We start from the raw sequence: 72,089 nt of genomic DNA on the forward strand, positions 1-72,089 counted from the left end.
TTCGATTTTTGATACATGTCCTTTGTCTTGCGTTTCTTGAAACTGTTTCAGTCACTGTAATTGCAATTTATATTAACACGACTGTTGTAAGAGGCGTCGGGGCTGTTGCTGTTTCCGTGGGGGTTATTGTTATCACTGTCGCCATGAATTGAAAGAAAAGGAAATTATCACAATTAGTTACGTGGACTCAGCTAACTGAGGTAGGGATTTTTCTTAAAATCTAATTTATATTACATAGTTGTGATAACTAGATATTAATGTGAGAGAACATATGTTTGTGATTATGATTGTCTTCTAAATGTGGTTGTCTGCTGGACTGAATGGCTGATTGCTTGATTGCTTGAGTAGTTTGTAATTGCTGAAAAGAAATTAGTTTGAAAGGTTATTTAGTTGATTATTATGAAAAATGGCTTTTCTTGGTTTTAAAGCTATTCTCGATAATGTAAAGGAATTGGCTTTGGAAATGATTTGGAATATGAAACTGGATTAACTTTGGAAATGGTTTAATTTTGAGTTAGTGACTTTATAAATGATTTAGTATTTGAGCTGGGTTGATTTTAAAAAGAGGTTTATTATGGGCACTGATTCGTCTTGAAAATAATTTGATATTGGAACTAGCTGAATCTTGGAAAATGATTGAGGTTTGGAAAAGGTTTGAGAAATGTTTGGATGGGACCCGAACAGGGTGGCAAAGTCCGAGTTTTAGAGGAGATGCTGCCGAAATTTTATAAAATTGGAAGTTTTATTTGAAGTAATTAACTAAAAAGATTTGTTTTTAAATATTATATGTTTTAGAATAATCTATTTATCAAAGAAAAAAAATGATGTTTTGGAATTGAGATTGTTAATGAAAGGAATGAAAAGAGGATTGATGAGGATTTTCTTTGAAATATGGTTTTTAAATGAATTTGGAAATGAGGTTTGGATTGATGAATGATTATGATGTTGAGAATGTTGAGATATGTGGCTTATGAATTTGAAATATCTGAGATACGAGGTTCCCTGGACTAAGTACCGTGGCTTACCACCACGTGTACCAGGTTGAAAACTCGATACTCTGTTGACCCTACGACGTAAGTGTGACCGGACACTATATAAATTCCCGGGAATGTTACCCCCATTGAGCAATATTGATTATTTGAGAAAAAAAGCTATGCATAGACTCTTGGGGATGCACGTCGGGGGACAGTCTAAGGACAATTCAGACTTGTCGGGTTGGCTGGATAACCGACAGATAAGCCTCATTAGCCATAGGACAGGCATGCATCATATGCATTTGTATGCTTTGCTTGGGTTTGAACTTGTTTTGGTTTGCCTAATTGCTAAACTGTTCCTAACTGCTACTTGAACTATTTGCTGTAACTGCTTCCTAATTGTGTTTTACTTGTCTGTCTTGTCTGTGTTTGTCCTGGCATGTTACATTTGAGAATGGACTTTGGTGCTGAATTAATGATTGTGTGGTTTGATTACGTGATTGGTTTCTTGGTTTCTGATTGAGATTTGCTTGTGTAAAAAGAAAGACCTTGGATTTCTAAAAATCTTGAACATTGTTTCTTTGAAAAGGTTTTGAACGATTAGCTATTGGATTTTAAAAGGATTCATAAGGCAATGATAATCACTGAATTTGAAAGCAGTTTTCTTATTGAAATATCTTCTTATGACAATTTTGAAACTCCGTGGTGAAACCGTGTGGTTAGGTTCTCACCCCCTACAGCTTTACCTTTTCAGGAAACGGATGAAGAAGCATTAAGAAGAGTTATACTGCGTTTGGTTTATATGCTGTTGCATTAATTAGATTATTTTCTTCCCTCGTCTTTGTTATTACAAGTTTGTAAGAGGGATAGGAATTGTATGTTTTATATGTATAATATATTGAATTATTATGTAAGGAGTCTTATATATGAATGTATGCCTGTTTTGTATTTTTCTTAAGATAAAGTATTTATTTCTGATTTTCAAAGAAATCAGCGATATAGTGTCGAATCACAGGCTCCTATTTTATTATTTAGTATGTAAAGTAGTCGTAATACTTCTTGCTATTAGAGTAGCGCAGCCGGAAGCGTGACTTTTGATAGTGAGGGTGTTACATGCAAAATCCTTATAAATAAGAATGCAAATTATTATTGACTAAGTACTATTAAAAAATAATAATATTTACTGGTCATGTAATCTTGATATAAATAAAAAATATTAAAAACAAAATTAAATATTAAAAATATTTTTAAAAAGTTACAAATATTAAAAATAAAATTATACTTTATCATTACAAAAAAAATATGTTTATCAATAGCCTAATAGGTATATATCATATAGGAAGATTATCAGGTGTACCGGAAACATCAGTGTTCCAGTTGTTTTAACCGTTGATCTAAATTATAAAAAATATATATAATATATATTAATTAAAATCAACGGGTAAAACAACTGGAACACCGATATTCCTATTCCTAGGTACATCTGATAACTTTCCTATCATATATGCCGCTTCTAATAGCTAGTCCTTCTAGGTGTGAATCAGCATATATGTAGTAAATAAAATAAATAAAATAAACAATCTATATATGTTAAGTTATGAAAGAGCACAATGAAATTCTTCTATGATGCAAGAAAAAATTATGTATGGGAATAAATGGTCATTGCTTCATGTTAATTAAAATGCCTGTTGTGAATGATTCTGCATGGGAATAGTTTCTTTAATTAGCTTCTTGTACAGTTTTAATTAATATATATAAGAGAATATATTATATAAAAATTAAAGCAAACACAAATATTATTTTATAATGATAAAATAATAGTTGAGACTTGAGTCCCTTTTCAAGTTTGTAAGACGTTACTAGTCTAGTCTTTTGTACTTCTCTTTGCTATAAGTCTTTATGTCTATCTCTTTTGAAAAGACATATATATAGTCAGATTGAAAAATCATACGAAATAATAATGGTCTAATGTCTAATCCCAAATTGGTGGCTAAACGCGTCATAAATGTATACCTAACTATCTGGATTTAGGAATTAATTTCTTATTAATTGTTTTTCCCTATACGTATATGTATAGTTATAGCATCACTGAGTCAAACACGGTAACAAATGACATTGGCGGTTGAATTTTCAAATGATCATATGACAATTGAAGTCAGTATTATGACTACAATAATTTCTCATCTAGCCCTTTTTTCATTGTTTCGGAGTTTGGATAATTAATTAGTGGCTTAATTAAATAAATGTTTTATTTGCAGAATAAAGTAATTGGATTGAGTCTCCAATAAGAGTTGTATGTCTACTCCGCACTTCTCTGATAGTGTACTACGTGCAGAAAACGTTTATGTAACTTGGAATTTTCCTTCTTTTTTTTTTTTTGTTTAAGTAGTCTTCAAAACTTAGAAGTACTTGTATAATTATCATATAGTATATTTAAAACGTGTTTTATAAATTTCTTTTATTCCATCTTTAAGTATGTATCGGATTTTTGTAAGTATTAAAGATTCAAATCTTAATTTGTATGCAATAATTTATTAATTAACGATAAATTTTTAAATAAAATTCAGACTACAACAAATTAGTCTTTTTTAGTCATTCATGCTATATTAGAATTGAAAATGATGAATCTTATTCAATTCTAAAAAGCAAAAAATGTCTTGTACAGTATAAACTATCTAAAAATAATTTTATTTAAAAGATGTGATACTTATAATATCTAATTTTAAAAGAGTATCATAGCAATTATATTTTTTATTATTATTGTAAACAGAAAATGTTATAAATCAAACTTATCTTGATTAATTAAGGTCAAGGTCTTTATTACCAAAAATTAAACCCTACTGTTTTGAAGATTGTCATCTCTCATATCTCTCCACAAGAGTCGCATATATAGCATTTCGCCATTATCCTATCCTATCTACTATTAGTTCTCCAATCTCCACACACTAAATCCTTTGTCTCTACTTCAAACAAGTTACATCATCATGCGTGGGACAGATATAAATTTATTAGTTTTTTTTTCTAGAATTCCTAGTAATATAAGTGGTAAATAGTAATGTACGTACGTAGTACTAAATGCCTGGTGGGTGGACACCAACTTAAGTTTTGCTACGGTGACCTCTAATTCAGCAATTAACTAAAATCTTGTTTTAAACTTTTGAATTGGATTCATTAGCCATTAGGTGTTTGTCCCACTTTTAATTACGTATCTAACACTTATTATAAATTTAACATCTTGTTATTTTGACACATACATAGTAAAATTAAACAATATCTAAAAATGTATATGTATATTATTTATACAATTTTAATTAAGTTTTGCATCAGAGGCGTCAAGTAATGATATATGAATTAAAGAAATTTATATAATTTTTTTATATTAATTATTTAAATATATACTAAAATTAATAACTAAAATCAATTACTAATATAAAATATATATTAAAAATAAATTAAACTAAATAATATTTTTGTGATTAATTTTAGAATACAAATAATATTTTTATTTTTATACAACAAAAATAAGAATAGTACCTAACTACGCAATATGATTATTGACCTAATAGTAATTCAGTTTTCCTATATTTACTTAGCTAATTACTCACCTTTATTCATTATTGAATGAAGCATGAGAGCTAAAGAAACTAATCCTTAAATTTTCTTCAATGATAAATAAGATTAAATTTGTTAAATTATCTAATCGTTTTTAACTATTAACTTTAAATGAAGACAATTATATTATACTTAAATTTTTACCAAAAAATAATAAATTTTAAAAAAATATTTCTTCAACGATAACTACACGTTTTTTTCCGCCGTTGCGGTGGTATTGGTGTTGGCGGTGGCCGTGCTGGTGGCGGTGGCGATGACAGTAGAAGTAGCATTAGCATTCTTTGGCAAGGATGGGAGAAATCCGCGTCTATGGACAGGAAACAAAAGAAACAAACTTGAGCAAAGAAATCCAACAACAAGAACCAAGGTTCTCATCACTTGCTCCATATCATCCACATGTTTGGGAAACAAGCAATCGATGACTCTCTGATCGGAGAAAGCCATTGCCAAGAACACCACCATTGACAACACGGCGTGCAAGACGTCGGCGAACCCTAGCTTGTACCTCCTACCGCCGATATAGCCGCGGTGGTTCTGCACCCACAAACCCTTGGTGGTCACGAATCCGTAGTAGACCTTTGTCTTGTTGTTTCCCTTGCTATCTTTCGCAGGTTGCTCGACGCTGTCGGTGAAGCAGGAGAAGAAGCAGAAGAAGGAACAGAAGACTAAAGCGAAGATCATCATGGTTACACTAAGTGATGAACATTGGCCAGATTTGTAGATGGTTGGTATGAGTGCCCCAAAAACTAGGTTAGTCCCTGTTGGTAAAAAGTTTCCAAGATTTGAGGCGGTTTTGAAGGTTGTTTGGATGCCCTTTCCAAGGGTAGTGTCGTTTGTGTCCTCTAATGTAGGGTCTTCATCATCACCATTGGAATTAGGGTTATTAGGGTTACTAGTGGGATTATTGGGATTGGAGTTACCATTAGCAATGGGTTTTTTGGGGCTATTGTTGTTGTTTTCTTGTGGCTTTGAAGTGGGTTCAGGATCAGAGGGTTTTGATGTTGGTGAATTTGAACCACTTTCTAGATCTGGTTGCAGCTGGTTATCAGTATCCATTAATGTTATTATGGATATGGATTTATTATTCTAAGAAAGTATGTGGTGATGATGAGAGATTAACAACTAAGTAATAAGGGTTAGTTCTTGAAATTATTGAACAATGATGGAGCGTGTAGGGTTTCCTATATATATGGAAATTAAAGGAAGGGTGAAGAGAAGAAAACTTTGAGATTGGGCAATGTATATAACAAAGAAATGAGAAGTGAAGGGCTTTTATAGAAGTATTATAGTTTGAATATAATTTTTGTAGTCAAAATAGCTAGCTAGCCATAATTAAGAAGCAGATATATTAGATATATTGAGGAAGAATATAATTATTAAATAATGATTGGTTAGTTTTAACTGTATTAGTTATAATAATGAGTTTAATATATATATCTATATATATAAATTAGTTTAGATTTTAATTTTAATTTTAATGCATCGAGAATATAAAAAAAATTATACAGATATTTAATTAAATAATAAATTTTAAAATTAGTTTTTTTTGTAATAATAATATATAATTAATTGTCTGTATACATTTTTTTTATTCTGTATGAAAATTAATAAATTTATTAATTTATTTGGATATATATATATATATTTTATATTTTTTATTTGTAATAATAATTTATATATATTTTTTATACCATAGATCCTTTTAGGTCATCATTTTTTGAAAAATCGTAACTATAAATTTTTTTTTGTCACTGTAAAAAATCGTGATCATAGACCCTTTTAGGTCATCTCTCAAAACCGTGACCATAGACTTTTTTAGGCCACATTTTTTTAAAAAATCGTAATTATAGGTACTTTATCGTCACCTTTTCCAAAAAAAATCGTGACCATAACTTTTTTTTTTATCACCCTAAAAAACTGTGACCATAGAAGACCGTGACCAAAAAAACCGTGACAATATCCAAAATATTGTAGTGTTGTACCTGATATAGTTATATATGCTACTGATTAGTTTAACTAAGAAAATAAATAAATTTATTACACCTTAATCTTACTTAATATTCATCGATATATCTTATATAACACAATTCTATCATGATATATCACTAAAAATGTAACTTATTAGGTTTTTTTTAAAATGTTATTTGTATACTAAAATTAGTTACTAAAATCAGTCAGTAATATATTTATATATAAATACATATGTGGTTTAATTTATTTTCAATGTGTAGTTATATTTCAACATATATTTTATATTGGTAGCTGACTTTGATGGCTGATTTTGGTGTACACGTAGCATAACTCTCTTTTTTTTATGGTATCTCATAACCCGACAAGTTAAAAATTAATCAATTACGGTACTGATAAACTCCATTTAAAGGTTTAATTTGTCGCTCGCCAATGGTTACTACACAACGTAGAATTCGAACTCTCTAGCATTTGTTTAAGCAAACTATTGAATTAACAACAGTACCAACCCAATTTGGTTAAATATAACTTATTAATTAAATTCCAATTGTTATCATTAATGCCATCATATCCATAATCTAAATTAAGGCTGCGAAAATCTCTTCTCAACTTGAATGGCTGCTTGAAATATTCCATCATTATTGAGCATATGTATATTGCTGTGAAATGTTCCATCATTATCCATCGAGGCAGTTGAGTATTTATTGAGTGAGAAATTTTATATGTATATGGAATATCAATTGAATTGTAATATAAGCTTATTAATTAATAATTTATATATGTCTTTAATTCAAAGTATCAATTTGTTTGAAGTAAAATTAACCTGGTATGTTATGAATATATATAGTGTCTACTAATTACTTAGCTTGTTCCTGCTATCTTATACTATTTGTGAACACTTCTAGTGAAATGTTGAATATCTCTACATATAATTATTCAGCAGTCAATAATATATAACACCAAAATTCATATATAACTCCATGCCATCAGTACAAAATTAAACGTTGTGGTCCACATGCAACCATACAAATTTGAAGTTGGATAGTATTTAATGCCATTAAGACTGATGACTAGAGTCTTTCTTCGATATTTCAGAGGAAGAAAAATCTTTTGAATTGAAACAAATCCATATGCATGGCAGTTTGTTTGAGCTGATGAATAACCGTTAGAATAATCAAAATATTTGACTTATTAATTCCAAAATTTAATGAAGATGCTTATTCAAAACACGAAATTAGCTAGTCAGACTCCAATGCGAGATTGAATGAAAAAACATGTTAAATTTCAGTTTAATTTTAAGATGTACTTTGTAAAGAGAGCAAAGAAGAGTAATAGAATGAAGGAAAAAATAATAATAATTAAAAAATAAATCCTCACTCCAATATGGACTTAGAAATTTTCTTTTGAACTAGTCAATATGTAAGGGTAAGGCTATGCCGTACGTGGCACCTTGCACTCAACTTGTTTATTAGTGACACAATTGTACTTATTTCAAAAATTCATACTGCATGAAAATAATAAAAAAATGTGAGTTCTATAGTGCCTTTGTTATGGTGTCTAAATTACTTAACTTTTTTTTTTAAAGTATAAAATAAAATATTTAAAATAAAAAATAAATTATATAAAATTTATTAAATATTATTTATTTATCTCTTTTAATAACTTAGATATAAAGTAATATGCACCATAGCATTCATCTAAAGAAAAATAGAAAGATATATAAATCAAACAACATCATTACTTGATAATCATGCAATTGACCGAATGTTGATACTTGATATTCCAGTTCTTTCAAGTACTCTATACGAAGCTTTCATTTTATTTATTTCACTAAAAAGCTTCAATTATTTTTTATGAATTTTAGATAATGAATTCTTTTAAAACTAATATTTGGATTGAGTTTGGCTCATTTTGGGGCGGAGCTATTGAACTTGGTTTAGAGAAGGACCCAAGTTAAGATTATTAAGGGGATCAATAGTAAGAATTAAAATTTACTTTTTCCTGTTTAAATATATATTAAGCATATATTATATACAACATTATACACACATATTGTTTAATACTTTTATTCTTTAGCGTTTCTTCCCATAATTCTTTAGAGCTTTGTATCCTTCAGAGCTTCCATTATTACCACTATTCTTATTAGAACTAATTACGTAAGTTTCTAATATGCCAATGTTTCAATTTTGTATCGTGGTGCAGTATATTTCACGTGAAGTTGATAACTGAGAGTCGTTAGATGATTTGACTAATTTGACTGAATTTTTATCTAACGGCTCTCAACTATTAACTTCACGTGAAGTCGACTGCACCCGAGTTTTCACAATTTTGTATAAATAAACTCTTTTATTTTGTGAGGGATCTTCTTTATGTTTTGAGAGATATGTAATAAAAATTAAATTAACTAATTATTAGATAGTTAAAAAAATCATTATAGATCAAATTTAATCTCACCTTTTTTTTTCTAGAAAAAAAGACTTAATAAGAGCTGATTAATAAAGCCTACATATTTTATCGATAACTATGCTATATGTATATTAAAAATTATTCGCTAAATCAATTATCAATTAATTTAAAATGTATATTAAAATATAAAATATATATTAAAAATGAATTAAACAACATATGTTTTTATATACAAATACATTGTAACAAATGTTTAGTTTGCATATATTATTTTTGTTTTACCAATTATATTACATGTATATCAAAAACCAACACTGCATATAAAAATAAGTATTTAGCAATTTATAAAACAAAATTATTAAATAAATTTAATTATTCATTTATTACAAGTTTGATTACAGTGGTTATTAATTATTTAGTTGAAAAAATTGTAAATTAATATGTATAATTATACACATATTAACTAACTTGGTGAATAGTTTAAAGCTTAAATAAAACCAATTGCTGGCTGCACTAAATTAACAAATTCATTCCAAGTAGTATACTAGTATTTAATGATTACACATCTTGATATATACATTGATCTATAACATAACACAGACAGAATGAATCTATAAGGGTTGAAAGTTGCATAATGTTTCTGAATTATGATTAAGCAAAGGACATTCTTGTTCTAAATTAAATATTTATTAGGGATCAAATATTAATCCGCCAAATAAATTCAAAAACCAACCATAAAAAAAAGAGCAATATTATTCTTGTTCTTTAGCCCTTAATTTATAACAAAAATATAAACATGAATATGATGTAGATAAAATTAAAGAAATAAATAACACCAAATCACAAGCAAATTATTACTAACACAATAACAAGTTTCATATTACGCAGACATGCATCCAATTCCACGTCTGAAATTGGGAAACACAAGAAACAAACCGCTACAAATTACTCCCACCATTAACGGAAAACTCTCCATTACTTGATCCATGTCTTTTTCATGCCCAGGGAACAAGCAATTAGTAACCCTATGATCCGAGAAAGCAATTGCCACGAACACTAACACGGACATGAAAGCGTGCACAAAATCCGTGAAGGAAACCTTGTATTTCTCATCCTTTGGCACTTGAACCGGAATCCCCGGTTTGAACACGGACAGTCCTTTCGGGGTCACGAAACCATAATAAATGTTTCCATCAGGCCCGGGAAAACTGTCCGTGAAGTGAAAGAAGAAGCATGAGAGTGAACATATGGTTAGGAGCACGTGGGTCATCATGCTGTGCACGTGACTGCATTGTCCGTTCTTGTAGATTGATGGAAGGACCATCTCGAATGTGAGGAGTGTTCCCGTTGGGAGGAAGTTTCCGAGTAATGAAGTCTTGTTGAGTGTCTTCTGGACACCCTTTGCCATGATGGCACGGCGATTCTTCCGGACAGTCTCTGGAGGCATCACCGGAAGAGTGACTGGGCCGGAAGAATTGCGTGTATCATCATGGGACGGTGCTGGAGTTGCATTGTAAACTTTGATTCCAACTTCTTGTTGGGTTGGTTCCATTTTTTGTGTGTGTAAGTGGATGAGTTTAATTGAATCCAATGATGAGAATTGAGAAGAATAGAGAAAGGAATTCTAAATTAAGAAGAGTTTAAATACAGTGGAATTTACAAATTGAGTTTGAAACACTTGAGCGGTTATTGGCGGTTATTTAAGTATATCATCTTTATTACTTGTTTATAGTTATTGATTTCTTCTCATCACTTGTAAGAAGGAAATAATGATTTATGAGAGTAGAGTGCTTTGTTAAGTGTTGATTAGGCACATTAACCAAGGACAATGCAGGAAACTAAATAGAACGAGGTGATGATCAATATCAGGGATATAAAACCACGTGATAAGCGCTTGCTCTATAGTAATAAGAAAAAATTGCTCATGCCACTAAGAAAGAAAGAAAGAAATAAAAAAACAAAACCACAAAGATTATAGGTTTGAGTAGGAACATGTGGTATTAAGTTAGGTTCTAGGAAATACTATAAAATTTTACAACATGCCAGAAACGTGATTTTGTCATTAATGAAAAAGACGACATGATTTCTTTGGATTTTCCAATCTACTACGCGGAAATTTTGCATCTACTTGGCCATCGACATCTAAACCACTTAAAGTAATCTACTTGTGAAGAATTTATATTCAAATTTTGTTATTGCTACTGTTTAAAATCAATACTAAAAAGAATTTAATTTTAATATCCTATGTGTAAAATTTTTACACATTCGATCTATTACATTCGATTTTTTGAATGATCATCTATGTAATCAATATAAAATTAGTTATTTTTGTTGATATAATATTACCTTTAGATACACGGATAAAACTGCTTTGACATGTATCAAAATTAAATTCATATATTATTACCTAAAGAATAGAAATTTGATTTATGTTGTCAATATCAGAATGAACTACTTTAATAATATGTAACCCTAATAAGATGGCCAATGTCAAACTAACCTTAAAAGAAGTTTCTTTTGGTTGAAATAGTATTATAGATGGTTGGTAAAATAAAATATAAAATATTTAAAATGTATAAAATCATTCAAGATGATTCTATGAAGTAACTTTTTACAGTTCAGACAACCGTGGAAGATAGAAGAAACTTTTGTTCATTCAGTTCTACCAATGAATGGTGAATCACTGAATCTTTCATGCTGGTCCCCCTTTCTCATATCAATGAATTTCACGTTTGAAATTCTCTCTCTTCAATTTCTAGCTAAGATTCTCAATCACAACTCCAAAAATATTTGCTTCAACTCTTCCGTTCTAAAATTGTCAGCGATTTCCAACCTCAAACTCCATGAATGTTCCCATTCTCTTGGGTCCACTTTCCATATTCCACAATCCAATTAACCACTAGATTTTCATGCTTATTCTTCTTTTTATATATATATTGGTTGGTTCCTCCTCTGCTCCTTCACTTCCATGACAAAATTACAAAAGTCCTCATCTTTTGCAAAATCCCTATCTGGGTTTTTCCCATCACTCAGTTATAGCATTGTGCATGCACCATTTTCTCTCAAAAAGTTGTGTTGATTGATTACTTTTCTTTCTGATGATGGCATCATTGGGATCTTTGCCATTTGTATTGGAAACTAATGTTGAGTCTCTGGTGCTGCTTGACACAAGAAGCAGCTATCATTCTCCCCGGTTTCTGGTTTGTGGCATAAAGGGTTCATGTTTTGGGCATTCTGAAAGGTTGGGGTTGTGTTGGTGCAAGAGGGTGTTATGGAGGAGTAAGAAAGTAAGACCAATAGCTTGCAAGAGTTTTGGGAAAGATGAGTATGAAGATGGATCAAAGGATGTGGTGCATGCCACTATTGAAAAGAGGAAGAAGGTTCTTGCTTTGCAAAGGGACCTACTTCAACAGGTATATTCTGCTTTATCCTAAAGTAGTGTTGTATTTACTCTATCCGTTTCAAAATATCTGTCATCTTGAAAACTCAGTACACTCACAATTCAATGTATCTAGATATATTTAGTATTGATGTACCAAGAGTACTATATATGCTTGTTTGTTCATCTAGAAGGCTAGTGTAACTATGCTTATGTTGTGCTTCATAGCAAATGTTTACATGGCCAATCTCAACTCATCAATTGCAGATTTCAGAAAGAAAGAAACTAATTTCTTCCATAGACAGTGACAATATTAGTAAACCAGAAGGGGGCAGTATTTCCTATGAACATGGCACCAATGGCAGAAGCCATTCTTTTGAGAACCAAAATGGTAACATTCTAGGCATTTATGGAGGCTTTGATGAATCTAACCAGGATGTTAGAGTCCCGCCTCCTGAACCGGCTTCGTTGAGGCTGGATTCACTACCAGCCTTCTTTACAAATGGAACTGAGAACTCAAGTCTGAAGGTTAAGAATCATGATGGTGTTATTGAATCAAGTTTGAAGAATATCACTAATGAATCTAATGAGATTGGGAGTGAAGGTGAAATAACGCAACCTTTGGCTGGGACCAATGTGATGAATGTTATAGTAGTTGCAGCAGAATGTGCTCCCTGGTCAAAAACAGGTAACTAAACCTACCCACCTTATACCAATTTTGGTGACTTTTAATAAAAATGTCTATATTTTTTAAATATAAGATGTTCTATATGTTATATTGATAACTGCCTCAAGACCGAAAATACAAAGATACGAAGGACATAAACTTATAGACTTTTATGTGAGTTAACAGGTGGACTTGGAGATGTTGTTGGTTCATTACCAAAGGCTTTAGCTAAGCGTGGACATAGGGTCATGGTAACATATTCCCTTATTGAACTTTACTGAATAATTGAATATAACAAATTATTAGAAGAAAACTTAATCTTTGAATTTGAACCTTGCCCATTGCATAATATACCATGTTCTTCTTCTTCTTCTCTGTTTTCCTCTCAGGTAGTTGCGCCTCGGTATGGTAACTATATCGAACCCCAAGATACAGGAGTACGAAAAACATACAGAGTGGATGGTCATGTATGCAGCATCTGCTTTGTTCCTATTGATTGTTATCTTTCAATGTGTTACATTGGTTCTACTTTGAGGGTGTTGTAACCTTCCAATTTTTCACTCTACAGGATATGGAAGTAAGATATTTCCAGGCCTACATTGATGGTGTAGACTTTGTTTTCATTGAAAGTCCAATGTTTCACAATCTGGAGCATAACATATATGCAGGAAGCAGATTGGTAATAATATATTTTTTCTTGAGAGTCACTGTCAAGTATTTTACACATTTAACTCACCTTGCCTTTCATCTCACAGGATATTCTAAAGCGCATGATACTGTTTTGCAAGGCAGCTGTTGAGGTACATAAACTAAATGACTTTGTCACTTGGTCAATGTTTATTTCTGGGATAATTCTAACAAATTGAAGTCTTTTAGCACATTAGAATACTGTATTATGATAATGGTTTGGTCTTTTAACTAGAGATTAGGATTTAATTAAGAGAAGGGGAAAGAAAAATTATTTCTAAGGCAGATCCCTAACCCTTCATGTGACCTCGGTCAGACTAGAGAGAATATTAGTCGAATTTCTGATCATGAGATTCAGGATGCTAGTGATTTGATGGAGATTTTGTTTCTTCTTTAAAATGAAGAAAAGAATACTAGATTGTGGTCTACAATCTGTCACAGCTTGAAATCATGTGTGTGAAAAGAAGATAAAATAGAAAATGACTAGTATTGATTTTGTTCTTGAAGTCTTCACTATAGCTCTAATGCATTTCTTTGAATATGAATAATAAATCAAACTGAAAAATTCACAGGTTCCGTGGCACGTTCCATGTGGTGGTGTTTGCTATGGAGATGGAAACTTGGCTTTCATAGCAAACGATTGGCATACTTCATTGCTGCCAGTGTATCTTAAGGCATACTATCGTGACCAGGGTTTGATGAAGTACACAAGATCAGTTCTCGTTATTCATAACATAGCTCACCAGGTTCAATCTCTATCTATATATGTCTATGTTAAGAAGATATTTGACACATTAACACTAACACTTTCTTTCCTTGTAGGGTCGGGGTCCTGTTGATGATTTCTTCTATGTTGATTTAGCTGAACACTACACAGACCTTTTTAAACTATATGACCCCATTGGAGGTGACCACTTCAACATTTTTGCAGCTGGTTTAAAGAGCGCAGACTGTGTTGTCACGGTTAGCCATGGGTATTCATGGGAGCTTAAAACTTCTGAAGGTGGTTGGGGTTTGCATGGGATCATCAATGACAATGGATGGAAACTGCGGGGAATCGTGAATGGAATTGATAACAAAGATTGGAACCCTAAGTTTGATGTTCACTTGAAATCGGATGGCTACATCAACTACTCCCTCGAGACACTGCATACTGGAAAGCCTCAATGTAAAGCCGCATTGCAAAAGGAGCTCGGTTTGCCTGTTCGCGAGGACATTCCGGTAATCGGTTTTATCGGAAGGTTGGATCCGCAGAAAGGCATTGATCTCATAGCCGAAGCGGTTCCTTGGATGATGGGTCAGGATGTGCAACTAATCATGTTGGGATCTGGAAGACCGGATTTGGAACAAATGCTCCGGAATTTCGAGAATCAACACAATGACAAGATCCGCAGTTGGGTTGGTTTTTCCGTGAAGACTGCTCATAGAATAACTGCAGGAGCAGACATATTGCTCATGCCATCAAGATTTGAGCCATGTGGATTGAACCAACTCTATGCCATGGCTTATGGAACAGTTCCTGTTGTGCATGCTGTTGGAGGATTGAGGGACACAGTGAAGCCTTTTGATCCCTTCAATGAAACAGGACTTGGATGGACATTTGAAAGTGCAGAATCAGGCAAGTTGATACATGCATTAGGGAACTGCTTATTGACCTATAGAGAGTATAAGGAAAGCTGGGAAGGGCTTCAACGGCGAGGAATGACGCAAGATCTTAGTTGGGATAACGCAGCGCAGCAGTATGAGGAGGTGCTTCTTGCTGCCAAGTACCAGTGGTAACTTTCTGGCATCTCTACTCTACCAGAAAGTTCTGATCAAAATACGAAGATTATCCAAGTTGAATGGCTATCGTGTCTTAAATTGTTGGTTTTGGGAAGGAAAATGCGGAATTGTGTATAGGATACAGTCAAAGTCATGATGGAATGGATTAGGGTAAAAGTTTTGGTGTTCTAAGGATTTTATAACAATAACACAACAATTTCATGTACTGTGTAAGTATCATACTAGTGTTTACAAGCTCAATTTAACTTGTGTGATAGCAAGCAAAGTTGATTTTCAAGGTACTATGTTAAGTTCTATACAAGTTCCCGAAAGCACTTATCTCTATTATATCACAAATATCAGTATTAATATCTAACTGCAATAATCCTAGCACTCTGTCTAGCCTAAAGCACATTACAAAATGTTAACAACTGCAATATCATTGGAAAATTAAGTCTGGTAAAATCAAAATCATCATAATCAGTTTACTGATTTATATTTATCATCAATATTCAATACACGAAACAATATAGAGAAATGAAACACAAGACATTTTATTGATTTTACCAAAGGCAATGGATCATCAATTAACACTCGCCAGCACAACTTGCTAAGCCACACAACTACAGGAACAACCTTAAGTTAAATATTTCTATCCCGTGCAAACAACAGATAGCAATTAGCAAAAGATAAATTTATATACCTTTATAATGGTGCTTCATCTAAAAGAAGCCCTCCTTTCCCTACCAAACTGCACATAGGAACTAGCCGAAAATAGTCCTGCAAATCCCTTCGATAGACAACCTTCAACAGCACACGGGGACTTAGATGAGCACAAGGGACTGTTTTGTCTACTTGTTTCCATACAGTCCTCTGTTGTATTCCCTGGCGGATTGTCCTCCCAATCCACTGTATCATGAGCTCTACTTCTTTTACAGTTTGAAGAAACCAAGTCCTCAGACATATTTGAATACTCCATATTACTTTTCCCTGTGTCCTCAGGTAATTTCCGCTTCAGGCTGGAAATACTTCTTAGTTCTGACAGATTTATACATCGGTGAATGAGACTCCTGTTACATATATAAGAGAATGACTGCAACTATAAATAAGCTCACCAGGAAGTGTGTCCTTGAAAACACATGGCTTGGATTCTGGATCACCACAGTTACAACGAAAGCTGGAATTATCATAGCATGATCCTGATATACTGCAGGGTAATATACTAAACAATGCTGGTTAGGAGATGCCAATATATATAACAACATACAATGCCTCTCTCTACTTTTAGAAATCAGAATTACAACTAGAAACTTTAATCGGTAGTAAGTATCAAAAATAAAAGGAGGGTATTAGAGAAGTAAATGGTATCATATATCAGAAAAATAAAAATGTAAAGGGTATCAGTTCATTCGAGGGGATATCTTAGAGAATCATCAAGATTCTCAAAAGATTTAAGATGCTTTGTTTGGATGTAAAGAAATCTAACCTGTACATATGCTCAACAAAATCATCTATTAAAACAGGCCAAGCACCTGCAAGAGGAGAAAAGGAAAATGAACATTGCATCAGAATCCAAGCATGATTGCTAATCCCCCACAATAAAATTCCTCTAGATGCAACTATCCAGATAAACTCCCATGCAGCATGAGAGAAGCAGAAACAAAATGTTTAAGTAGATAATTAGATACTGTTGTAACTAGGACTTAAAATTACATGACATGGGGACATGTATATGCATATTTATATTGGCATCTCTAGATATTGTAACTAGCACACAATGAGATAGTACCTTCAGGATCATACCCGTCCAGATTATCGCGTGTACACCAGCTAAAAGCTAGAACCTGCTGCCAAGTATCCTCGGAGATGTTGTACCGTTGATTTTTCTAAATAAAATGTAATATATCATCATCCAACAAAAGAAAAAATAACACAAAACTACTTCTTAATCAGGTCCAATCAATTTAACTCAGTAAAAATGCCCAGGCTTTCATTTAAATAGGCCAAAAGTATGACAAACCCTGAGCCCAAGCCCATTTTCCCAAATCTACAACCAATTACAGATCATAAAATTGATCATTTTTAACAACACATTCTCATAGCTAACTGATTGAGTTTTATGAAAGATTTTCCTATTTCAAGAACAGATGCAGTAAAGTTGCAGCCACATCATGCACTTTGGCCAACCTTAAATACAAGAGCCTTGCTTAATGCAACCATTAGCCAATAAGTATTTACAGTTTACACTACAGAATCATTTCACCAACACACCTTCTAAACTGAATCCTAACACTTCCCTCTGTCACTAAAGAAAGCACCACATAAGCTTCACAGTCGTCTAATAATTAGGGTACCTTAACAAAGTCACACCATTGATGAAGCAGTGGAAAGCGCCCAGCAAGAACTAATTTCCAAGCAGTTACTGCCCTGCTTACAGCTGCAGATTATCAAAAAGAGAAGAATGTAAGGATTTTGCATACCGATTCACCACCATAGGCAATTAATACAAGATTATGTCAAAGGAAATGAGCGGGCTACTTACAAATATTCTTTTGACCATTCTCGCGACACATGAAGAAAACAAAATCATAGAACCGAGTGAATTCTGAAAAGTCTGCCTGGCGAGAGGAACAAATGAAGCACATGTTCCAATTGCAAGTATCAGATTAAAGATTAAAAAAACAAGAAAACAAACAGAATCTGAGCGCTAGAATGCTTTGCATCAGGCTATATATCTGTTTTTCCCCCTTCTGTCTCTCCCTATAACAAAATTACTTGAATTTCTATCATTTGCAGAAGTATCAGCACTGGATCCAGTCCAGTAATCGTAATAATATATTCTTTGGTGTCTTACGTATGTGCATCCTGCTACTATGTTTCTTAGAACATAAAATTCTTTTTTTTCCCCTTTAATTGAGAAAAGAAATTGCTAAAACATATTTGTGCAGTTGTAGACACAAAAATATCATTGGATAAAAGAATACCAAATTGCATAACTGAATAATGTCAAAGAAGTCAAAACTCACCACCAACTCCAACCGTGACATGAGGATTGAAAGTTCATCAAAAATTGTTGCCCTGAAAATTTTGGCACATTAAGAAAGTTAAAGATAGAAAAAGAGAGATGTCCACTTGTTGCAACTCTTGTGATTTTAGCTATACTTGGATTTCACTAACCTATACATGGTAAAGCAGTGACATCAATATTCACATGACATTTGATAAGCTGGAATGGAAAAAACAATCATGCTCACTTGGAAGTAAAACTAAAATGCGGATTCAAAACCACACAAGATCCATAGACAACAGCTATGATTAACTAAAGCCTTCATTAATTTCATTATAATATAAACAGCAAATTCTAGAATTGTGAGCCTAGCTTTGCTTCAAATAGCTAGAATTGTCCGAGCTTATCACATGCCTAACTGATGTAGAACTTAACACGCCCTCTTCGCACGGAGAGTTTGGCATTTGGAGCGTAAAGTTTGCAGAAGCAGACATTTGCAAGTAATCCAACATAAAGCAAACAATAAGTTTTGTTACCAATTTAGAATTATGGACCTGACTCAACTCTAAAAGAAAGTTCACAGGAGAAGACTATTTGGCCATATTCCTAGACGATATCGATATGGAACTTGTTAATTACAAAAGCAATCATCAAAAAAGGAAACATAAAAACATATAAATTCACTCGATTGTTTAGAGCTTCACACATTTATCTGATGCTATCAATCCAAATATCATCATCACCTACACAACTGAATGAGCACTTCCAGGTTCCAACACCAATTAACATGAAAGCAATTCTCATAAGCTGCACAAAAAAAAAGAAAAAGATACTCACCCTGTACTAACTCTGGACTCAACCAACTTGGAGAGCTGTGTCAATGCCTCCCTTGAAAGCTTAGCTTTCTGAATGTCACTGTCCTGCCTGTACCCTTCATCTCCAACAACAAATCCATGTCCTGATTTTATATCTGTACACCATAACCAACATAAAAATAAAAACAATAATCAATCAGATAAATAAAAGATTAAAAAGATTAAATCTTGTTTGCCCACAGAAAAACATAGCTTAATTCTCAAATTCCAGTTTTTTCCTTCCCATTTTCCAAGATAACCAAAATGAAAATAATAACAACAAGAACAACAACAATAACAACAAGAAGAAGCTCAGCAAAAAAAACAGTTGCGTATCGTAGCTAAGAAGCACCACATCAATATACGGGGATAAAAAAAGTGAATCAAAATAAAGTGATACGAAGAAGAGGAACAAAGAAAATTACCGGAGAATCTTCTATAAATCTCAAATATATCGATCCGAGATGCATCCATCGATAATCTTGCACTCGGAAGCTCTTCGAGCAGGCAGCAGAATGGGTGCGCAGCGCAGATGAGAGAAGAAAAAAACTCAGCAACGAAGGAAACAAAATTAAAAACGCAGCTTTATTTTTTTATTTTCGCTTTTTGGTCTAATTATGTTGGGTTGGCTACAAAAAAAAAAAAAACAAACCCATGGACCAACCCGGTCCATTTTAAGGGGAGAAACAGAGTGAAAATCCAATCCGGTTCATAAGACAGCACGGTTTATAAATTAGGGTGATAATAAGTTAGGTCAATTTAAATTGGTTTTTAAAAAAAGTATTTATTTTTTTATTTTTATAAAAAATATTTTTTAGTAGACAAAAATTATTTTATATTTAAATAAATTTTTAAAAAAGATTTTTCAAATATTAAAAATATTTTTTTCTTTTTTCTAAATAAAGTATTCTTAATTTTTTAAAAAAATAATTTATTTTTTCAATAAAAATATTTTTTTTAAAATATTCAAATAGATTTTAAATTAAATAAAAATATTTTTTTTAATATTATTTTTCACTAAAAAAATTAATCCAAACTAATACTTATACCTTGTTAAAATTAGGGCCAGTTTGGCTAAACTTTTTAAATAAGTTCTTTTGAAAAATAAGCTTAAAATATAAGGATTTTTATTAATAATAACTTTTAAATAAGTTATTTTGAATTTGGATAATTATTATAGAAGTTTTTGTTTCAAAGTTGTGCATTAAATAAGAGTGATAAAATAACTTTGAAAATATGAGAAGTCACATTTTTTAACTTCTTCAAAAGCTTTTAAATAACTTTTTGAAAAGTTAAAAGTTTATCTAAAAAATTGTACCAAACATATTAATGTAACTTTCTATAAATCAAAAGTTGAAAAAAATAGCTTTTTGGTGTTTCCCAAACGGACCTTAGTCAAAGACTAATTTATCTTTTTTTACCATCATCTTTACTCACTTATCTTTCTCTTTTTTGTAACACATCTAGCATTATAAACAATTGTCTCAGCAGCTCAACTAATATTGCATTCAATTCAATTCTCTTTTTTGTTATCTTTAATTGGTAATATGCAACCCAAGCATTTTAGAAGGAGAAAAAACATAGAGCTTCACATCAAGTGTAGAATTCAAATTTTCAAACAAACTTATGCTAAATTATCAAAATATTAAGATGTCAATTCACCAGAATCGTAAGTTGCTGAAAAATAAAGTTACAAAATATAAATTTCTCTTAAAAAAAAGAAAGTTGAAGAAACATACCAGTTGCAAAGTGAATTTACTATATACTCTTCAAGTGGCAATAAATTATTTCTACAATGAAAAATATTGTCGCTAACCATGATCACCCAAAATCAAAAAACGTTCTTTGAGGAAAAAAAAAAAACACATACACACAAAATAAGTAATCACTTGGAATAAATCCTCATGAAAATTCAAAAGTCAATCACAAGTTCTTTTTCTCAAGAAAATCTAATAGAGAGAAAGAGAACTAAGAGAAAAAAAAAAGTTAAAATAAAAGTGAAAAGAGATAAATTAATTCCGATTTTAATAATGGCTAATTCAGCACCTTAATTTTGATAACTATACATCTTTTATTACAAGCTAACGCTGAAAATAACAAATAAGGCGTATTTTTATTTTATGAAAATAGGATCATAAGTGTCTGAATTTTTTTTTTTTGAAAATTCACTTTGAAAAATTATCATGTGTTCATAACATGCAACGGAAGAAAAGAAGATAATCATAAAGATCTATTTTGTGCTTAAATTTTATTTCAATAATAAACAATATATATAGATCAGATTTAAATACCTTTAGATGCTTTAGTAAAAACTTTATTCTTCAATTGTATGAAGACTCTATGCGTATCCACACCGACACCAATTTTTGCTGTCAACTCCTTGACCAGTGGATCTAAATTGAGAAATCTCTTACAACTCTTTGCACACCATAAAATTCTTCTCCAATAATTAGGCTCACATATATTTATGTGCATAGAGGTAAAGGAATAAAACCCTTTGTGTTTTTTTCTCTCCTATTTCCTGTACTCTTAACGTACATATATATAGTATGAGATTTGTTATTGATTTTAAATTTGAATCATCATATCTTGAAATTCTAAATCTTAATCCTTCAAATTTATTAATCATATCATAACTCAACTTGAAATAGAATCAGTTAGGATCTCATCCAAATTTAGAATTCAAAATTAGAAATAGAATAACTAATTATTCTCAAATCTCATTTAATATTCTCAATTATCATACTATTATTATATTTTTGGTGCTAGCAAAAAATATAATAATATTCCATCTGAATTAATATAATTATTCATTTGATCAAATCAAAATAATAATTAAATAATTCTATAGAACACTCGTTAGTGTGTTACCCCATAGGTTCAATACTAAGCGGGTAGTAAATTAGTCATACTAAATTTACTAATCAAGGTTGGGGTCTAGCAACACTCCTCAATGACTCGATAGTATGAAGTAATATATTTTTACTAATAACCTGAGAAGAACAAAGTATAATTCCTTCCATCTTTCCAGCTCTTGGTTAATCTTTAGAGTATGGTTTAATTGTCAAACTCTAACTTGTTACCATTATTATAATGAACTGTGAATGACTTAAGAAACTTATTTCTTCATTCATTCAATCCCCTTGGCCAAGGTTTTATTCATCTCAGTCATTATAATCACAGAGCTCAAACTCTTTACCGAGAGTTGACGGATTCTTTATTGACTAATCATTAATTCTACAAGTATTTAAATTATACCGAATATCCATTCAACTAGCACCCTAGGATATTAGGTGTCCAGAATCAAAGTATAATAAATACATTGTTAATTACTATGACAGTCGCAAGTCAAAGGAAACTCTATTACTATGTTCATCTTGAGAATATCCTATTGACAAATATGTGGTAATTATAACCATTAGGAATTCTCAAAGTGAGTCAGTTCAATAGTCATATCTCTATATGCACCATCTATATATATATAATTTAATAAATGAGATCTATTAATCTTCATCCAATGAAGACCATTATATATATATATATATATATATATATATATATATATATATATTGATCTTTTTAGATTATTAATGTTTTTTTTAATAATCCTATGAACAAGAACGATTTAGATTAAATTATAAAAAATTTATCTCTCAATATTATGATTACTATTACAATAATAAATCTCTAAATTTAATCAAAGACCTTATTATATTAATATTTTAATATAATAACAATAACAAATTATTTAACACATGATTAATTAGACTATAATTATACTACTTATTCCCAACAATTTTGTCTTTAGTAAAAATAGTAAAAAAATCGTATTGAATTTTCATAGAACAAATTATATTAAATTTCATTATGCGTGTTCTCTTTAGTAGACACTATTTTAATATTGATAATTTTTAATAATTAACATATATTAATTTTATTTTGTTAATTAAAAATAATTTAAATATATAAATTAACAATAATATTAATATTTTTATACAAATCACATAAATTATTGTATAAATAATATTATTAAATTATATTTATGTCATTTGAGATATATCTTTTACTATTGAAATTTTTTTATATATAATCAACAATATTGTTCAAAAGTTTATACTCTTTAAAATTATTATATTTCTTTTTTCTCAAATGTCATTATATTTATTTTTAAAATTATCACAGTTTTTTAAATTATAAAATTTTAAAGTATTCTGTAAGTATACGAATAACAGTGTTTAATAGAATATCAACTACAAGTATGTATTGAAAATTCTTGGTATCTTTAGTTTAAACATTATTCATATTAAATTATTAAGAAATAGATATTTAAAAAGTGGAAGCATATCTAAATTTATGAGTATAATTGAGAGAAAATTTGATTTTTTTTATTTTTTTAACCAAAGTCTTGTATTTTTATAGGATTAAATCGCAACTCTTTTTAGGGGCAAAACCATACTTACCCCTAAATAAAAGGGGTAAATATGGTTTTGGTCCTTAAAGTTTTTCGTTAGAATCGAATCTGTCCCTCATCTAATTTTCGATTTAAAATGGTTCTTAACGTTTTTTTCATATTAAAATCGTCCTTTTTAATAAAATTTTTTATATTATTCCTAAACTACCCCTATTCCTATTTTAATAATGAAAATTATATAAAAAAAAAAAGAAAACGCGTGTTGGAGTGAGGGAAAGAAAACGCGTTTTGGAGGGGGAGAAAAGGGTATACGAAGGGGGAGGAGGGGAAGGGAAGAGGGGGAGGGGGAAGGGGAAGGGGGGAGGGGGACGGCACCGGCGTCGGCAAAGCTTGGAGCTGCCGTCGCCGAAAGAAAGGAGAGAAAGGGATACAGAGAAGCGGGGGATGGGGAGAGAAAGAAGGGGGCGAGAAACAGGGAGGAGGGGGGAGAGAAAGGGTCGTCGCCGCCGCCGCTCCTCGCTCTCGTTGTCACCGCCTCGCCCTCGCGCCACCGCCGTGTCCTCGCGCCTCGCCCTCCTTGTCGAGCCGTTTATGCTCCTCCTCCTTGCCCTCGTCGCCGCCTCGCCCTCGTTATCGTCGCCATGACCTCCTCGTCGTCATCGGCTTCTGCTCTACTGCTCCTCGTTGCCTCGCCGCTGCTCCTCGCCGCCTCGCCGCTGCTTCTCGCCGCCTCTGCTTCTTGCTTCGATTTCTATTTCTGCTTCGTCTTCTGCTTCTTCTTCTTCTTGATTTTTTTAATCTGATTTGATTTGTTGAATCATTGTTGGTTTTGTTCTTATTGAATCTGATTTCATTTATGAATTGTTGGTTTTGTTGATTTCTGAATTTAGTGTTGGTGTTGGTGTTGGTGGTGGTGGTGGTGGTGTTGGTGTTGGTGTTGGTGCTGGTGCTGGTGCTGGTTGTTGCGGTGGTGCTGATTGTGGCGGTGGTGTTGGTGTTGGTGGTGGTGGTGGTGGAGGAGGTAATTGTGTTGGTAGTGGTGAGGGTATTTTTGTCCAAAAAAATTAAAAGGACGATTTTAATATAAAAAAAAACATTAAGGACCATTTTAAATCGAAAATTAGATGAGGGACGGATTCGATTCTGGCGAAAAACTTTAAGGACCAAAACCATACTTACCCCTAAATAAAATGATTGAAAAAACCTTTACGCAATACAACATTGGCAAACTCTAGACACAAATACAACAAACGCAATTGTATGTAATCCGCGACACCTTCTAGCGGAACCCAAATGCACGTAATCCGCTACACCCTGTCGCGGATTACGTTGAGAACATGGCATCACATAAATCGTTACACCCTATAGCGGTTCATGACCGAATGTGCAGAAAGCATAATCCGCTACACCCTGTAGCGGATTATGAGGAGAGTGGCTCATTATATAAAAAACCAGGAATACCTGTGTAATAGTAACAACCCATGATGCAAAATGCACGAATTGATACAAAATGTAATCGTCATAAGCAATAAATCGTACAAAAATAATAGCCACCAAGCATTAACACTAACCCAAAATAAGTTAACTACATAAGTCATACAAATATAACTGTCAGAAGTCGTTAAAACTAACAGAAAATAAATAAGTCATAATTCATACAATGATAACGGTCGGAACTAACACAATGGGCGCTACTGCTGGTCACCATCAACATCATGGTCGCCCCCGAAAGGACCAAGTAGGTGCAAGCCTGTGCCACATCGAGTCGGATGCCTAACCCTGGTCGCTCACTGATGTCCTCATAATTCGCTACAGGGTGTAGCGGATTATGCTTTCTGTACATTTAATCATAAACCGCTACAGGATGTAACGGTTTATGTGATGCTAGGTTCTCAACGTAATCCGCGACAGAGTGTAGCAGATTGCGTGCATTTGGGTTCCGCTAGAGGGTGTCGCAGATTACAAACAATTGCGTTTGTTGCATTTGCATCTAGAGTTTGCCAATGTTGTATTTACGTAAAGGTTTTCTTCAATAATTTTATTTATGTAAATTATCCTCTTCTTAGCTTAAAAAAAAACTACAAAAACGACTTTGATATATTGAAACCAAAATTCTAAAATCACTATTTATATTTGAATGTGGCACCATTAAATTCTAAAATTCAAATAAAATAATATTTTTAGTTTTATTTTTATTTAATTTTAAATTAAAAATAATAATAAATTATTTAATTTAATATTTATGACAATAAATAAAATCACCATTATATAATCCGTAAAATAACTTAATTTGTCATTATAATTAATTAATATATTTTTTCTATAAATAGATTAAAAAATAACAATATTTTCATTCTTTTGATTTACAGATATTTTAAAGAAAATAAAAAAAGAAGTTTTATAGGTGTTGATCTTGTTAGTCTTCTCTTTGTTTATTTTAAACTCATTAATTTTAAATATTTTAAGCTTTTCATTCACCTCTTCTTCCTCCCCTTTTAAAGCTTATTAGCATTTTCTTTCCTTCACAACTCAAGAATACACTTCTAAAAGTTCTAAGTTACTTACTTACTTGCATCTATCAAATCTCAGGTTCTGTACTACACTCTTTATGTATGGCAGCAAAACGACACCTTATACTTTTTTCTATAATCAAACTCAGAAGTTCATTTTATATCATGAATTTGATATTTTAAAATAAATTATTACGTAATTGAGTATGCGATGGCAAATTGAAACCACTACAAAACTAGAAACAACAGGTCAACAGCATATGCCCAAAGGATATTTAAAAATAAAATAAAATAAAAGCTGGAGATTAAGGTACCACTTGCGGGCCACATTTAAATGTCATCCACAAAATCGGCAAAAGAAAAAGTATATATCCAACATTCGTGAACAAAACTATAAAGTGAATAATAGTTTTTTGCAAACTGCGTGCATAGAATTTTTTACCGGGACTCCTTTAATTTTAATGTGGTAAATAAATGTGTCTCAATTTTTTGTCAGTAAAAAATTGTGTATACAACGGTAGTTGGGGAAGGCTTGTATATCGGAATAAGTCCACAGAGCTGATTTAAGTTAGATGGTTTACGGTTAATTCTCAATTTCTCATCAAAATATTTAGGTATAGAGTTTGGATTTGGATTATTATGTTCAATTTAGTGCAAATTGATTTATTGATTTATATAACTTAATTAAATCAAAATTAATAAAGACCCCAACTAAGTCATCTAAGTCAATTTCAAATACCATATTTATCTAGACACCGGAGAAAAAAAAGATCATATTTATCTGAGTTAAGTGTTATTCACGTCAAGTAATGAGTCATAATGACATTTAACTGCCACTAAACTAAGAATTGTGAAACTAAATTTAAAAGTAATATTGTATTATAATTAACATTGGTACCCCAAAATAAGGCTAAATTACATTTCTTATCTGTAGCGGATTCCAACCACACAGTACTAGGTTTGGTAAGGACTAAGGACCAATTTTGTTAGGAAATCAACTACCAAATTTCCTCATCTTTTAACATGTGAAATTTGAGTATTTATAGATTTGGATATTAAAGTTTGCTTAAGGATTAATAAGTCATATTTTCTTACCTAAAATAAATAATTGATTATTTTAAAATATTAATGACTAAATTAAATTATTTATCTAATTTCAGACATCAAAAATTAAATTAAATTTAATGTAATGAGATTATAATTTTTTTATAATGATTTAATTATATTTATTTTTTTAATAATTATTCATACGATTAATATAAAAAATAGTTATTTTTTATTATAATATTACATATATATAAAATTATTTTATATTGATAATATATCAAAATTAAATTTATAAACTATGATAAATCAATGATATGTTGAATAATTGAACTCAAGGCCTCTAATTGAAAGTTAAAACATCAAAATAGTTACTACTTACTACCACTTACCCACTTAGCACATTGGTTAATCCCATTAGCAATTAGCATAATGAATCAGCTAAACCTACAAAGAAAAGAAGTAATATAAAAGAAGAAAGATTTGGACTAAAGAAAGCAGACAAAAGCAAGAGGAGAGAAAAAGAGAAAGCAAAAAGGAAGAAAGAGAAAGATCTTTTTAAGGCCACAAGAGAGTGTTGTGGCTGAGAATTCATGTTAGCTTCTGATGTGGCAAAAACCCAACACCCTCCCTCCTTCACCGGATCTCCTTCAACCTCAACGTGTCACCCTTCTCTCTTTCTCTCTCTATACGCTTTTTCAGTTTTCTCTCCCTTTTCTCCTTCTCTTCTTTCTCTCTTTCTCTCTCTTTCTACGCAAAAACCAATAAATAAATAAAAGGAAAAAGAAAAAAAAACAGAGACATGTCGGAAGTTGCAAAGGACCCTGCGATCAAGCTCTTCGGGAAGACGATCCCGGTGCCGGAGATTCCTACCGGATCCGGCGACCTCACCGGAGCTCCGGCACTCTCGTCCGTTGATGACAGTGTTGATCAGAATAACACCTCTTCCACGAACTCTACCAGCAGCAGCGATGCACATGAGCTAGAAGAAATTGATAACAAGGTCAGATTTTTCTCTTTTTTGGGTGTCAAAGGTTTGATTTTGAGTTCTTCCCATTATTTGGAATGTAAAAATATTAAATGGGTTGGTGTTAATTTTTGGATTAAGCGTTGAAGATTCTGTTTTGACTTGATTTCGTGGCGTGAATTGTATTGTGCATTTGCGTTGTTTATGCATTAGTTTCCAATCCTAATTGGGGATTTGTGATAAGTTTCAATTTAGAGGAACTAATAAATGTTTTTTTTTAATCTTCTGTTGTTCATCTTTGACTTGTTACAAGTTCTTATTTGTATTTCGTGAAAAAGTTGCATTATTCTATTCGACACAGCATTTGAATTAATTCTTCAGTTGATTTTCTTAGTCTGTCAGGTTTTGAGGCTGCAGAATGGATTTAGAATTATCTAAGGAATTAAAGAAATAAAGTCTATCATATACTTCAAGTTCAGCTTCAAGGATTATTGTTGGAAAACCATGAACATATCTCTAATTTAATCTTCTTCTTGTTCCCTTCAAAAAGTAAAATCATGCTCTTTTTTCTTTTTTTATTTACTATCTAATCACTGTGACAGTAAATCATTCACTGAACATGGTTCACCCGGTTCATTTTTTCTTGTATATGATAGCTTTCTTGTTGGGGAAGGGGAAAAAAGGTTTTTTCCTTTTTACTTGAGTTGCTGAGTTCTGTATGGCTTTTTTTCCAAATCTGGAAAGAAGAATTAAAAGCTGCCATAGTACTGTATTGAGCCTTTCTAACTATTATGTTTTTTTTCGTCTTTTAATTTTCCTTGCTTGTTGCACTTATGTTTATATCTATGCTTAGATATTTTCAGAGTTGTAATTGATGTTCTATTTTTAAGAGGAGAATAATGAGAGTTGTATTCCTTTCTCTTGTTTGAGCATAGACCTTAGTAAAATTTGAAACATGTTTACAGATGAATACAATAGAAATGAAACTTTAGTTGTTTACTGTGTCATATATATTATATAGAATTTTGAACACTAAGTTCTAGTGAAGTAGTTTGAGAAAGAATATATGGAATGAGTACTGTTCTAGTGTTTAGTTTGTCTTGGAGAGATATCAGTAGTTGCAAACAGTACAAATATAAAACATCGGAGTATTTATTTTTTCATAATTTTAATAGTGTTTATATCGTAGCAGCATTCTTAGTATCTGTTTTTTCATGAATCCAGGATACTTTGGGAAATAAACCAGATGAAAAGAAGCAAGAAGTAGTGCCCCTGCAATCATCAGAAATTGTCAATCCGGATACAGCATCTGCGGCAGGTGAAGAATCTGTTAGTCAGTCCACTGAGAAAGAAGCCATGGCCTTGAAAACTTCCAAGACTGAAGAAGAACAGTCTGAGACAAGTAATTCACAAGATAAGACCCTCAAAAAGCCAGACAAAATTCTGCCGTGCCCCCGCTGTAATAGCATGGACACCAAGTTCTGTTACTACAACAACTACAACGTCAACCAACCCCGCCACTTCTGCAAGAACTGTCAGAGATATTGGACTGCTGGCGGAACCATGAGGAACGTGCCTGTAGGTGCTGGTCGCAGAAAGAACAAGAACTCTGCTGTTCATTATCGTCAGATAACTGGCCCCGAAGGAGCAATGCAAAATAACAGGAAAGACTTGCCAAATGGGGTCCATCATCCTCCTTTGATGTGCAATGGCACGGTCCTTACATTTGGGTCTGATGCACCCTTGTGCGAATCAATGGCATCTGTTTTGAACCTTTCTGAAAAAACTGCACACAATTACATGAGGAATGGATTTGCTAAGCCTGAAGAGCTAAGAATTCGGGTTCCCGGTGCGAGTGAAGAAAAAGGGAACTATCAATCCAATAAATCTTCGGTTAGCTCTGCAAAACCGATGGGAGGTACAACCAATAGTAATTCCCAAGAACAATCCATTCAGAATGGTCATAGCTTCACACCACAAATTCCCTACTTTCCCGGTCCCCCTTGGACATTCCCTTGGAATCCGGCGCAGTGGAACTCTTCGGTACCACCACCTGCTTTTTGCCCACCGGGATTTGCCATGCCTTTCTATCCCGCAACAGCTTATTGGGGTGTCTCAGGTGCATGGAACATGCCGTGGCTAGCACAACCATCATCGCCAAATGCTGCAGCCACAAACTCTGGGCCTAACTCGCCAACCTTGGGCAAACATTCAAGAGAAGAAAACATGTTTAAATCAAATGAGCCTGGTGGTGAGAATGAGGACAAACAAAGCAAAGAGAATCACAAAGAAAAGTGCCTTTGGGTTCCAAAAACACTAAGAATTGATGATCCAGAAGAAGCAGCAAAAAGTTCTATATGGACTACACTCGGAATCAAACATGATAAGGATGACTCAGTTCTTGGCGAAGGACTCTTCAAACCATTCCCTTCAAAGTACCACGAAAAGAGTCATCCGATACAAGCCTCGCCTGTCTTGCAGGCCAATCCGGCAGCATTGTCTAGGTCACTAAACTTTCGCGAGGCTTCATAATCATGTAGCTTATAATTTTATGTTGTGTTTGTGAGTGCAGCAAAACCCAATTCGGCAGCGTTGATCGAACCGTTCCAAACTTCGCCAGCCTTGTTTGTTAAGAGTTACTAGTTCTTGTTGTTAGCCAACTGAAGAAGAGCAGAGGAAGATTCTTCCTTCATTTCTTTCCATGGAATTTTCTTAGGTTATGTGTAGGCAGTTCTTACCCTCTCACCTTTTCATTCAGATGGTTTTTTCTTAGTTCTTTGTAAATATAAGTTCATAGATATGGCTTAGTGAGACATAGTGAGTTCATTTTGCTAGTCCCTTCCCAAAGATGTTTGTATATAAATAAGAACAGGAGAGTTCAAGTTGAACTTCTTGTTCTGGTTTCTTTCAGATTGTAACTATGCTTTACATTGACTCAGCCAGTGTGCTTTGGTTTTTTTGTAGGTTTGTTCATGTAGAAACTACTTTCATTCATGCTTCCTACTTTGATTTATCATCTCAAGTCATGTAATAGTCTCCTTCAACATGGACATGTAAATTACATCGACTCATAATATTTATGTTATGTTGAATAAATTTGTACATTCATAAATCAGTGATCCAAGTTAGTTAGTTAAAGTGATATTTATTTGGAAAGAAAGCAAGTAGGTAGTAATACTCATTAAGAAATAGAAATATTCTGTTGGTTAATTTTTTGTATATATTTAATATTTTTAAAGAGAAAATATCTGCATAGATTTGTGTTGAAGGAGAAAAAATGATTACTACGGTTGAAAGAAGGAAGAGAAGTAACTGTGAGTACATGACAGAAGTGAAGTCCAATGAGTAAAAGACAGTAATCTGAAAAGGGCATATGCCCTTGACCAAAGGGCTTCAATCCTAACCACACAAACAAGAAATAGTGCCCTTATTATTGAGGCCCAAAATGAGTTGTTCAACTTCTCCTTTTTATCTGTACCTAAAAGGATGGGGACATTTTGAAAACAAAAAGGTGGACACTTCATCATCATCATCGTCTTCTCTCTCTCAAGTACTTATGTTATTTGACCGAATCTTTAAATTACATAAACTTTAATCTCTCTCAGCTAAATTTTTGTAAACATATTTGATTAATGTTTAGTTAGATATACTAAATATTATATAGTTCGAACTGCTGGTAATTCATTTTGCGGTAGTTAAAAACCGCCGTTAATCCTTAAATAAACCGCTGCCGAGCGTTGGTTTTTTGGTAATGGTCAATTAATACTCTACATCACTAATTAATGATAAAAAATTTTAATAAAATGACAGAAAGACACATATGATTAATTTCTAATTTTTAAAAGATTAATTTAATTAATAAATATTTTTAAAGATAAATTTAAAAAATAACTTATTTTTTTAGAATTAATTTAACTATCAATCCTATTTATATTATTTGTATTAATTTATTTTACAATAGTATAATCTTAACATTTTATATTTAGAAGCATTTTGAACAAATTTGGATTCTATTAAATTGATTCAAGATATTCTTTTTTATTTTAAATTTTGATTAGTTTTATCGTAAACATACTAAGACAGAATTATTTTAGTATGATTATGTTATTGTAATTACGATATTTATAATATTTTAAAAAGTATTGTTAAAATTAAAATAATATTATTTATTATTAAACAATACTTTTTAAAAAGTATTACAAAAAAATATTACTAAAATAAAAAAAAAATTAACAATACTTGTATATTAACTATAATTATCATAGCATAAACTTACCAAAATTTACCACTTAGATATGGGAAATTAATCACATCGGTCAAAGGGACATTAATATATAACTCGGAGAATTTCAATTTGCCATTGGGGTAATGTCACGTTTCGGTTGATACAAGTCATAATTATTGTTCGGTGAAAACTCAGGTGCAGACATATAGTCGACTTTATGTGAAGTTGATAGTTGAAAGTCGTTAAATGAAAATTTAATCAAATCAATCAAATTATTTAACAACTCTCAGTTATCAATTTTGCGTAAAATCGACTGCAACTGAGTTTCTAATTTGTTACTACTAGCTAGAGCAACTTCCTTTTGGTATATTTTTTCTATTTGAATTGAATTTGACACCGAATGCAATCTCGTTCACAAAAAGTGCATCTCATTATTTCGATGGGCCATAGTTAGTTACATAGTACATACTGTATTTCCAGTTTGGAAATTTTCGCTTCTAAATTCTCTAAGAACAAGTAAATGGTAATATGAAGTTTTTTTATTCAAACAAAAATATAACATATATTAATTTCTAAAATACACATCTTTAAAAATTACTCAATAAATGTGCACTTGTTGTTTCACTCTAAGTATCCGCAAAATGTATATAATGCCATCTCACGTGTAGTGCACTTAGAATGCATGTAAAACGACCACTTCACTCTCAAATTCCACGAAATAGGTCTAATCTACTATTTTTAGTGATTTGTATTTAGAATGAAGGTTCACATCTAATTATTTTTATATAAAGTTAATAATTAAAAATTATTAAACGATAATTTTGTTAGATTTATTAAATTATTTATCAATTTTAAATATTAATTTTACATAAAATTAATTGCGTGCATATAAATTTTAATTTTATACTATATGTATACAATTGTTTTCATACAGATTAAAAAATTTAGTTTTAATATTTATAATATAATTTTGTAATGATTGTACATAATTATATGACAGTTATTTTAATACTTTTTCAAATTAGAGGATAATTTACTCTACGTATTTAATTTATAAAATAAATCTTCCTATATATATTTTTTATTTGGATATTAAATATTGGCTAAAATACATAAAAGAATTATTGTATTCAATTTTATATGTTTATCTTGAACCCATTTTGGTTACATATATATCTTATTACTTAAATTGTTGTAATTTACAACGATTTAAAACAATTAAATAGTAATCGTTTCAATAAAAAATTTAATAATGTGTGTGAATACTACATAAATCATACTAAAAACAAAGTGAAAAAGTATTGGTAGATAATAAAAATATTAAACAATGTGAACAATAGATATATCGGATGTTCATTTTATTAGGTGTGTGGATGGTTATTCTAATATTAAGATTTAGGTGGATAATTTGGAGGTACAGTGTGTTTTGATTTGATTGATGATTATTCATGTTGTTCAAGAAAGTTATTGGTTACCTAACATAACCCAAAAAAAGTTAATCTCTACTTTAATCTTTGAGATTGATAAATTGTATTGATTTAGTTTTTAACTTTTTAATTGTCATAATTTGATCCCCTAAATTTAAAAAAGTATATCAATATAGTTCTTCATATATTTTTCGTCACAAAAACTCAACGCTCTTAGTGACATGGCTCAAATTTTACCACACTGAATATATTAAAACGACGTTGTACATATTTTGATACTAAAAAAGACAATAAATAACGTCATTTTAGAATTTCAGTAATACTAAAATATTTCATCTATCTCTTTTAATCACTTTGTCTTTTTTTTTTTACTGAACTTTAAACAAAAAAAAAATTCTTCTAAAAAAGAATTGAAGGCTACTAGAGAAGAAAGTGTTTGGATCATCTTTTTGTTTTCACAAAATGTGTATTAACGTCCGTAGAGGTTAAAAAAGAGTTTAAGATTATTGTGTTTGCCTACAGAAGTTAGTGATGAAGAAATTTTGTTTTCGTGATTTTTGTTGGCAATGTATACATATTGTTATTGGATGATCATTATCTGTTTTGTTCAATGTGATTCTGTTTTTTTTTTTTTTTTACCTGATTCTTTGTTAGGGGTTGATTTGGTTCTTTTCTTTTTAGGTGCAAGAGTTTTTATTTATGCTCTCTATTTTTTATTCTTGATCAAGGTATATTTTTTGGAAATTTTATGGGTGGCATAATGATCCATAGAACTTTTATACTTTATTATTGTGAATATTTTACGAATTATGCTAATGGTACTTATAAACTATCAATTATGCAGATGGAGGTATTGATGAATATAATATTTTATTATGGGGAGAAATTTCATAAAGATGAAAATGGATAGAGCAAAAAAAAAAAAAACCCCGATAAAAAAAAGAATTATAAAAAAATAACAAAAAGAAAATTAGATAGAACGATCTTTATTTTAGGTTATAAAAGAAAATAAAAAAAAAATCAAATTATTGTTATTGGACTTTTTTTCAGCTAGACATTAATATATTTAGTGTGACAAAAGTTAAACTACATACTAATAACATTGAGTTATCGTGTCGAAAAATATACAAAAAACTATATTATTGTACTTTTTTAGTCTGGAAAATTAAATTGTAACAATTAAAAAATTAAAAATAAAATTAGTGCAATTTATCAATTTTAAAGATTAAAATAAACTTAACTCATTGAAATAATTAGAAAAAAATCTTATGAAAATCATTTCAAATCACAATAATTTAGTATGAATAATAATTTTGAATAGTTTTTATTATTTAACAAAAAAACTATTTTTATTTACCAAAAAATAATATTTTATTCATTAAAGATAAAATAGTAAATATTCATTATTAGCAAGCAAGTAGGTAGTAATACTATTCTTTGCGCATAAAACATCTCACATAAAATATCATATAATAATATAATTTCTTACATACTATCCTTTCAAGTTAAGTTGAAAACCAAGTTACATACCCTTTATTCATAAACTTATTAATTTTAGTATCAGAACCTGTTGTAATATTTCAACCGTGAATTTGCGCATTACTCAGAGTTCCAAATCAATTCCATTTCAATTCCAATTAGTTTCATGAGTCCAAGCTAATACCTCAAAATAAACAATTTATTCAAAACATATCAAACTATCTAAATATTCTTAATTATTCAAATATTATTTGAGTTTTCCCTATTTACTAATACACATGCCAAATAAACTCTCTTACCAAATCGAATCCCTTGACAATAATTCTAAAATTTCCAAAAACTACATTAAAACTTAAAAGAAAAAAAAAAAGGATGGCATTGATAGACACATCATCATAGAAGCATGAAAGCGAGAGGAAGCAACTCGCATTGATGAATGAGTAGCGATAAATAAGAAGGACTTTCGTAATTTCCGCATTGGATCTATTCTCATCCGAAAATCACTCTAGCCAACATCACACATCACACTTATTCAATTCAAAACCCCTTCAAACTCTAACAACTCTCTTCTCTTATATTCTCTATTTATATTTGTTCCATCATTTCCACATACACTTTCTAAGCATAGATTCGCCAATTGATTCCACACCCATTTCTCAAAATCATCCAAAGAATAATGGGTCACTCTTGCTTTCTCCTGCTTCTCCTTTCATCTCTCCTCTTTCTCTCTTTTGTTGGCCATGGTAATTAATTAACTAAGCTAGCTAGCTACCTCACTCAACAGCAAACTACTATTCTTCATGTTTCTCTTGTTATTGTTGTTTTAGTTTGTTTGATTCCATTGTTGTTTTCGTTTTTTCTTTGTCAACTTTAAGGATTTGGTAGGGTGGCACTGATGGAGACTCATGAGCATACACATTCTACTCATTCAACACAGGTTGATTTAGTTTACTTGTTTTCATATGAAGTCCTTAAAAAATAAACTATTATTATCTTCACATGAATATAACTAATCGTGAGTTTTCGTTCGCAGGTAAATCACTAAATATAATTTTGTTCCAAAAAAAATTAATTTTTTGGAACATAAATTAGTGGTTATTTTTATGAGGAAACGTTAGGGACAGCAACTTTTGTAATATGTAGTCATCAAGTGGTCATTAATGATAATTTTAATAAAGTGAAATTATTCACGTTTTTTTTTGCCAAAAATTTAATAAAGTTGCTGGTCTCTAAACTTTTTTTATTTTTATTTTTTGCTCAACCCTTAAATTTTATGTATTGTGGATTATATTTTTATTTATTTATTTATTTTACTTCAGGAATATGGTACAACAATGAGGGCATCGTTTGAGGTTGAGGATTATGCTGACCCACAACCAAATATAAATCCCAAAAATGGTTATCTTTACAGTCCTCCTCCTCCTTCACCGGGTAGTCCAGCTCCTACTCCAACTACCAAAGAAGATGATCAAGACCAAGAACAAGATTAGAATCTTAATAAATTGGTTTATTGCTTTATGATCGGTTCCTATAATTATAAAGTGAAGTGTGTGTATCTTCACATTTAGCTTGACATGTATGATCAAGAATCTAGCCAAACGTAACTAGGTTGTTTTCTTTTGGTTTATTTTTCCTTAGTTTGCTCTCTTAAGATTACTCTATATTAGTTATAGTTTTAAATTTGTTAAATTTTTTTGTTGTGGAATTTGTTTATATCGCAATAATAATTAATATACTATTTTCTTTCTCTTAAGAAAATGTTACAATTACACTAGTTGTTATGCAACTGCCGCCTATGGAACGTTTTTAATGGTTAGACTAATTTTTTTTTATATTTAAAATATTTTATTTTTATTTCAAATATTTTGTTTCATTCAATTTCAATTATTTGATTGAAATTAAAATCTTTTCTTTAAAAAATTCATTTTTCTATTATCATATTCTTTAATTTCATATGAGAGTAAAAATCATAACTGTGGAATAAAATATTTAAGAAAGTGTTGAAAAAGAAAGTATTGAAAACTATATTATCAAACAAATATTTAACATAAAAAATATTTAAAATTAAAAAAAAATCAAATTTTAATTAAATAAAATATTTAAAATATAAAATCAACAAAAACATATCTTTAATAAATTTTATACAAAATTTATTTCACAACTTATTATAATATTAATTGAAATCTACAGCTAAAATGTTAATTAGGTTCCTAATATTATTACTATTATTGTAATATAAGAACCGACATATATAATTTGATTCGCGAGTAAATGGAAGACATTATTATGTGTTGGATTCATATATTCTTGCATTACATTGCATGGATCAATTAGTGGTGTGAGAGTTCTTCTTCCTTGCGTGCCTACAATAAAATTAAAAGGGACACATGCATCTCTTTCTTCCATGAATAATTATCATCTCAAGGGAAAAATTAAAGCACGGATTATATTAATCTAATATTTGACTTACAAGTAAATTAAACTTGTCCTTATCGATGCACGATTGGCCAAGTTCTAATTAAGTAATTAAGTTCATAAATAATAAATTTGTTTTTAATTATGCTTCACGTGTAATCTTGACGGGGTACCATAAGCATGTATATCTCCAAGACACTGTTTGCCACATATTATAGTTTATAATTTAATTAGCTAAGTAACCTTCTAAGAAGTGTTTAAGAAGGTTCTTAATAGTGATTTATTAATGGTGTTGTGGGTAGCATTAGCATCTACTATGTTATCTTCACTGGTCAAATGGCACACTTTTGCCTAATAATACCCAACACCAATTGACCTGGAATTCCTAAATTATAGGCTATAAAAGCCTGGGATCGTTAATAAGAATAATGCGCCGATTATTTAGTCAACTAAATTTTATATTGTCATAGTATATTGACAAACTGTTGTGATATGATGTCTATTTAATGATATGTAAATTTTTTTTTTTGTATGAATGCTTAATTTTTTAAGAATAAAAGATTTAAGTTATCAACGATAAATTGTATTTAATAAAATTTAAAAAGATAAATTTTATTTGTAGGTATATAAATAGAAGTATAATCTAAAATAAAGCATATACACATACAAAATTAACAAAGTTATATATATATATATATATATATTATATATATATATACACGTTTCATATGATATATATACACGTTCCAACATATGAAAGAGGAAATTATCAAAAAATATATAAATTATCTCTATTATATTGAGATAATAATATCAAAGAATATTAATATTAAAGTTTTTTATTTTTATTTTTTTATTTTATATTTATTTATTTATTTATTTTACAACATATTATTAGTACGAGATTCTGAATAAATTTTAGAAAGACACAGATAATAAACTTTTATTATGTCAAAGTTCTCAAATCTTGAATTTAATGTTCTTAATATATATGAAAACAATTACTTATCATGAATATTAGATGCCGAAATTTATCTTGATTTAATGCTGAAATTCGATTAAAAGCACATTTTTTAGAAAATCTAATCAAAACAATTCGCCTTGATAACGCTGGTAAATTCACTTTCTAAACTTTTGATACTTATTGTATGGCTAATGGAATAAGCGTTAAACATCTAATAGTTCATGTACACACACAAAATAGGCTAGCAGAATCATTTATTAAACGTCTTCACTTAATTGCTAGACCCTTAATTACTTATAAGAATAAATCTCCCCATTTCTGTTTGGGAGCATACGATTTTACATGCCACATCATTTATTCGTTTGAGACCAACAAGTTACCATCAATTCTCTCCCCTATAATTAATTTTTGACCAACAGTCAAATATTTTTCATTTGAGAATATTTGAGTGTGCGGTAGATGTTCTAATTCTTACACCAAAATAAGACCCCAAAGAAAATTAGAAATTTATATGGGATATAATTCTCCCTCTATAGTGAAGTATCTTAAGATACAAATAGGAGATATGTTTAAAATCCAATTTACAGATTGATGAATCAATGTTTCCAGTATTGGCAGAGAAAATAAGCTACTTGAAAAAGAACTTAATTGGAATGTATTATTGTTATTGCATCTAGACCCACGATCAGGATAACGTGAACTAAAAGTTCAAAAGATTACACATTTGTAAAAAATAGTAAATGAATTACTTGATGTGTTTTCTGATACAAACAGGATAACCAAATCCTACACACTAGCTAAAAATATTTCAATTCAAATTGATGTTCTAGTTTGATAAATAGCTACTAAAACAAGTACACGCTAGAAGCGTGGTAGATTAATTGGTTCCAAAAATAAAAATTTTCGAAAAAAAATAAGCATTTAATATTACAGTGACAAATGGTACTTCTGTTGAAAAAGATAAAGACATAAAAAGGACACCAGCAATTGTCCAAAATTATGATATAGTTTTGATGGCAGAAGACGTTTAGGTACCTAAAACTTTTATAAATGATGAGATATCGATAAATTATGTCTTTATAGGAGAAAAATGGAACTGATATAAAACAATTGTCAATGAAATATTTTCATATAAGATGACATTACATATCATGCATAAAAATAAAGATCTTGAACTAAGAACAGTCGAAAAATGTCGACAAAAGAATTATTGGCCAAAATGGGAAGAAACTATGAAGGTTGAGTTAGACTCACTTGCAAAACGTGAAGTTTTTGGATCTATAGTCCGTACACCAAAACATGTAAAACCTGTTAGATACAGATGGATATTTGTGAGAAAACGAAATGAAAAAATGAAGATGCATGCTACAAAACTCGACTTGTGGTACAAAATTTTTCATAAAGGCCTGGTATAGATTATGAATAAACATATTTTCCTGTAGTAAATGCAATAACATTGCGTTATTTAATTAGTTTATCCGCATACCATAAATTACATATACATCTAATGAATGTGGTGACAACCTATTTATACGAATCATTAGATCATGATATCTATATGAAAATCTCTGAATGACTAAAAATATCTAAATCATCCAATGAATATTCGCAGGGGTTGCGCTCAGTCAAATTGTAAAGAACTTTATACGGTCTAAAACAATCTGGACGAATGTGATATAATCGTCTTACTAAGTATCTGGCCAAAAACAGATTCAAAAATGATGATATCTGCCCATGTATTTTTATAAAGAAATTTGCATCTGGATTCATTTAATTGTTGTGTACGTTGATGATTTAAATATCATTGGAATCTCTAAAGAGATTCCAATTATAAAAGCTCTAAAAGAAGAGTTTGAGATAAAAGATCTTGGAAAGACTAAATTTTGTCTCGACCTGCAAATCGAGCATACAAACACAATGAGATCTTTATTCATCAAATAATGTACACAGAAAAGATTTTGAAGAAATTTTATATGGATAAGTTACATCCATTAAGTACCTTAATGATTGTAAGGTCTTCGAATGTAGAAAAAGATTAATTTCGTTCTAAAGAAAAAAAATGAAAATGTCCTTGGTGCTGAAGTATCATATCTCAGTGTCATTAGAGTACTAATGTATCTTGTTAATAATACACGAGCTGATATATCATTTTCTGTGAATTTATTAGTAAGGTATAGTTCCACTCCAATCAGAAGATATTGGAATGGAATCAAACAAATCTTTCAATATCTTCATGAAATAATTGATATGGGACTATTTTATCTATATGAATCCAAGTCACAATTAGTTAGCTATGGAAATGCAGGATACTTGTTTGATCCACACAAAAAATTTTATACAGAATACCTATTCATATATGGTGATATAGCTATATCATGGATATCTATAAAATAGACGATAGCAGTAACATCATCTATTCATGCTGAAATACTAGTGATACATGAAACAAGTCGCGAGTATTTTTGGTTTAGGAGTTTAATCCAATATATTTTATTATCATGTGGATTGACTGATAGGAAAATAGCTCCAACTATTCTGTTTGAAGATAATACAGCATGCATTGCTCAACTTAGAGGCGAATACATCAAAGGTGATAAAACAACGTATATTTTTTTTCAAATTCTTTAATTTTCACTCATAACCTTTAAAATTAAGGAACCATTGATGTCTAATAGACCTGCTCAAGCGATAATCTGACAAATTTATTTACAAAGTCACCTCTAAAATACTCTTTTGAAAGATTGATACATCAAATTGGGATGCGCCGATTTCAAGATATTAAATAATGTTGACAAGAGGGAGAGGTTGTATTCTTTTTTTTTCTTTGATCAGGTTTTTGTCTCTATTGTATTTTTCTTGACAAAATTTTTATCGAGATAGTTTTCATCACAAAAGATATTATATTTTTTTCTTTACTATAATTTTTTTATTGAATTTTTCTTTAATAAATTTTAATAAGACATAATTCTAAATGGACATCTAAAAAAGAATGTTATAATATGAATACCCATTTAATGATATGTGACCTTCTTCCTTACATAGACTGTTCAATTTTTCAAGAAAGAAAGGTTTAACTTCTCAAGATGAATTAAACTTAATAAAATTTGAAAAAATAAAATTTGTAGTATATAGATAGAAACATGGTATGAGATAAAGCACAAACTGACAAGATTAACAAAATCACTTTTCTTTATATATGTACCTTCTTACAACATATGAAAGAGTAAATTATTAAAAAAGATATGAATTATTTTTATTATATTGAGATAATAATATTAGAAAATATTAATATTAAATTTATTTATTTATTTATTTTAAAACACAGATAATATTTTAAGTAAAATTTTTTTAATAATTATATCTGTTATGGGCTGTTATTTAAGTACTCTCCATTAAATTAAGAATATTATATTTTTTGTTAAATAGATATATTTTGACTATATATTTAGTATGTTGTATATATATTATTGATTTGGCTGGTATAGTCATATTGCTTTTTCTACCGTTTATCTCTTTATAAAATTTTTTAGATGTTAAATCCTGTTGTTTATAAAACAAAATTAAAAAAAGATTTTTTAATTAACTTAATTTTTTGTATAATATAATATTTATAATAATAAAAATTTAAATAATATCACATATTAAATTTAAATATTTGATTTAACATATAAACATATATATAAAAAAAATAAAATTCTACATCCAAGTAAAATTTTTATCTAAGTCTATCCAAATTGTTGTAACAACTTTTTAAATTACGTGTTCTTTCTCTATTTCTTTCTCCTTCTCCTCCTTCTCGTACTTCTTCTTCTTCCAAATTCGCGCAGGTTTTTCTTTTTCCCTTCTTCTTCTCCTCCTCTTTCTTTTTCCCTTCTTCTTCTCCTCCTCTTTCTTTTTCTTTTTCCAAATTTTTCTTCTTTCCTTATGCTTCTCCTTCTCTTTCTTCTCCTCTTCTTAGAGATTATCAATTCAATTCAGAATACATGCGTCTATTCAATTCAATTCAATTCATAATAAACTGAACATGTTATTAAAGTGAAACAATTGTATAGTACTAAATGAACGGAACATTATCCATTATATAAAATCAAATTCAAAACAGTTTTCTGCATAATGAACCGAACACGTTATTAAGGTGAAACAATTGTATAGTACTAAATGAACGGAACATTATCCATTATATAAAATCAAATTCAAAATACCTGTGTCTACAATTTAGAGATTATCAATTCAATTCAATGCAGAACACCTGCTTCCATTCAATTCAATTCAATTTAGTAATTGCATTCCATTCAATTCTATTGAAAAAATAATTCATTAGAAAAATGTTGGTATTGTTAGTGATGACGATAACGAATAAAGAAGAGAAGAAGAAGAAGAAAAATAAGAAGAATGAGGAGGAGAAGCAAAAGAAGAATCTGTGTGTGCGAAGGAGGAGGAAAAGGAGGAGAAAAGGAGGAGGTATGCGTAAATTTGAAAGAAGAAGAAGAGAACGTATGCGTATATTTGTGAGGAAAAAAAGCGTAGGAAAAAAAAAGAAGAAAGCGTGTGTAATCACACTTTTTTAATAAGAGTGATTTTTATTGGTGTTAGAGTTACTTAGATAAACTTGAATGAAAAAAATATTTAAATATGTAGCAATCTTATGTAAAAAACAGTATTGCATTTCTTATTTTTTTTCTTTTGAAATACTTTAGCATGCATTTGCCTTTAATACAAGGAACTTTTGCTCAAGTAGATATAATAACTACTATTGCAGTTAAGCCCACAACTTAATTATATTTCAATCTAAGTTCTCATTTTTTTTTTTATATTCTAAGTTTTTTTCCTTCTTTTTTCTTCTTCTTCTATTATTATTGCTATTATTATTTTTTTCTTTTTCTATATTTTTCTTCTTCTTTCTATATCTCCTCCTCTTCTCTTTACTTCTTTCTTTTCTTTTTTCTTCCTCTTCTCTTAGCACATTTCTTTCTCCTCTTTTCAAATTCTATATTATTTGTATATATCATATATTATTTTGTTATAATTGTTATCTTTTTTTATTAAAAAAATATGTATTAATTTTAAAAACTTTTTATTTTGGGTTAATATTGAAAACAACATAGATTTTCAAGCATTGGTTTGGAACTTTTGATTGATTTTTTTGAGTGAATTTTTTTTCAAAAATAAAATATTTTTATTCCATTTTAAAAAATATTTTTTATTAAATTTTTTTAAATTAACAATACCTTATTTTAAAAAGATAAAAATAAAAGACTTTTTAATATTTGAAAAGTCTTTTTAAAAACCTATTAAATATGAGATAGTTATTTAAAAAATCTTTTGAAAAAATATAAAAAATAAATATTTTTTTAAAAACTAACCCAAATACTTAGTTATAAATACTTTTATTTATCTATTTTTTTTTTATTGGAGACTCTCATTCTCCTTTTTCTTTGTTTTGAAAAAAAAAAAAGAAAATGAGGAGGAAAAAAAAGTTATAACTCTCCTATAAGCCTTAGGCCTTAGAAGTAGTTAGCACTTAGGACAGAGGGATTAATGCCATAAAAAGTTCTCACATACACATATAGAGTTCACAAATATAATCCTTTTTAGATACACTTAGAAGATTTTTTGGGACTTATAAATTATATGGTTTGATGATAATACAAATACAATCCTTCTATAATAAAATTTAAAAACAACTTTGATTTGGCAAAATAGACACCACAAGCTTTCTTCAAATTATCCATTTTTATTCGAATGAAGAAAATCTTTATCTATTTTACAGCTAGCTGGGATAGTGAACATCATATCTATTTTTGTTCTGGTCCCATATATATATAGTTCCCATGCTCTTTGGGCTCAACATGCATTCTATTTCTATAAAAGATAATGGAAGGACCAGCTTAATTATTGCATTTGGTACACAATTTGATTATATGGTTGGAAAGGTGGACGATGAAATAACTAAGTGGTAATAGTTTGGCAATTGGCATCATTTGATTGGTTGTAAATATTAGAGTTTGGGAAGCAAATGAATATGTCAGGTTAATTAGGTATATTTCCCTTTCAACCTTGTGCCACGGTGCCACCCAAATAAGGTAATGGTATATATACTCCATGGTAATTGGTAAATATATTCATGAGATTTTTTTTTTTAGGTCAGGAGATTATTAATTTCTTAAAATCATTTTCAACATATAGTTATATACAATCTGAGGCTAGACACACTTTTTCCGCTTTTGGAAATCCAAAAATATGTTGGGCCCAAATTATGTTAAGGTTCAACAGTGAAGTTGATCTTAGCCCATTAAAAATGTTACTGGATCGTTACAAAAAAAAACTTACTGTATAGCGAGCCCCCTTCCCCTACCCCCCACCCCAAAAAAAAATTGATTTTTAATGTCATCATAATATTTTATTTTCATGTATATATAATTTTAAAATAAATAAATAAAATTACTAGATTAAATATTTATTAATAATTAAATTTTTTAGAGTATGGTAAACTTTATTAATTCAATTATTAGATTTATGAAATCCACATATATATCACATTAAAAAAAATTATTCAATGATTTAAGTCACTAAAATTTATGCCTGTTATAAACAAATCTGCCTTCTATAAATTTTCTACTGCCATTTTGTTTTGACTTTAATTTTGTCTTATGTAAGCAAGACAGAGTCTAACAAAATTTCCTCTGTTTACATCGTACTAATTAATATATTCACTTATATTACTTTGTCTTCTCAAATAATGGTTTACAAATTAAAGTTCCATATTCAATGGCCGGACTCACCATGATCGTGTTGACAAAATAATTCAAAGTTGTGTGAATGTATTATTGAACAGCTACAGGAGAAAACTATTCACAAGAGAAGGACCTTGTGCAAAGGCAAAACCAACATAAATTTTTAAGGATCTGGTTAAGAGATATGTTAAAATTATTATATTAATATTTTTTAATTAAAAACATACAAAGTTTATGTTTCTAATATATATTTTATAGATTTATTAAAAATAAAAATTACTATTAATTATAATAGTTTTAATATGTATCTTAAGAACACATCTTAACTAAATTTAATTTTCAAGTATGTCATACCATAAGGAACGATCAATTAAAAACGTTTTCAAGCTCATGAATAAGAATAACTATGTGAGAATACATTTATCAAAATGAAATAAATGCAAAAGAAATTTATTATATCCATTACAATCTTACCAATAATGTTAAAGGAGCCACTTAGACAAAGACGTCAAAAATGTCTTTTTATAAAGATATTTTTTAACAATTAAAATTTAACACATATAATTGATTAAATACGATTATTTTTGTTAAAATTAGGCTAGACAAATTGATTTAACGAAAAAATTGTAAATCAAATTTTGAACTGGTATAAATTAATATTATTTTTTTTATAGAAAATGACTACAATACCCTATTATAAAAAATGACTAAAATACTTCTATTATATATATTAATTTTGAGAATCCTAAATTTTAGTCCTTTATTTTTTTATCGTAGGATTAGGATTTAGAATTTTTAAAAAAAAAATATATATATATATATATATATATATATATATATATATATATAATAAGAGTATTTTAATCATTCTCTATGATAAGGATATTGTAACACCCTACCATACAGAGTCTTATGCTTAAGTCATAATTCAGAGATGGCAAGGTATTACGACCTCTAAAATAAAAATTTAATACGTATAGTAGTATGAATGATTGATTATAACTAGGAGCCTTTATAGAAAAAGAGGTAAACAAAAATCGCAACTCAAAAGCGCAACACTCCGATCGATAACGTAACGAACAAGGATAAACCAACGCGAGATTATATATATACAAAAGAGTGTCAAAAACAGGAATATCAAGACTCAAAATCCGGCTGCGAAGATAACCGGTCCAAGCATAGCAATATATACATATGATAAAATAAGGAAAACCCCAAAGGAAACCCAAAGGGACACAAATACATAAAACCTATTCTCCAAAATCTCTCATAAGAGGGGTCATCACAGTTTGTATTATTTAATGGAGATAAAAGTATCTAAGCAAAACATATAAACTAAAACAGAGTTCCCAAGAACAAAGGATCTTCGCTAATCCAGAAGTCTCCAGCAGGCCTCAGCGAGAAACCTCACGTCCTGCATCTGAAAACCACAAAATCCGCATGGGTGAGAACCAGAGGTCCCCAGCATGGTAACATCTTCTACATATATAATACATAATAATAGAGGAAAGGCGAAGGCAATCCTAGAACTTCCTCCAGATAATATCAAAACTTATAAACAAGCTAAACCATATGTGGCGACTGACTAAAGATTCTTCAGTCTAACTAATACTTCCCTTTCTAATTCCTTCACACCTCCCAACCACCAGCAAGAGTATAATGTAGCAAACACAGTTATATCAAACAAGGAATATACAAATAGGAACAATTAAGGCATTTAGACAATTAGCAAGTAATATGCAGTCAAATAGGCAATCTCAAACAATTCATATAGTATGCATATGATGAATGCCTGTCCCTAGTAGCTGATGATATCATCTGTCGGTTATAGAGCCAACCCGACAAGTCCTGGTAGCTAACCATTGGACTGTCCCTCTGTCGCGCATCCCCAACTCGAGTTATACTCATCATAAACTTGATCATAATCATGATCTATATCCATCACCTTCACTGGTGAATATTTACGGGGGCGAGCTCATCCGGGGCTTTCACAGTGCCCAGCCACCCTTATGACATAGGGTCAAAAGAGCTTCGAGTCTCAACCTGGAGCACGTGGTGGCTAGCCACTGCTTCCTTCCAGGGAAACTCTCATCTCCAACAGTGGAAGTACAACATTCACAATTCATTTAACAGCATATATGCATTTATTCTTAGCCATAATCATGGTTCCGCTGTAACACGGCAATAATCCAGCCATCCAGCTCACGGTTAAATCCATAACCAGCCATTCGGCTCACGGTTAAATCCATAACCAGCCATTCGGCTCACGGTTAAATCCATAACCAGCCATTCCATTAACAATTACGGCCTTTCGGCCCATGGCATAACAAGCACTTCCACCACCATCCTCCGTATCTCACATAATCATCTTTGATCCTCATTGATCATTCATTTTTCCCTTGCTTTACTCGCAAGTTATCACATTCACTAGCCCTTTTTCTCATAGCTAGACATATCATAATGATTTAAGACATAAGTGGTGAGATCGGAGGCTTAGAAGTATGAGATTTGGCTTTTAAAACTCAAAAAATCAACTTTGGGATGAAAGCAGGGCCACGCGTACGCGCACTCCACGCGCACGCGTGGATGGCCACAAAACTCATCGACGCGTATGCGTCATGCACGCTAACGCGTGGATTGAAAATTAGCCAATCGACGCGCATGCGTCAACCACGCGTACGCGTGGGTGCTATCGGACCCCAGGCACAAAACTGGCATAGTTCTGGCACAACTCTCTGAAAAATGGCTGGGTACTGGGTGCAGCACATCGGCGCGCTCGCGCACATCACGCGCACGCGTGGATGGCATTTTCGAGAAGAACGGCGCATACGTGCCAAGTGCGCCTACGCGCGGGGGGTCATTCTGCTAAAAATTTTCTAAGTTAAAAGCTGCAGAATTCACAGATTCAACCCCCAATCTTCCAACGGACATAACTTCCTCATTTTAAATCGTTTTTCACCCGTTCTTCGAACGGCATGGACATCCCGGATCCAATTTCATTTTTAAACAGATTTGGCACAAAATGGAGATTCGTAGTCTAAGTTATGTCCCACCAAAGTATGCCCAAAAACTATGTTTTTCATAAAAATCACAAAGTGCCATTTTCAAAACAAGCCATTTTCAACCCTTTTCAAAATCAATTAAAACATGCCAATTTCATCCATTTTCTTTGAAATCAATCAAAATATATCAAATTCAACATCAAGCCTCCTCAACTCACACATTGACACATTACCACAATTTATAAAATCACTATCCCATCATTTTAACCCACTTCACCCAAGTGACTCAAACCCAAACACATTGACATATTATATACTCTTCCTCATGCCAATTTTCAACAACACCAATTCCAATAAATCATCATTATACACAATCAATATCATACTCACCATCAACATGGTTCCATCCACAATTCAACCATAATCAATCATCAAGCATATATCACAACATGCATATTTCTCATACAACATACCATTAAGGCATCAATAATCATCATCACATATATGACCACATCATATATATCAACCATTCAACAACATCAACAATTCAATGCCTATCTTAGGGCCTCTAACCTAAGTATTTCCTACCACATTACATATTAGATACGGGAAACCGAGGCCATACCTTAGCCGATTTCCCAAGCTCAATCGGAGCACTTCCAAACCACTTTTTCTTCAAGCTCTCAAGGCCTCAACACCTCCAAGAACAGATTTTTCACTACCAAACCCTTTTTCAAGCTTTTCAATATCACCAATCAAGCTCCAATATTCACACATACACAACCTAAGCCACAATCATCATACCCACACACAACATCTCAATACCCAAACATCATAGAACAACAAATTACACTAGGGTTAAGAATCTTACCACACCCAAGGTCCAAAGAGATAAGATTAACCTTACCTAAAGATTGATTGTATGGGTTTTATAGAGCTCTCTGCGGTGAACGCGTGGCCATAAATGGAGTGACAATCGGAGTTCTAGATCAAAAGTTATGGTGGTTTGAAGATCAAGTGAGAGAAAGAACTTGAGAGAGTATTCTTCCCTCCATGGCCTCCATTTCCAACGTGTGAGTGTGTTTAATGAGGAGAGAGAATGTTGAAAACTAGGGTTTTGGTTTAGTTATGTTGGGCCAAGGGCCCACTTTGGGTCCGGTTGGCCCGGTTTGGTCCGTTCGGTCCAATCTTGGTTCGAATTTTATAAAATTGGTACCGAAATTCTCGTCTCAATCTCCTCTATCACATTTAGCCACAAAAATTACATTTTGGGCTTTCTAGAATAAATTCTCATTTATGAGTTAATTAGCCGTTAATTAACCGGGTTTTACATTCTACCCATCTAATTGAGAATTTTGCCCACAAAATTCAAATGCAATTAACTGAGAATAAGTGCGGATAATCCATTCGCATCTCTGACTCAAGTTCCCAAGTGTGTTCCTCAACACCGCCTCGACTCCAAGCCACTTTGACTAATGAAACCTCTTTTCCACGCAACCGTTTGATACTAGTATCCTCAATTCTGACCGGAGCCACTGGAAGCATCAAATCTTCCCTTAACTGAACCGACTCAGGTTCTAACACATGGCTAGCATCAGGAGTGTACTTCCAAAGCTGCGACACGTGAAACACGTCGTGCAGGTTCGAAAGATGAGGTGGTAGAGCCATCCGATACGCCACCGGTCCAATCCTCTTCAGGATCTGAAATGGACCAATGTATTGAGGATTCAACTTCTTTGTTTTAATCGCCCTACCTACTCCCGTGGTCAGAGTAACCTTAAGGAAAATATGGTCTCCTTCCTCAAATTCTAAGGGCCTTCGCCTTTGATCGGCGTAAATCTTTTGACGACTCTGCGCCATAAGCATCATATCTCGAATTTTCTTGACTTGATCAGTAGTCTCAGCTATCATTTCCGGTCCAACAAGCCTTTTTCTCCAGCTTCATACCAACATAGTGGAGATTGACATTTCCTCCCATACAAGGCCTCATACGGAGCCATTCCGATGCTCGCATGATAACTATTATTGTATGCAAACTCCACTAATGGCATATACCGATCCCAACTCGCCGGTTGGTCCAAAACACAAGCTCTCAACATATCCTCTAGTGTTTGGATCGTCCTCTCGGATTGACCATCTGTTTGAGGATGGTAAGCCGTACTCAAGCTTAATCGGGTTCCAAAAGCTTTCTGAAATGCACCCCAAAATCTTGAAGTGAAACGAGGATCTCTATCAGAGATTATAGTAGCAAGTACACCATGAAATCTCACAATCTCCTTTATGTATAATCGTGCTAGCTCCTCAAGGGTGTAAGTCATACGAATGGGTAAAAAGTGAGCTGACTTCGTCAGTCGGTCCACAATCACCCTGATAGCATCAAAACTAGTGATGAGCGGATAATTTATACGCTTTTTGGCATTGTTTTTAGTATGTTTTTGGTAGTTTGAGTTGAGTTTTTAGTATATTTCTATTAGTTTTTAGTTAAAATTCACTTTTCTGGACTTTACTATGAGTTTGTGTGTTTTTCTGTGATTTCAGGTATTTTCTGGCTGAAATTGAGGGATCTGAGCAAAAATCTGATTCAGAGACTGAAAAGGACTGCAGATGCTGTTGGATTCTGACCTCCCTGCACTCGAAGTGGATTTTCTGGAGCTACAGAAGCCCAATTGGCGCGCTCTCAACGACGTTGGAAATTAGACATCCTGGGCTTTCCAGCAATATATGATAGTTCATACTTTGCCCAAGATTTGATGGCCCAAACCGGCGTTCAAAGTCACCCTTAGGAATTCCAGCGTTAAACGCCGGAACTGGCACCTAAATGGGAGTTAAACGCCCAAACTGGCATAAAAGCTGGCGTTTAACTCCAAGAAGAGTCTCTACACGAAAATGCTTCATTGCTCAGCCTAAGCACACACCAAGTGGGCCCGGAAGTGGATTTTTATGTCATTTACTCATCTTTGTACACCTTAGGCTACTAGTTTTCTATAAGTAGGACCTTTTACTATTGTATTTTCATCTTGGTTCTTCTGGTTCCCTCTCTGGGGCCGAAACCAATGATCACTTTTGTTCTTATGTATTTTCAACGGTGGAGTTTCTACACACCAGAGATTAAGGTGTGGAGCTCTGCTGTACCTCGAGTATTAATGCAATTACTATTGTTCTTCTATTCAATTCCGCTTGTTCTTTGTCCAAGATATCACTTGTTCTTCAACTTGATGAATGTGATGATCCGTGACACTCATTATCATTCTCACTTATGAACAAGGTGACTGACAACCACTCTTGTTCTACAAGCATACGAGGCTCTAGTGAATATCTCTTGGATTCTTTAACCGGAATCTTCGTGGTATAGGCGAGAACTGATGGCGGCATTCAAGAGAATCCGGAAGGTCTAACCTTGTCTGTGGTATTCTGAGTAGGATTCAATGATTGAATGACTGTGACGTGCTTCAAACTCCTAGCAGGCGGGGCGTTAGTGACAGACGCAAAAGAATCGATGGATTTTATTCCGGCCTGACCGAGAACCGACAGCTGATTAGCCATATGCTGTGACAGAGCATAGGAACATTTTCACTGAGAGGATGGGAGGTAGCCACTGACAACGGTGAAACCCTTGCATAAGCTTGCCATGGAAAGGAGTAAGAAGGATTGGATGAAGACTGTAGGAAAGCAGAGAGACGGAAGGGAAGGCATCTTCATACGCTTATCTGAAGCTCTCACCAATGATATACATAAGTATCTCTATCTTTATCTCTATGCTTTATTCGTTTATCACTATACCCATTTGAGTCTGCCTGACTGAGATTTACAAGGTGACCATAGCTTGCTTCATACCAACAATCTCCGTGGGATCGACCCTTACTCACGTAAGGTATTACTTGGACGACCCAGTGCACTTGCTGGTTAGTTGTGCGAAGTTGTGTTTATGCCATGGTATTGAACACCAAGTTTTTGGATTCATTACCGGGGATTATTTGAGCTGTGAAAAGTATTGATCACAATTTCGTGCACCAAGTTTTTGGCGCCGTTGCCGGGGATTGTTCGAGTATGGACAACTGACGGTTCATCTTGTTGCTTAGATTAGGTATTTTTTTCAAAGTTCTTAAGAATGAATTCTAGTGTTTCAAGGTGATGTTCTTATCATCACCAAAGCTGATTGATCCTCATCAATTTAGCTCTTGAATGCAATGTCCTGCTGAAGCTTAGCTAGCTATGTCTAATTCCTTTAGACTAAAGCTTTAGACTAACATTGCATGATTCCTGGAATTCTCATTAAGAATTTTGATACCTTTATTTTCTTCTTCCACTTAATTTTCGAAAAATCCAAAAAATTACAAAATCATAAAAACAAAAAAATATTTCTTGTTTAAGTCTAGTGTCTCATTTTAAGTTTGGTGTCAATTGCATGTTTCTGTTCTTCTTGCATTTTTCAAATTTATGCATGTGTCTTCATTTATCTTCAAGTTGTTCTTGATGATTTCCTTGTTTTGATCTTTGAATTCTATTGACTTGAGTGTTTTGTTATTTCTTATGTGCATTCTCATTTTGTTAGTGTCAATAGTATACAAACTGCTAAGTTTGGTGTCTTGTGTAACACCCTACCACACAGGGCCTTACGCTTAAGTCGTAAAGTAGAGGTGGCATGGTATTACGACTTCTAAAAGAAAATGATATGTACATAGATATAGTCGAATGAAGTCATATCTAGGAGCCTTGAAGAACAAGCTAAAGAAAATCGATAAACAGAAAATCGTGACACACTCGCATGGATATTCGTAAAATAGACAGGTAAAATCGAAAGATAACTGAACACATATATATACATATCAGAGTTCCAACACTCAGGTAGCAAGCTCCAGACTCGACCTGCGAAGCTAAGGCCGACCAGAGTATATAATTATGTTTATATACAACCCAAAATAAAAGTCAAACCACAAAATAAACCCCTGTATCTCCAAGTCGACCTCTAGGAGGGACAAAACACAAAATATACATGCGGAGATTCTATAAACATATATACATAGCCTAAAACAAAATATGACAGTCCAAAAGACAGTTCTTCGCTCGTAAGGAGGATACCCAAATGCTCAACGAGGTGTCTCTCGACCTGCATCTGAAAAACAACAACATAGTATGGGATGAGAACCGGAGGTTCTCAGTATGGTAAAGGTGCCCGCATAGTTAATATAAAAGGTCTCGGGAAAGCCAGAGGCATTCCTAGAACTTCGACACTCAGATTTCAGCTTAAGAATTCAACTAAACCGGAAATTAGGTAAGTTGTCTAAGGTATTCTAATTCTGAATCTAACTTTAACCTAATAATTCACGTTCTGTCTCCTCTAATCCTCCGAATCATTGGTGGAACAATCCTCTCTCCTCACACCTTCGCCAAGAAGGATTTCTCAGAAAACATACACATATAGTTCAAGCAAGAAAAGCACAGGTAGAGAAGCATTTACAGCAAGTAGAGCAAGTAGCGGATAAGCAGAATTAAACAGTTAAGCAAACCAAAACAATGCACACTCAAGCAAACAAACAAATGCATATGATGTATGCCTGTCCTATGGCTGATGAGTCTCATCTGTCGGTTATACAGCCAACCCGACAAGTCCTGGTAGTTAACCATTGGACAGTCCCTCTGTGCGCGCATCCCCAAGCTCAATAATATTCCATGGAGTCAAACTCCAAGCTCAAATATAATATTCCATGGAGTCACACTCCAAGCTCAATAACATAGTATTCCATGGAGTTAAACTCCAAGCTCAATAATATTCAATATTCATATTTACATGCATGCCCATGGGGGAATCCGGGGTGTTAAAGTGCCCGGTCACATCTTGCGACAGAGGGTCAATAAATAGTCTCAATTACACAAGCCACATAATAATCTCTTTCTTTTTAAAATACCACCTCAAATCGAACTCCAATTCTTAAAGAAATTTTGGCAGTATCTCCTCTAAGGCTCGAATTTCTGCCACCCTTCAAGGGTCCCAACTATCAAATCAAACGCCTCTCAATCCTTCAAATCATTTCCAGTAACAAATTATTTCATAATCAAACAAATACCAATATTAAATCTTTTTCCAAACCGACTAACTTCAACAGCAAATTATTGACAACAGCTAAACCTCACATTTTATACCATATACACAAACCATCAATTATTCACTCAGTTCATTCCTATCTTAAGGTCTTCTAGCCTAAGTTTTCACGTGACATTAAATATTAACTACGAGAAACCAAAACCATACCTTCGTACGGAATCAAAATATTCAAAGCTTCGGAGAAGCTTTTTGACTGAGCTATCGAAGAAGAAAATGTCCAGAATCGTCTATGCCTCCTAAAATTCCCGTTGGCCAAACCCAAAGAAAAGATGAGCTATGTCACTGTCAACTTCCACTAATCAAAAATGGTGCCAACGTGTAGAAGAAGAGGTTACGAATACTCTTACCGGATTAGATTTTTGATTGGAGTTACGGATTGCAAGAAATCGAAGCCGGAAATTCGAAGGAATTTACGTTCTTTCCTTTTTTTTTTTTCTTCGTTACGCTATTCTCTCTCTCTCCTTTTTTTTTTTCCTTACGGTATTCATATATATATATATATATATATATATATGATTTAAGAAAGCAAGCCGCCTTAGGCTTTCTTTATTATATATACATAAGGATAATGATAAACCTTAGTAAATATATATATAATGATTGAAGTACATTATATGCATAGTCTTTAGTGGATAGTAATAATCATATATATATATATATATATATATATATATATAAATGAAAGCATAGACTAGATAATCAATAGTAGGCAAATCAAATAGTTATAATATTACTAACGTAATAATAATAAAGATAATAATAATAATAATAATAATAATAATAATAATAATAATAATAATAATAATGATAATGCTAATATAATTATAATAATAATTTTATATATATAGAGTTAATAATATATGAGTTACTAATCTAAATGATATTAATAATTTAAAGGTGAAAGATATTTGATGAAGTATTAGTAAAACTAAGCACAACAAAAATACCGATATTTACTTATATTGGCAGATATCGAACTTGATAATAATATTATTAACTAAACTCTATTTCTAAATTAAAATATCAATTACTCAAATTAAGATATACATATAAGTTTCATTTCTTATAAATGACTAGAATTATAATTTTAATTATGTAAAATATTTTATCATAAAATATATATAATATGAATTTGATTGAATTCAAATAATTATAAAATTAGTTCAATTACTGATAATAAAATAATTTCTAAAAATAGAAAATTCTAATTTATGAAATAAATTATAACTTATTTATATTTCTATTTTTAAAACTGAAAGTCACTACATTCTACCCTCCTTACAAAAATTTTCGCCCTCGAAAATTGATATAAGATGGAAGAGATTCATACTAACTCCCCTTTTTAAACATGTCAAAGAAAAATAGAAAGATTTGACATGTTTAGTTTGCAAATTCAGGATATTCTTATGGCTTAAAAGTCTACGCAAAGCGGAAGATACAAGATAGACTCGATGCAGAAAGGTTATAAGGCAGGTTGGTATTAGAACGACGGGTTTATCGCTTCTAATACTCGCTTCATCTAGCTCTTAAGTTTTGCCAATTCTATTGGTGTCACCTTACGTAATACAATCGAAACTGGTTCAGCCTCTGACACTGAATTTATCACAACTTACTCTTTCTCTTGACACCTAACAGATTATCAATTATGGGTTCAATCTATGTCATGTCTCTTCCTCATAACTTACCATCTCTGGGTTTCAGGTAATTGTCCCGCACAGCTCTCAACATTTCCGGTCCCATATGTATAACTTAAGTTGTATATTCATAATAGTTTGACGCACTACTGCTGCGCCACTCTTATTATTATCCTCCAAGAATTTAGTCACTTTTCTAGGCTGACCACTATCGTTTTGTCTCACCATTCGGAGGTCTTTAGTCGATCGCTCAGTTGAAAATCACAAGGCTCACAACTCGGTAATGTACTACAATGAATGCTACGTGTTATTTACTATGCAAGGCGGTCGGAAATTTCGATTATCGGTTCGTGATTACCTCTAATCGAAGTATCTGCGCTTCCAGCACCATCCGCTGTCATAGTGAACATGCGTCCCTGATGTTGTGCCTTTCCAGCTTCTTGATTCTTCTTCTTTTCTGGACAATTCCAAGACAAATGCCCAGCTTCACCACAGTAAAAGCATACACCTAAACCAGCCCTGCACGGAGTATTCGGGTGGTACTTTCCACACCTCCTACAAGTTAAATCATTCGATGGGGTCTGAGCTTGCTTTCCTTTGCCTCTTCCCTGGCTGTTATTATTACTGAATCTCTGGAAGTTATTCTGGCCCAAATATGGTTGTGGGGTGTAACCGCCTCGCTTAAAATCTTGTCCTCTAGGGGCGAAGTTCCTTCCCTGATCTCTCCTAACAAAAATTCGCTGATCACTCTTATCTGTTGTCGCCTTTCTCAGACAATCCTCAGCAACTCTACTTTTGTTTACCAGTTCCGAAAACACTCTGATCTCCATTGGTGCAACGAAGCTCAGAATATCACTTCGAAGACCTCCTTCATACTTAATACATTTCCACTCAGCAAAATCTTCAGGCGCACCTTGACAGATACGAGAAAAGCGACATAACTCCTCAAACCTACTAGTATACTCAGTAACAGTCATTTGTCCCTGCTTTAACTGCATCAGTTCAAGTTCCTTGGCATTTCTGACTGAATTAGGAAAGTATTTCTTATAGAACTCTGTTCGGAAAACCTCCCAAGGAACCACAGTGCCATCTGGCTGCAGGATACGTCGTGTCCCCTGCCACCAATACTGAGCCTCACCCTGCAACTGATAAGTTCCAAACTCAACCCATTGCTCCTCAGGAACCTGCTGAGCCTGCAGTGCCCGTTCCATAGCCTGAATCCAATTGTCTGCATCAGTGGGATTTGAGGTTCCCCTGAAGGTCGGAGGGTGAACTTTCAGAAATGTAGCAAGTGTCATGGGACCGTCCTCATCATTATTGTTTCTGTGATTATCCTGGTTTATCTGATTACCCAGTGCCTCGGCTGTCGCCTGCATAGCCGCAGCCATATTTCCCAGGGCAGCCATGAAGTCTACTGGATCATTTCCTGCCGGGCCAGGAGTAACGGTGCCTATCCTACCTCTACCTCGCCCGCGACCGCGTCCATGAGTCGACATCTGGTCCCTTCACACACCAAACAAGTGATATTAAGTTGATTAGTCTCAATATCGCAAGTCTAATGCCTCAAGTTCCAAATGCATGCTCATGAACGTTTATGCCACATATATCAATCAGATATCCTAATAGCACATACACACACCCAGAGTATGCCCAGAAGCATAATCAGTCCATCCCTCAGGCTCTACAGGAACAAACTGCTCTGATACCATAATGTAACACCCTACCACACAGGGCCTTACGCTTAAGTCGTAAAGTAGAGGTGGCATGGTATTACGACTTCTAAAAGAAAATGATATGTACATAGATATAGTCGAATGAAGTCATATCTAGGAGCCTTGAAGAACAAGCTAAAGAAAATCGATAAACAGAAAATCGTGACACACTCGCATGGATATTCGTAAAATGGACAGGTAAAATCGAAAGATAACTGAACACATATATATACATATCAGAGTTCCAACACTCAGGTAGCAAGCTCCAGACTCGACCTGCGAAGCTAAGGCCGACCAGAGTATATAATTATGTTTATATACAACCCAAAATAAAAGTCAAACCACAAAATAAACCCCTGTATCTCCAAGTCGACCTCTAGGAGGGACAAAACACAAAATATACATGCGGAGATTCTATAAACATATATACATAGCCTAAAACAAAATATGACAGTCCAAAAGACAGTTCTTCGCTCGTAAGGAGGATACCCAAATGCTCAACGAGGTGTCTCTCGACCTGCATCTGAAAAACAACAACATAGTATGGGATGAGAACCGGAGGTTCTCAGTATGGTAAAGGTGCCCGCATAGTTAATATAAAAGGTCTCGGGAAAGCCAGAGGCATTCCTAGAACTTCGACACTCAGATTTCAGCTTAAGAATTCAACTAAACCGGAAATTAGGTAAGTGTCTAAGGTATTCTAATTCTGAATCTAACTTTAACCTAATAATTCACGTTCTGTCTCCTCTAATCCTCCGAATCATTGGTGGAACAATCCTCTCTCCTCACACCTTCGCCAAGAAGGATTTCTCAGAAAACATACACATATAGTTCAAGCAAGAAAAGCACAGGTAGAGAAGCATTTACAGCAAGTAGAGCAAGTAGCGGATAAGCAGAATTAAACAGTTAAGCAAACCAAAACAATGCACACTCAAGCAAACAAACAAATGCATATGATGTATGCCTGTCCTATGGCTGATGAGTCTCATCTGTCGGTTATACAGCCAACCCGACAAGTCCTGGTAGTTAACCATTGGACAGTCCCTCTGTGCGCGCATCCCCAAGCTCAATAATATTCCATGGAGTCAAACTCCAAGCTCAAATATAATATTCCATGGAGTCACACTCCAAGCTCAATAACATAGTATTCCATGGAGTTAAACTCCAAGCTCAATAATATTCAATATTCATATTTACATGCATGCCCATGGGGGAATCCGGGGTGTTAAAGTGCCCGGTCACATCTTGCGACAGAGGGTCAATAAATAGTCTCAATTACACAAGCCACATAATAATCTCTTTCTTTTTAAAATACCACCTCAAATCGAACTCCAATTCTTAAAGAAATTTTGGCAGTATCTCCTCTAAGGCTCGAATTTCTGCCACCCTTCAAGGGTCCCAACTATCAAATCAAACGCCTCTCAATCCTTCAAATCATTTCCAGTAACAAATTATTTCATAATCAAACAAATACCAATATTAAATCTTTTTCCAAACCGACTAACTTCAACAGCAAATTATTGACAACAGCTAAACCTCACATTTTATACCATATACACAAACCATCAATTATTCACTCAGTTCATTCCTATCTTAAGGTCTTCTAGCCTAAGTTTTCACGTGACATTAAATATTAACTACGAGAAACCAAAACCATACCTTCGTACGGAATCAAAATATTCAAAGCTTCGGAGAAGCTTTTTGACTGAGCTATCGAAGAAGAAAATGTCCAGAATCGTCTATGCCTCCTAAAATTCCCGTTGGCCAAACCCAAAGAAAAGATGAACTATGTCACTGTCAACTTCCACTAATCAAAAATGGTGCCAACGTGTAGAAGAAGAGGTTACGAATACTCTTACCGGATTAGATTTTTGATTGGAGTTACGGATTGCAAGAAATCGAAGCCGGAAGTTCGAAGGAATTTACGTTCTTTCCTTTTTTTTTTTTTTCTTCGTTACGCTATTCTCTCTCTCTCCTTTTTTTTTTCCTTACGGTATTCATATATATATATATATATGATTTAAGAAAGCAAGCCGCCTTAGGCTTTCTTTATTATATATACATAAGGATAATGATAAACCTTAGTAAATATATATATAATGATTGAAGTACATTATATGCATAGTCTTTAGTGGATAGTAATAATCATATATATATATATAAATGAAAGCATAGACTAGATAATCAATAGTAGGCAAATCAAATAGTTATAATATTACTAACGTAATAATAATAAAGATAATAATAATAATAATAATAATAATAATAATAATAATAATAATAATAATAATAATAATAATAATGATAATGCTAATATAATTATAATAATAATTTTATATATATAGAGTTAATAATATATGAGTTACTAATCTAAATGATATTAATAATTTAAAGGTGAAAGATATTTGATGAAGTATTAGCAAAACTAAGCACAACAAAAATACCGATATTTACTTATATTGGCAGATATCGAACTTGATAATAATATTATTAACTAAACTCTATTTCTAAATTAAAATATCAATTACTCAAATTAAGATATACATATAAGTTTCATTTCTTATAAATGACTAGAATTATAATTTTAATTATGTAAAATATTTTATCATAAAATATATATATAAATTGATTGAAATAATTATAAAATTAGTTCAATTACTGATAATAAAATAATTTCTAAAAATAGAAAATTCTAATTTATGAAATAAATTATAACTTATTTATATTTCTATTTTTAAAACTGAAAGTCACTACATCTTGCATGCATTGTTATTTGATTTTAGTTGCATTTTGATTATTCCTCATTATTAAAAATCCAAAAAATATTTTTAATTTGTGTCTTTTCAAGTCAATAATACAGAGAATTGAAGATTCAGAACATACTGCAGAGGAATTATACAGAAAAAGCTGGGCGTTCAAAACGCCCAGTGAAGAAGGCAGACTGGCGTTTAAACGTCAGCCAGAGTGCCTGGCTGGGCGTTTAACGCCCAAAAGGGTAGAAGTTTGGGCGTTAAACGCCAGAATGTGCACCATTCCGGGCGTTTAACGCCAGGATGGCACAAGAGGGAAGATTTTGTTTTCAAAATCAATTTTTTTTCAAGTTTTCAAAGTTTTTCAAAATCAAATCTTTTTCAAATCAAATCTTTTCAATCAAATGTTTTCAAAATCAATTTCTTTCCTTTTTCAAAGATACTTACTAACAATTAATGATTTGATTGAACATCTCAAATATGTTGCCTTTTCTGTTGAGAAAGGTTTAATGTTTGAATCATATCTTTTCTTGTTAGGCAAGTCATTAATTTTTAAAATCAAATCTTTTTAAAATTGTTTTCAAATCATATCTTCTCAATCACATCTTTTTAAAACCATAACTTTTCAATCATATCTTTTTAATCACATCTTTTAAAAACCAATCATATCTTCTCAACCACATCTTTTTCAAAATAGTTTTCAATCAAATCTTTTTAATTTCTAATTTCAAAATCTTTTTTAAAAATCACTTTACTTCTTTCCCACTTTTGTTTTCGAAAATCAATTAGTGTTTTTCAAAATGTTTTCAAAATCTTTTACTTAATTTTCGAAAATTACTTCCCTTCTTCTCACATCCTTCTATTTATGAACTAACTCTATTCCTTAATGCAAAATTCGAACTCCATCTTCTTTGATAAGTTCGAATTTTCTACTTCTGTTTTCTACTTTTCTTTTCCTCTGACACCTCAAGGAATCTCTATACTGTGACATAGAGGATTCCATATTTTCTTGTTCTCTTCTCTTTCATATGAGCAGGAACAAAGATAAAGGCATTCTTGTTGAAGCTGACCCTGAACCTGAAAGGACCTTGAAGCGAAAGCTAAGAGAAGCTAAGGCACAACTCTCTGTAAAGGACCTAACCGAATTCTTCAAAGAAGAAGAAGACATGGCAGCCGAAAACAACAACAATGCCAACAATGCAAGAAAGGTGCTGGGTGACTTTACTGCACCTACTCCCGACTTCTATGGGAGAAGCATCTCTATCCCTGCCATTGGAGCAAACAACTTTGAGCTTAAGCCTCAATTAGTTTCTCTAATGCAACAGAATTGCAAGTTCCATGGACTTCCATTGGAAGATCCTCATCAGTTCTTAGCTGAATTCTTGCAAATCTGTGACACAGTCAAGACTAATGGGGTTGACCCTGAGGTCTACAGACTGATGCTATTCCCTTTTGCTGTAAGAGACAGAGCTAGGACATGGTTGGACTCACAACCTAAAGAAAGCCTGGACTCTTGGGAAAAGCTAGTCAATGCCTTCTTGGCAAAGTTCTTTCCACCTCAAAAAAAAAATTGAGTAAGCTTAGAGTGGAAGTCCAAACCTTCAGACAGAAGGATGGAGAATCCCTCTATGAAGCTTGGGAAAGATACAAACAATTAATCAGAAAGTGTCCTTCTGACATGCTTTCTGAATGGAGCATCATAGGTATTTTCTATGATGGTCTCTCTGAACTATCCAAGATGTCTTTGGATAGCTCTGCTGGAGGATCTCTTCATCTGAAGAAGACGCCTACAGAAGCTCAAGAACTCATTGAAATGGTTGTAAATAACCAATTCATGTACACCTCTGAAAGGAATCCTGTGAACAATGGGACAAGTCAGAAGAAAGGAGTTCTTGAGATTGATGCTCTGAATGCCATTTTGGCTCAGAATAAGATATTGACTCAACAAGTCAGTTTGATTTCTTAAAGTCTGTCTAGAATGCAAAATGCACCAAGCAGTACTAAGGATGCTTCATCTGAAGAAGAAGCTTATGATCCTGAGAACCCTTCAATGGAAGAGGTGAATTACCTAGGAGAATCCTATGGAAACACCTATAATTCTTCATGGAGAAATCACCCAAATTTCTCATGGAAGAATCAAGAGAGACCTCAACAAGGTTTCAACAACAACAATGGTGGAAGAAACAGGTTTAGCAATGGCAAGCCTTTTCCATCATCTTCTCAGCAACAGACAGAGAATTCTAAGCAGAACCCCTCTGACTTAGCAACCATGGTCTCTGATCTAATCAAAACCACTCAAAGTTTCATGACTGAAACAAGATCCTCCATTAGGAATTTGGAGGCACAAGTGGGACAGCTGAGCAAGAAAGTTACTGAACTCCCTCCTAATACTCTCCCAAGTAATACAGAAGAAAATCCAAAAGGAGAGTGCAAAGCCATAACCATGGCCGAATTTAGAGAGGAGGGAGAGGAAGTGAACGCCACTGAGGAAGACCTCAATGGGTGTGCACTGGCCTCCAATGAGTTCCCTAATGAGGAACCATGGGAATCTGAGGCTCAAAATGAGACCATAGAGATTCCATTGGACTTCTGCCTTTCATGAGCTCTGATGAGTATTCTTCCTCTGAAGAGGATGAGTATGTCACTGAAGAGCAAGTTGCTAAATACCTTGGAGCAATCATGAAGCTAAATGACAAGTTATTTGGAAATGAGACTTGGGAGGATGAACCTCCTTTGCTCACCAAAGAACTGGATGACTTGTCTAGGCAGAAATTACCTCAAAAGAGACAAGATCCTGGGAAGTTTTCAGTACCTTGTACCATAGGCACCATGATCTTCAAGAAGGCTCTGTGTGACTTAGGGTCAAGTGTAAACCTCATGCCTCTATCTGTAATGGAGAAGCTAAGGATCTTTGAGGTACAAGCTGCAAGAATCTCACTAGAGATGGCAGACAACTCAAGAAAACAAGCTCATGGACTTGTAGAGGATGTTTTGGTAAAGATTGAGGACCATTACATCCCTACTGATTTCATAATCCTAGAGACTGGGAAGTGCATGGATGAATCCATCATCCTTGGCAGACCCTTCCTAGCCACAGCAAAGGCTGTGATTGATGTTGATGGAGGTGAACTGATCATTCAAGTGAATGAAGAATCCTTTGTGTTTAAGGCTCAAGGATATCCCTCTGTCACCATGGAGAAGAAGCATGAAGAGCTTCTCTCAAATCAGAGACAAACAGAGCCCCCACAGTCAAACTTTAAGTTTGGTGTTGGGAGGCCACAACCAAACTCTAAGTTTGGTGTTGAACCCCCACATTCAAACTCTAAGTTTGGTGTTGGGAGGTTCCAACATTGCTTTGAGTATCTGTGAGGCTCCATGAGAGCCCTCTGTCAAGCTACTGACATTAAAGAAGCGCTTGTTGGGAGGCAACCCAATGTTATATTTTATCTATTTTGTTTTGTCATTTTATGTTTTTTGTAGGTTGATGATCATAAGAAGTCACAAAAACAATTGAAAAAGCAAAAACAGAATGAAAAACAGAAAGAAAAACAGCACACCCTGGAGGAAGAACCCACTGGCGTTTAAACGCCAGTGAGGCTAGCAGTTGGGCGTTTAACGCCCAGTCTGGCACCATTCTGGGCATTTAACGCCAGAAAGGGGCACCAGACTGGCGTTAAACGCCAGAAAAGGGCAAGAACCTGGCGTTAAACGCCAGGAATGGGCATCAGCCCGGCGTTTAATGCCATAAATGGCTCAAAACGTGATTTTGAATGCCATTTGGTGCAGGGATGACTTTTCCTTGACACCTCAGGATCTGTGGACCCCACAGGATCCCCACCAACCCACCACTCTCTCTCTTCTTCTTCACCCATTCACCAATCACCTCAATACCTCTTCCTACTATCATCTTCACTCCTTCATTTTCACACACACTAAACACTACTTCTTTCCCTTTTGGCCGAACCACAAAGCCATCTCCCTCTCCTCCATTCCTCTTCTTCTACTCTCTTCTTTCTTCTTTTGCTCGAGGACGAGCAAACCTTTTAAGTTTGGTGTGGTAAAAGCATTGCTTTTTGTTTTTCCATAACCATTTATGGCATCCAAAGCCGGTTCAACTGAGAAGGCATGACCTCAAGCCCATCACTAAGAAAAGGATGGAGCAAACAAGAGACCCCTCTCATCAAGAGATCCCTGAGATGCCTCAAGGGATGCACTTTCCTCCACAAGACTATTGGGAGCAACTAAACACCTCCCAAGGAGAATTGAGTTCCAACATGGGACAACTAAGGGTGGAGCACCAAGAATACTCCATTCTCCTCCATGAAATTAGAGAAGATCAAAGAATCATGAGAGAGGAGCAACAAAGACAAGGAAGAGACATTGAGGAGCTCAAGCACTCCATAAGACCTTCAAGAGGAAGAACAAGCCGCCATCACTAAGGTGGACCCGTTCTTTAATCTCCTTGTTCTTTGCTTTTTTGTTTTTCGAAAATTATGCTTTATGTTTATCCATGTTTGTGTCTTATGATCATTAGTGTCTTAGTGTCTATGCCTTAAAGCTATGAATATGAATCCATCACCTTTCTTAAATGAAAACTGTTTTTAATCACAAAAGAACAAGAAGTACAGGATTTCAAATTCATCTTTAAAACTAGCTTAATTAGTTTGATGTGGTGGCAACACTTTTGTTCTCTGAATGTATGCTTGAACAGTGCATATGTCTTTTGAATTTGTTATTCATGAATGTTAAAAATTGTTGGCTCTTGAAAGAATGATGAAAAAGGAGACATGTTACTGGGGATCTGAAAAATCATAAAAATGATTCTTGAAGCAAGAAAAAGCAGTGAATGCAAAAAAAAAAAAAACGAAAAAAAGGAGAAAAAGAAAGAAAAAGAAAGAAATAAAGTTGTGATCCAAGGCAATAAGAGTGTGCTTAAGAACCCTGGACACCTCTAATTGGGGACTTTAGCAAATCTGAGTCACAATCTGAAAAGGTTCACCCAATTATGTGTCTGTGGCATGTATGTATCCGGTGGTAATACTGGAAGACAGAGTGCTTTGGGCCACGGCCAAGACTCATAAAGTAGCTGTGTTCAAGAATCATCATACTTAACTAGGAGAATCAATAACACTATCTGGATTCTGAGTTCCTAAAGAAGCCAATCATTCTGAATTTCAAAGGATAGAGTGAGATGCCAAAACTGTTCGGAGGCAAAAAGCTACTAGTCCCGCTCATCTAATTTGGAGCTAAGTTTCATTGATAATTTGGAGTCTATAGTATATTCTCTTCTTTTTATCTTATTTGATTTTCAGTTGCTTGGGGACAAGCAACAATTTAAGTTTGGTGTTGTGATGAGCGGATAATTTATACGCTTTTTGGCATTGTTTTTAGTATATTTTTGGTAGTTTGAGTTGAGTTTTTAGTATATTTCTATTAGTTTTTAGTTAAAATTCACTTTTCTGGACTTTACTATGAGTTTGTGTGTTTTTCTGTGATTTCAGGTATTTTCTGGCTGAAATTGAGGGATCTGAGCAAAAATCTGATTCAGAGACTGAAAAGGACTGCAGATGCTGTTGGATTCTGACCTCCCTGCACTCGAAGTGGATTTTCTGGAGCTACAGAAGCCCAATTGGCGCGCTCTCAACGACGTTGGAAATTAGACATCCTGGGCTTTCCAGCAATATATGATAGTTCATACTTTGCCCAAGATTTGATGGCCCAAACCGGCGTTCAAAGTCACCCTTAGGAATTCCAGCGTTAAACGCCGGAACTGGCACCTAAATGGGAGTTAAACGCCCAAACTGGCATAAAAGCTGGCGTTTAACTCCAAGAAGAGTCTCTACACGAAAATGCTTCATTGCTCAGCCCAAGCACACACCAAGTGGGCCCGGAAGTGGATTTTTATGTCATTTACTCATCTTTGTACACCTTAGGCTACTAGTTTTCTATAAGTAGGACCTTTTACTATTGTATTTTCATCTTGGTTCTTCTGGTTCCCTCTCTGGGGCCGAAACCAATGATAACTTTTGTTCTTATGTATTTTCAACGGTGGAGTTTCTACACACCAGAGATTAAGGTGTGGAGCTCTGCTGTACCTCGAGTATTAATGCAATTACTATGTTCTTCTATTCAATTCCGCTTGTTCTTTGTCCAAGATATCACTTGTTCTTCAACTTGATGAATGTGATGATCCGTGACACTCATTATCATTCTCACTTATGAACAAGGTGACTGACAACCACTCTTGTTCTACAAGCATACGAGGCTCTAGTGAATATCTCTTGGATTCTTTAACCGGAATCTTCGTGGTATAGGCGAGAACTGATGGCGGCATTCAAGAGAATCCGGAAGGTCTAACCTTGTCTGTGGTATTCTGAGTAGGATTCAATGATTGAATGACTGTGACGTGCTTCAAACTCCTAGCAGGCGGGGCGTTAGTGACAGACGCAAAAGAATCGATGGATTTTATTCCGGCCTGACCGAGAACCGACAGCTGATTAGCCATATGCTGTGACAGAGCATAGGAACATTTTCACTGAGAGGATGGGAGGTAGCCACTGACAACGGTGAAACCCTTGCATAAGCTTGCCATGGAAAGGAGTAAGAAGGATTGGATGAAGACTGTAGGAAAGCAGAGAGACGGAAGGGAAGGCATCTTCATACGCTTATCTGAAGCTCTCACCAATGATATACATAAGTATCTCTATCTTTATCTCTATGCTTTATTCATTTATCACTATACCCATTTGAGTCTGCCTGACTGAGATTTACAAGGTGACCATAGCTTGCTTCATACCAACAATCTCCGTGGGATCGACCCTTACTCACGTAAGGTATTACTTGGACGACCCAGTGCACTTGCTGGTTAGTTGTGCGAAGTTGTGTTTATGCCATGGTATTGAACACCAAGTTTTTGGATTCATTACCGGGGATTATTTGAGCTGTGAAAAGTATTGATCACAATTTCGTGCACCAACCAGCCCTAGTCTTTGGCAATCCTGACACAAAGTCCATTGCAATACTTTCCCACTTCCATTGTGGAATCTCTAAAGGTTGCAACATCCTGGAAGGTCTTTGATGTTTAATCTTTACCTTTTGACAAGTTAAGCACTTTGAAACATATTCCACCACATCATTCTTCATACCCGGCCACCAAAACATCGCCTTTAAATCATGGTACATCTTAGTACTCCCCGGGTGAATGGAGAATCCGCTTTTGTGTGCCTCCTTTAAGATATCTTGCCTCAAAGTGCCAACATCCGGCACAATGATCCTACCCTTGAACCTTCATAACCCATCTTTTTCTTTCGACACTCTCCACTGGTTTCCTTGCTCAATGGCCGGTAACACCTTCCACAACGCTTCATCATTTTGATGAGCCTTTAGGAGTTCAGACTTAAAGTCACTTGAGATTTCTAATCAGCTCAAACACAAAGTTCCGGATACTTCTCGAGCACCAATTTTCAGACTCTTGAATCCCTTGAGCAACTTCTCCTCTTGAAGCATCATCCAAGCCGCATATAACGACTTCCGACTTAACGCATCCGCCACTACATTCGCCTTTCCCGGATGGTAAAGCAACTCAAAGTCGTAGTCCTTTAATAATTCCATCCACCTCCTCTGCCTCATATTAAGCTCTTTCTGATCAAAGAGGTACTTCAAGCTCTTATGATCAGAGAAAACTTGGAACTTAACCCCATAGAGATAATGCCTCCACACCTTCAAGGCAAACACAACCGCTGCGAGTTCCAAATCGTGCGTAGGGTAATTAACTTCATGTGGCCTCAACTGCCGTGAGGCATACGCCACCACATTATGATGCTGCATCAGCACGCACCCTAAACCCTTTGATGAGGCATCACAGTACACCTCAAATGGCTCGTTCGGCTCAGGTAACACTAACACAGGTGCAGTGGTCAACTTTTTTTTCAATGTCTGAAAGCTCTCCTCGCACTCAAGAGTCCAAACAAACGGAGTGTCTTTGCGGGTTAACTTTGTCATTGGCAAAGCTATCTGTGAAAAGCCCTTGATAAACCTTTGATAATTGCTAGCTAAGCCCAGAAAACTCCTTATCTATGTTACTGTGGTTGGTTGCTTCCAATCCATCACAGCTTCCACCTTAGTTGGATCTACGGCTATTCCCTTCTTACTCACCACGTGGCCCAAAAACTTCACCTCACTCTTCCAAAACTCACACTTAGACAGTTTTGCATAGAGTTTCTTCTCCTTTAGAATTTGCAACACGGTCCTCAAGTGTTCCGCATGCTCTTCTTCAGTTTTGGAATAAATTAGTATGTCGTCAATGAAGACAAAAACAAATTTATCCAGAAACGGACAGAAAACTCTGTTCATGTAATCCATGAATACCGCAGGAGCGTTCGTCAACCCAAAAGATATTACAGTGTACTCGTAATGACCATAACGAGTCCTGAAAGCGGTCTTAGGGATATCCTCACCCCTCACCCTTATCTGGTGATAACTGGATCGCAAATCGATCTTGGAGAAAACTTCAGCTCCTTGCAACTGATCCATGAGATCATCAATTCTCGGCAATGGGTACTTATTCTTTATTGTAACCTTGTTCAGCTGCCTGTAATCCACACAGAGCTGCATACTCCCATCTTTCTTCTTTACCAGTAGCACTGGCGCACCCCACGGAGAGACACTTGGTCGTATGAAATTCTTTCCCAACAAATCCTCTAACTGAGACTTTAGCTCATTCATCTCTAACGGTGACATCCTATAAGGAGCACTTGAGATTGGTCCTGCCCCGGGCACCAACTCAATAGCAAACTCAATCTCTCGGTTAGGTGGAAACTCATCAATATCATCGGGAAACACTTTCGGAAACTCACACACAACTGGAATCTGTTCCAACCTTTGATCATCACCCGAAATACCCGCGGTTAACAACAGGATACCCTGACATTCGATTCCAGAACAGTTCACTATCATCGAATTCAAGTAATAATTATTCACCACGACCAGCCCTTCTGTATCTTTCGGCGTAAAGTACACCGACTTTGTAGAACAATCCAGCAGAACATGGTTCTTAGATAACCAGTCCAATCCCAAGATAAGATCAAGATCGATCATCGGCAAGCAGACTAAATTATGAACAAAATCACGCTGCTTGAACCTAAAGGAAGCTTTCGGGCATCCTAGCCTAGTTACCATGGCTTCATGGGTAGCATTATACACTTTTAGGTCATAACCTAAGGTTACGATCTTCAATCCTAACTCATGGACTTTCTCAAATGCAATGAATGAATGTGATGCTCCTGAATCAAATAAAGCATTTAAAGTTTGACCAGCCATCTCACAGTTACCTCGAATGAGTGTCTCAGATCCCTCGGCACCTATAGCTGAGGTGGTGAACACTCGACCAGTCTGTTGTGCCTTCCCAGCACCTTGTTTCTGCTTCTCCGGACAACTTGCAGCTTTATGCCCCGTCTTTCCACAATCGTAGCACAAACCCCATCCGACCTTGCATGGTGCTCCCGGATGGTGACTCCCACATCTAGTACAAGCTTGATCATTCTGAGGCTGCTTCCCAAACTTCTTCCCTTGGGAGTTGTTGTTGTTGGGCCTCCTGAAAGAGCTTTTCCTCTTGAAAGGCGGACCTCTAGGTGCAAAGCTCTTCCCTCGGTTCTGTGGGAATGATCCTCTGTGACTCCCTTTCTCAGCGGTTGCCCTTTTTACACACTCTTCAGCAACCTTACACTTGTTTACCAATTCGGAGAAAGTCCTAATCTCCATTGGTCCCACTGAACTGAAAATATCGCTCTGGAGTCCTCCTTCATACTTAACACACTTCCATTCCTCATATTCCACCGGAGTCCCTTGACACATACGAGAGAACCTGAACAGTTCTTCAAACTTGTCAGTATACTCAGATACGGACATGGTACCCTGCTTCAACTGTAGTAACTCCAGTTCCTTAGCCGTCCTGGCAGAAGTCGGAAAGTACTTCTTATAGAAATCCTCTTGGAAGACATTCCAGGTGATATAGTCATCACCCTGCTGCAGAAGACGTCGGATACCTTGCCACCAATGCGACGCTTCACCGGTGAGCATATAGGTAGCAAACTCGACATGCTGTCCTTCAGGCACCACTTGTGCTTGCAGTGCTCGCTCTATAGCCTGAAACCATGTATCAGCCTCAGTCGGGCTAGTAGTTCCCTTGAACTTAGGTGGATTAACCTTCAAAAAGTTTGCCAGTGTCATCGGGCCCTGAAATCTACCTCCATCATTACCATGGTTTTTCATCTGTTGACCAAGACCCTCAGCAGTGGCTTGCATAGCAGTAGCCATGTTCTCCAACGCAGTCATAAAGTTCACCGGGTCATTAGGGTTATTCTCCGGCGCACGAGCATTCGTACGACCTCTTCCACGGCCTCCATCGCGTCCACGAGGCGCCATCTGGTCCCTATACACACCAAACAATCGATATTAAGTTGATCAGTGTCAATATCGGAAGTCTAGTGCTTCAAAGTCCCAAATGCATGCTCATGAACGTTTATGCCAATTATATCAAGCAGATATACTAATAGCACATAACACACATACAGAGAATGCACAGAAGCATAGTCAGTCCGTCCTTCAGGCTCTACAGGAACGAACTGCTCTGATACCATAATGTAACACCCTACCATACAGAGTCTTATGCTTAAGTCATAATTCAGAGATGGCAAGGTATTACGACCTTTAAAATAAAAATTTAGTACGTATAGTAGTATGAATGATTGATTATAACTAGGAGCCTTTATAGAAAAAGGGGTAAACAAAAATCGCAACTCAAAAGTGCAACACTCCGATCGATAACGTAACGAACAAGGATAAACCAACGCGAGATTATTTATATACAAAAGAGTGTCAAAAACAGGAATATCAAGACTCAAAATCCGGCTGTGAAGATAACCGGTCCAAGCATAACAATATATACATATGATAAAATAAGGAAAACCCCAAAGAAAACCCAAAGGGACACAAATACATAAAACCTATTCTCCAAAATCTCCCATAAGAGGGGTCATCACAGTTTGTATTATTTAATGGAGATAAAAGTATCTAAGCAAAACATATAAACTAAAACAGAGTTCCCAAGAACAAAGGATCTTCGCTAATCCAGAAGTCTCCAGCAGGCCTCAGCGAGAAACCTCACGTCCTGCATCTGAAAACCACAAAATCCGCATGGGTGAGAACCAGAGGTCCCCAGCATGGTAACAGCTTCCACATATATAATACATAATAATAGAGGAAAGCCGAAGGTAATCCTAGAACTTCCTCCAGATAATATCAAAACTTATAAACAAGCTAAACCATATGTGGCGACTGACTAAAGATTCTTCAGTCTAACTAATACTTTCCTTTCCAATTCCTTCACACCTCCCAACC

At 33.4% G+C, this 72,089-nt stretch overlaps 6 protein-coding genes and 1 non-coding gene across 9 annotated transcripts; 3 read left to right on the forward strand and 4 right to left on the reverse strand.

Moving 5' to 3' along the window:
* Positions 1–9,840: 9,840 nt before the first annotated feature.
* On the reverse strand, positions 9,841–10,853 carry LOC130975827 (protein DMP9-like). The gene has a single exon (XM_057900558.1). It carries the CDS (start codon positions 10,510–10,512, stop codon positions 9,841–9,843), a length of 672 nt encoding a protein of 223 aa, XP_057756541.1. The 5' UTR covers positions 10,513–10,853.
* Positions 10,854–11,633: 780 nt separating this feature from the next.
* On the forward strand, positions 11,634–15,756 carry LOC130973738 (granule-bound starch synthase 2, chloroplastic/amyloplastic-like). The gene is made up of 8 exons (XM_057898385.1): positions 11,634–12,373; positions 12,607–13,027; positions 13,193–13,257; positions 13,396–13,473; positions 13,575–13,685; positions 13,762–13,806; positions 14,266–14,439; positions 14,516–15,756. Exons 1-8 carry the CDS (start codon positions 12,059–12,061, stop codon positions 15,470–15,472), a joined length of 2,166 nt encoding a protein of 721 aa, XP_057754368.1. The 5' UTR covers positions 11,634–12,058; the 3' UTR covers positions 15,473–15,756.
* A 228-nt stretch (positions 15,757–15,984) lies between these two features.
* Positions 15,985–19,909, reverse strand: LOC130973739 (defective in cullin neddylation protein AAR3). Of its 3 annotated transcripts, XM_057898387.1 has the most exons (10): positions 19,741–19,909; positions 19,299–19,431; positions 18,481–18,532; positions 17,997–18,072; positions 17,809–17,891; positions 17,244–17,340; positions 16,941–16,986; positions 16,570–16,676; positions 16,158–16,492; positions 15,985–16,077 (listed from the first exon to the last, which is right to left on the reverse strand). In XM_057898387.1, the coding sequence occupies exons 1-9, from the start codon at positions 19,787–19,789 to the stop codon at positions 16,173–16,175; spliced, it is 963 nt and encodes a 320-aa protein (XP_057754370.1). In that variant the 5' UTR covers positions 19,790–19,909; the 3' UTR covers positions 15,985–16,077; positions 16,158–16,172. The 3 variants fall into 3 exon arrangements, with proteins under 3 accessions (XP_057754370.1, XP_057754371.1, XP_057754369.1); XM_057898388.1 differs by having other exon boundaries at positions 15,985–16,492; positions 16,570–16,661; XM_057898386.1 differs by having other exon boundaries at positions 15,985–16,492.
* Positions 19,910–27,801: 7,892 nt separating this feature from the next.
* Positions 27,802–31,351, forward strand: LOC130973525 (cyclic dof factor 2). The gene is made up of 2 exons (XM_057898092.1): positions 27,802–28,283; positions 29,472–31,351. The coding sequence occupies exons 1-2, from the start codon at positions 28,083–28,085 to the stop codon at positions 30,777–30,779; spliced, it is 1,509 nt and encodes a 502-aa protein (XP_057754075.1). The 5' UTR covers positions 27,802–28,082; the 3' UTR covers positions 30,780–31,351.
* Positions 31,352–36,007: 4,656 nt separating this feature from the next.
* LOC130973021 (uncharacterized) lies at positions 36,008–37,067 on the forward strand. The gene is made up of 3 exons (XM_057897384.1): positions 36,008–36,121; positions 36,254–36,315; positions 36,698–37,067. Exons 1-3 carry the CDS (start codon positions 36,055–36,057, stop codon positions 36,866–36,868), a joined length of 300 nt encoding a protein of 99 aa, XP_057753367.1. The 5' UTR covers positions 36,008–36,054; the 3' UTR covers positions 36,869–37,067.
* Positions 37,068–56,544: 19,477 nt separating this feature from the next.
* On the reverse strand, positions 56,545–57,726 carry LOC130975828 (uncharacterized). Its single transcript, XM_057900559.1, has one exon. It carries the CDS (start codon positions 57,724–57,726, stop codon positions 56,545–56,547), a length of 1,182 nt encoding a protein of 393 aa, XP_057756542.1.
* A 4,542-nt stretch (positions 57,727–62,268) lies between these two features.
* LOC130977465 (small nucleolar RNA R71) lies at positions 62,269–62,376 on the reverse strand. Its single transcript, XR_009085154.1, has one exon. It is a non-coding gene; the product is annotated as a small nucleolar RNA R71 (small nucleolar RNA).
* Positions 62,377–72,089: the final 9,713 nt, after the last annotated feature.

The sequence above is a fragment of the Arachis stenosperma genome, chromosome 4 (genome assembly GCF_014773155.1).
Source record: "Arachis stenosperma cultivar V10309 chromosome 4, arast.V10309.gnm1.PFL2, whole genome shotgun sequence".
NCBI classification, from domain to species: Eukaryota; Viridiplantae; Streptophyta; class Magnoliopsida; order Fabales; family Fabaceae; genus Arachis; species Arachis stenosperma.

Bases quoted from the DNA above. Each gene is read 5' to 3' on its own strand.
- LOC130973738 (XM_057898385.1), top strand. From the start codon at position 12,059: ATGATGGCATCATTGGGATCTTTGCCATTTGTATTGGAAACTAATGTT. The intron at 13,028-13,192 runs GTAACTAAACCT...GTGAGTTAACAG, and splicing joins TGCTCCCTGGTCAAAAACAG to GTGGACTTGGAGATGTTGTT. The intron at 13,474-13,574 runs GTATGCAGCATC...TTCACTCTACAG, and splicing joins CATACAGAGTGGATGGTCAT to GATATGGAAGTAAGATATTT.
- LOC130973021 (XM_057897384.1), top strand. From the start codon at position 36,055: ATGGGTCACTCTTGCTTTCTCCTGCTTCTCCTTTCATCTCTCCTCTTT. The intron at 36,122-36,253 runs GTAATTAATTAA...GTCAACTTTAAG, and splicing joins TCTCTCTTTTGTTGGCCATG to GATTTGGTAGGGTGGCACTG. The intron at 36,316-36,697 runs GTTGATTTAGTT...ATTTTACTTCAG, and splicing joins ATTCTACTCATTCAACACAG to GAATATGGTACAACAATGAG.
- LOC130975827 (XM_057900558.1), bottom strand. From the start codon at position 10,512: ATGGAACCAACCCAACAAGAAGTTGGAATCAAAGTTTACAATGCAACT.
- LOC130973739 (XM_057898387.1), bottom strand. From the start codon at position 19,789: ATGGATGCATCTCGGATCGATATATTTGAGATTTATAGAAGATTCTCC. The intron at 18,533-19,298 runs GTGAGTATCTTT...CAAAATTTTCAG, and splicing joins GAGTCCAGAGTTAGTACAGG to GGCAACAATTTTTGATGAAC. The intron at 16,987-17,243 runs GTACTATCTCAT...CTCCTCTTGCAG, and splicing joins GGACGGGTATGATCCTGAAG to GTGCTTGGCCTGTTTTAATA.
- LOC130973525 (XM_057898092.1), top strand. From the start codon at position 28,083: ATGTCGGAAGTTGCAAAGGACCCTGCGATCAAGCTCTTCGGGAAGACG. The intron at 28,284-29,471 runs GTCAGATTTTTC...TCATGAATCCAG, and splicing joins TAGAAGAAATTGATAACAAG to GATACTTTGGGAAATAAACC.
- LOC130975828 (XM_057900559.1), bottom strand. From the start codon at position 57,726: ATGTCGACTCATGGACGCGGTCGCGGGCGAGGTAGAGGTAGGATAGGC.